This window comes from Oenanthe melanoleuca, unplaced genomic scaffold, assembly GCF_029582105.1.
Source record: "Oenanthe melanoleuca isolate GR-GAL-2019-014 unplaced genomic scaffold, OMel1.0 S001, whole genome shotgun sequence".
In the NCBI taxonomy this organism is placed as follows: Eukaryota; Metazoa; Chordata; class Aves; order Passeriformes; family Muscicapidae; genus Oenanthe; species Oenanthe melanoleuca.
In genome coordinates, this window is record NW_026612650.1 from 8,816,552 (window position 1) to 8,870,322 (window position 53,771).

The window sequence follows — 53,771 nt, forward strand, 5'->3', positions numbered from 1 at the left end:
TAATCAATCCAAGAAGAGAAAGACAAGACAGTATTGCAAAACTACAAATAATATGTGCCATCTTTGGAACAGAAAAAATTAAAATGGCTCATACGAACTTTATGTAGCCAAGGGTGCCAAACGAATCCCAGGACAAAACTTTGCTACCGATAAGATTGGAATCTCGGCCCTTGACTGCAACCCAAGGGGCCTTGAGAAAAAGGTAGAAGGTTAACAGTTCTCAGGATTTTCATTGTGTTCACCCCTGGCAACTGGCCAAAGCCATAAGACTGCACGGAACAGAGTCTGGGACAAGCAGCACAAAAGGCAGCAAGAGCAAAACAAACTATTCCTGATCCCTGTGACAAATGCAATCGTTCTGTGAGGGTCAGGGATAAAAGCGAATTAGTCTTTGTGGCACATCCATATGTTAGTACTACCTGTTATGATCAAGAAAGTTTTTTTTAGGAATTTGTGTTATGTATTGAGTAAAGAGGAATTTAGGATTTAAGAAGCGAGCTCCTTATCGTAACAGGAATTAATTTTGTCCTAGATATAAAAATTTCTTTTTAGTTAGAAACTAAAAAGAAATCAAAAGGGATAAAGAAAAGATCAGAGGGAAAGAGTTAAAGGAACTAAATAAGCTATGTAAACAAATAAAAACAGCACTATAGCAACTGGGATTTGCCAAATTCAAAAAAACCGTTTTCTAGATTTGATGCAAAAATTGCCATAAAATCAGAATTAGAAGCTCATATAAGAAAACATAAACTCGAAGTTATTGAGAATATAGAGAATACCAAGATGCAGTTTTTTTAAAGCACGAATCAATATGATAAAAAAAGAGAAATGGAGGATTGTTATATTAAATTGTAACTATATTAGCAAAATTGTTGTTTCGTAATGAATAGAAAAATTATACGTAATTGTTACAAAGCTAAAAGGATAAAGGAAAGGGTTAAACAAAGCAGATAGAATTATCCTCCAGATGTTTGGTGGAAGTGAGGATAGTAAGGGTATAGGAATAAGAACAGCATCTAGAAATAAAACTTTCGACCTTGAATTGGGCCAAATGGGACCATTCCAGGCACTAGACATGGACTAAGGTCTGTTGTGGAAACATATTTAATTATATAACTCTAAGCTCAGTGCACCTGCGCCACCTGCGAGGTCAAACAGCGAACACTGAGGAAGACCCAGAGCCTTCATCGGAAACAAGACCCCCGGAAGGAGAGAAACCCCCGACCGCTGGTGACGCATGTGCAACACAGCATGGTGACGGAGATTTTAGGAATAGAAACAAGGAGGAGCTTTCTAGAAGATTCTGTATTAATATGTATTAGTAAACAGTATATAAGTGAGATTTTTAGCTTGACTGATTTGGTACAGTGTGAGAGGAAGGGCCCTGCCCGTTCCCCCGGTCGGGGTATCCCCTGGTCGATTTTGCTTATGATTTATTCAAACCTCAAGCCTCAATTATATACTAAATTACTGCCAAATTTTGTATCTTTGTTACTAATATATTTTGATTGTATTCATTTATATAAAATTGCTGTTATTAATAAGTTGCTGCTAAATTTAACATTATTGTTTCAATTAATTGGACAAAACAAACATATCCATTTATAGCAATCTCCACTGTGGGTTTGTGGCTGAGTCCAGGAGCCTGAGGCACTGAGAGAAGGTTGAAGAAGCTGCTCAAGGAGTCAGAAGCAAAACTCCAAGTCCCTTGGAGCATCACTGGCCACACTGAGGGCAGGGACTGCCAAAGGCTCCCCAGGGACTGGTGACAGCAGATCCTTGAGGCCAGGATTGCAGGAGCCAAAGGCTGAGAGCAGGAACTGCAATGCTGAGCAAGGCCTGGGCTGCTTGGAGGCAGCAGAAAGGCCAAGGGCTGAGCCCAGGCCTGGCCCAGCAGGGCCTGTCCCTCACGGGTGGCTCGGGGCTGTTCCTGGGGCACTGGGATGGGAGGGGCAGCAAGGACAAATGTCATCACCCTGCAGCCCTGCCAGCCTGCTCAGGGAGGGCTGAGGCAGCAGCAAAGTGCAGCCCCTGCAAGGAAAGTTCCTTCTGTGGGGCTCCAGAGGCACTGCCCAGCCCAGGGCACAAAGGCCTGGGTGCCCCTGGCCCTGCCAGCCCTGCCCAGCCCTTGGCCATCGCTCCTGCAGCCTGTGCCCCTGTGCGTGCTGCTCCTCTGCCCTGGCCGGCTGCACACGCCCATCTCTTTGACACAGTCTATGGCCACAGGGAAGGCGGAGTGAAACCAAAGGAGAAATGGCACAAACAATGACATTTCTTTGTGGACAGTATTAAAAAAAGGTAAAACAAGGTAAAAGAACCTCCAAAATGAAACCAACAAGAAGTATCAAAGAAGACTTTTATTACAAGTAATTTACAGAAATTGGCCAGCAGTTTAATGTTCCTGAAATTGTCTAGTCATCAGTCTCCACACTGCAGCCTTGAGCTCCTGGTTCCTCAGGCTGTAGATGAGGGGATTCAGGGCTGGAGGCACCATCGAGTACAGAACTGATAGTGACAGGTCCAGGGATGGGGAGGAAATGGAGGGGGGCTTCAGGTTGACAAAAAAGCCAGTGCTGAGGAACAGGGAGAGCACAGCCAAGTGAGGGAGGCAGGTGGAAAAGGCTTTGTGCCGTCCCTGCCAGAGGGGATCCTCAGCACAGCCCTGAAGATCTGCACATAGGAGAAAAAAATGAACACAAAACAACCGACTCCTAAACAGACACTCACTGCCATGAGCCCAAGTTCCCTGAGGTAGGATTTGGAGCAGGAGAGCTTGAGGATCTGTGGGATTTCACAGAAGAACTGGCCCAGGGCATTGCCATGGCACAAGGCAGGGAAAATGTATTGGCTGTGTGAAGCAGAGCATGGAGAAAGCCACTGGCCCAGGCAGCTGCTGCCATGTGGGCACAAGCTCTGCTGCTCAGGAGGGTCCCGTAGTGCAGGGGGTTTGCAGATGGACACGTAGCGGTCATAGCACATGATGGTCAGGAGAAAATACTCTGTTGAAATGAAGACTACAAAGAAAAAAACCTGAGCAGCACATCCTGTGTAGGAGATGGTCCTGGTGTCCCAGAGGGAATTGTGCATGGCTTTGGGCACAGTGGTGCAGATGCAGCCCAGGTCAGTGAGGGCCAGGTTGAGCAGGAAGAAGAACATGGGGGTGTGCAGGTGGTGGCCGCAGGCTACGGCGCTGATGATGAGGCCGTTGCCCAGGAGAGAAGCCAGGGAGATGCCCAGGAAGAGGCAGAAGTGCAGGAGCTGCAGCTGCTGCGTGTCTGCCAGTGCCAGCAGGAGGAAGTGACTGATGGAGCTGCTGTTGGACATTTCACTCTGGGCATTGTGGACTGTTGAAAGAAGACATTGATACACTGGGAGAGAGTTCCTTGAGTCAATCCTATGCTTTTTTTCTGACTAATTTACTCAAAAATGCTTCTCTTTCTTTGAAGAAATGTCACCTTTTTTTTTTTTTTTTTTTTTTTTTTTTTTTTTTTTTAAGTTGGAGGTTTTGCTCTTAACGTATTGCCCCTTTCATTGAAGGCGGCAGAAATCCTCTTTCAGCATTGGTCTCAGCCTGAACACCGGGGAGCCCAGAGGGAAAACAGGGCTCCCATTCCCAGAGCAGTCACACATGCGGGTCCCACACAGTTGGCACTTGGTACTGGAAAAATAAAGAGGACTCTTTGAAGGGTCCGGTTTCAAAGTGAGTTTCTCTGAACCCTTCTGTCTTTCCCTAGGCACCTGAAGAGGGAAGGAATCCAGGTTTGGTCTGGCTCTCTGCTGCCTAGAATTGTGCCTACTGGGAGGTGTTTCTCTCTATCCAAGGCTTGTCCCTGCCAGTGCTGCCAGAGCCCAGCCCTACCCTGGTAGCTCAGCTCTGCCCTGTAGACCCTTCCCAGCACAGGGCACTGCCCAGGGGCATCTCCCTGGCAGAAGGGCCTGAAGGACAACTCAGACAAACTGAGATGCTGCAAGTCAAGGTGCTGCTGCTGCTCTCTGTAGGCAGAGGAGGGTGAGGAGGCACTTTGTGAGGGAGATATGAAGCAGATCTGCTGATCCCCAGTGGGACAGTGCAGGAGTCTCAGTGACACAGACACACCTGGCAGCCCCTTTCCCTTCCCTTTGGAGAAAGCTGAGAGCAGCCCTGGCCATGCAGCACCATCTGCACAGCAGGAGGAATCTGCCCTGATGGGGGTTGCTCTCTCCACCTCTAACTTCTCCCCACAGTCCATGGGAGCTGCCAGGCAGACTGAGAGCTGTCCCTGGCAGGTGGCACATGCCCTGGGCTGGCCAAGAGTCCTCAGGGCTGCAGGAGCTGCTCTGCAGGACAGCCCTGGGCAGCCCTGGCTGCAGCCCCAGCTTCAGCCCCTGCAGCCGTCCCTGGCAGCAGGAGCCGTCCTGCCCTGTCCCTCTGACGATGTCCAAGTCAGCCCCGCTCTGCAGCACATCCTCCTTCTCCTTCTGTGCCTCAGAGAAACTGGGAGAGTCCTCCTGACACATCCCCCAGGCTGTGGGGTGTGCTGGCTCCAGGTGATCCCTCCAGGAGCACACCAGACATTGCCCTGCACCCACAGACTCACCATGCACCGAGCACTGTGAAGATGTTTCCCCAAGTGAAATCTCACCTCAATGTCTTCCCAGTCCTGATTGCCTTTAGCCTGTCTGTGCCTGGCTCCTGTCCCCTCAGTGTCTGCAGGCAGTGCCCTCAGCCCTGCTTGGCTGGGAGAGGAGCTGCTCCTCAGCAGAAATGTCTTTTTGAAGCTCTTCTTGGTTTACCTTGGGAGCTGCCTCTGTGCCAGGAGCCGGGCCCAGCTCAGCAGCGCAGACACAGCACAAGGACTTTAATGACCCTCTCAGGGCTTTGCTGCTGTTTACATCAGACTCAGCCCCTGAGAGTGTGTTCAAAAAACTTCTCAAGAACTCAAATTGAAACTCCAAAGATTCTTGAAATTTTAATAGCTCCCACTGAGGGACATGACTGAGAAATTGTCCCCAGGTTCCAGTTAGAGCAAAACACGGGTTGCACTGATGACAGCTGGGGACAAACAAGGGAAAGGTGTCTCTGGTGCTGAGCAAACCTGGATGTGTTTCAGGAATGTAAAAGGCCAAGGGCTGAACCCCAGCCCCTGGCAAGGCAGATCCTGTCCCTCCCTCATTGCTCAGGGCTCTTCCCGGGCACTGGGCTCTGGGGATGTGCAAGACCATGGGGTGGCCCCTGCCAGGCTGCTGAGCAGGGACAAGGAGGCAATGAGGCCCCAGCACAGCAAGGCTCACTTGTCCCTTGCTCCCTCAGGCCCAGGGCCAGCAGCCATGGCCCAAGTGCTGCAGCAGTTGGCTCTGGCAGGGCCTTTCAGCTGCTGCCCATCCCTGTGCCCTCTGCAGCCCAGGCTGTCCTACGGTGTCCATGCCCTGCGCCTCTGTCCCTGCAGGCTGTTGTCATCCCCCGGCTGCCCCACCTCGCTGGCCCTTCCTTTGCTGACAGCTCTGCATCCTGCCTGCCTCTGCCTGGCCACACAAAGCCTTGGATGGCTGACTTTCTTTCTCCAGCTGTTCTCTACTATGTCAAAAGGATCCACCATCTCTGAAACCACCCTTCCATCCCTCCCAGGGCTTTCCCCTGCTGTCCTCAGTCTCACTGAGCACAGAGCTCCTTTTTCCCTATATAGTGGTCATGTGCTTGAGGCCTCCAAACCCCATGTTTTGAAATTTGTGGGCCCTCTCCAACATGCTGGCAAATGAAAACATTCTGCTCATGGTCTATGAATATCACCAGAGGACAAGGCAGCCAGACCTGTGTGTCTGCTGCAATCCTTGAATAGATGGAATTTTGGAGGTAGAACCCCAGTTTTGGCCGTTGACACCTAAGTGAGAAGGGCAATTCTTTTCCACAGGAGGAAATGCACTCAATGTTTGGTGCAAGATGAGACAGCCCACAGGAGGCCATGGCCAGACAGAGTAGTCTGTCCTGGCAGATTTTGGCTGAAAGCAACCCTTGGATATAGGGAGTTTTGGAGATGGAACCCAAATTTTGGCCATTTCTGCATTGAAAAATAGGATGGTTCTTTTCTATAGGTAGGGAATCATAGAGGCCAAGTATTTCAAAAGCAGAAGGCAGATGAGAGGTGGCTCCTGAGAGGTCCTGACAGCTTTAATCAGGGAGAAATCTTTGGATATACAGAATTTGGAGCGCTGAGTCTCAATTTTGACCACGGACACTTTGACAAGAAGGACAGTTCCTTTCCATTGGAAGGAAAGCACTGAGCCCCAGTGTTTCAAAAGAATGTGAGAGGCAGGCCCCAAGAGGCCCAGGGCAGCCAGACCCAACTATCGTGGCAGCTTTCACTTGGGAGCAATCCTTGGAGGTATGGACTTTTGGAGGTGGAATCCAACTTTGGGCCATGGTCGCCTGGTCGAGGTGGATGTTTTTTTCCAGAGGAAAGAAAAGTGTGATGTCCAAGTGTTTTAGAAGATGAGAGGCGGCCACCCTTGGGCCAACCCAGTCAGACCTGTCTCTCCTGACATCTTTCACCTGGGGGCTCTCCTTGGACATAGGGAGCTTTGGAGGTGGAATCTCAATTTTGGTTGTGGGTGCCTGGAATGGAAGAAGAGTTCTTTTTATTACGAAAGCACAGAGCCCCAGTGTTTCCACAGGCAGATGAGAGCCAGGCCTCAGGAAGCCAAGGCCAGACAGACTTGTCAGTCATGGCAGCTTTTGTCTGGGAGCTGTCCTTGGATCTAGGGAATTCTGGAGGTAGATTCTGGCCCAGTTTTGGTCATGGGCACCTGGAGGACAAGGATGGTTCATTTCCATAGGAAGGAAAGCACAGAGCCTCAGTGTTTCAGTAGCAGATGAGAAGCCACCATCAACATGCCAAGGTCATCCAGACCTGTCAGGCTGCCCTCAAGAGGCCCAGCCAGCCAGATTTGTTCAGTGTTCCCTTGGTTCCCTGGGCCCCACAGTGTCACAATGTTCTCCTTGATTCCATGAGTCCCTGCAGTGTCACAATATTCTCCTTGTCACAATATTCTCCTTCCTTCTGTGGTGGATCTCAGCCCGCTGTTCCCCCCTCCTGGCTCGGCCGTGGCTCGGCTTTGTCAGCAGCTGGGAGCGGCCTGGGGTCGCTGAGCTCTCGCAGGCGCCCGCATGGCCTGAGGGGAGGCAGCTGAGCTCCACTCTGGGCTGCATTTGGGGGTTTTCAGGATGGGCTTTGGGAATAACTGTGGGGATTTTGGGCTGGAGTTTGAGTATTTCGGGCAGAATTTGGTCATTTTGGGGTTTCTGGGATAACCCAGGGACTATTACTGGATACGTGGATTGCATCCATTTGGTTTCCTCGTTGACTGGTTGCAAGTGCAGATCTGCAAAGCACCACCTCAGCTTGATCAGGAGGGGGCACAGAGTTGCCCACATTTCCTCCACGGCTTCCCAGCATTCCTGGCACCTCAAAAATGAGCTCAGAGACCACAAAAACTGAGCTCTGGAAGTCCCAAAACCTGAAGTCCACCTCAAAATGGCCCCAAAGTTCCCTCTCAATGCCAAAAAACACCAAACTTTGAGTCCCAGAGCCCCAGAATTCCCTCAGGAGCACCCCTCCCCCAAGTCCCTCCTGACCCCCCCAAAAATCCCCAAATCCTTCCAGCGTTACCCCCCAACTTCTCCAATATCCTTCCAGGACCCCCCAAAAATACCCAAATTTCCCCCAAATCCCCCAAGGATCGCCCTGAACTCCAAAAATTCCCCCAGAATCTCCCCCAAAATTTCCCCAAATGCCCCAAAAATCCCCCAAATCCACCAGAGTCCCTTTAAAGTCTTCCTGAAAATCCCCCCAGAACCCCTCAGAATCCACCAAATTCCAACAAAATCTTCCCCCACATCCCCAAATTCCCCCCAAATTTCTCCAGGACCCCACCAAATTCCCCCCCAAAATCCGCCCCCTGTACCTGGATCTGAATCATCTGGGAGGGCGAGACCGTACGAGACTCATCGCCGCTTTCCAGAAGCTTCCTGCGAGGGGGAGGGTCTGAGGTCACGCCCCCAGTCCCCAAAACATCCCACTCGAGGAACACCAAATTCCCCAAAATTCCCCAAATCCCCTCAAATTTCCTCCAAATCCCCCAGAATCCCTTCAAGAATGACAAAATCCCCCAGGGACCCCCAAAATCCCCCAGAATACCCCAAATCCCCCGAAATCCCTTTTGGGACCAGGAAAATCTCCCCAGCCCTGAATATCCCATGTAGGCCCCCCAAATCCCCTCAGGTTTCCAAAATTTCCAGCAGGGACCCCCAAAATTCTCTTAGGATCCCAAAATTTCCATCCGCAACCCCAAAATTTGCCAAAATCCCCACAGGATTTCAAAATTCCCATCAGGACTCCCAAAATCCTCTCAGGGACATCCCCAAAATCCTCCCCAAATTCCCCAACCCCTAAAATTTCCCCTCAGCACTCCCCACATCCACACCTGGGACCCCCAAATTCCTCAAAATTCCCCAAATTCCCTCAGGACTTCCCAAAAATCCCTTTAGGTCATGCCCACATTACTTCATCAGGCTGGCTGTTGATGACAACTCCTGCTGGCTCTGCAGAGAAGCAGGTTCCATCTCGGAGATCATGCCATTAAATCCCAGCCAGAAATTCCAGGAATCCCTCTCTGCCAGCAGAGAGGTCTCTGGGGGGAAAAAACGGGGGCTCAGGGACCCCAAATTTGTGGTTTGGGGGGGTCAGGGGATCCCAGAAATGGAGTGTGGGGAGCCCAGGACTGTGGTTTGGGATAGGAAACGTTCTGCAGGTCCCATATTTCCAGCCGCACTCACCACGCCTGATGGACATTTCCAGCCCCTGAAGAACTGCTTCGTTCAGGTTCATCAGGTTGAGCTTCACCTGCTCCAGCTCATTGCACAGCGCTCTCTCACTGCGCCAAGTGGAAGCTGCGGTCTGCAAAACACCAGCAGCAAACACTTGACCTCAAAACCAAGCAAATTCACCCCAAAATCCTCCCAACTTCACCCCAAAATTCACTGGAATCGCCCCCCCAAAATCTCACAGATCTTCCCTGAAATTATCCCAAGTATCCTCACTTTACCCAGAACTCCCAAAATTTGGGGAAAATCCCAGAAAAAAGCAAAAATCTTCCCCAAAAATTAGGCTCAGAAAGTGGCAGATGCCCCAAGTTTGGGGACCCAAATTTTGGGGAATCCCCCAAATTTCCCACACCTAAACTTGAGGGACCCACAAAATTTTAAAAGAGCCTCCAAAACAACCCCAAAATTGCCTGAGACTCCTTAAAACCTCCCCCAAATAATAGGGACATCCCAAAATTTGGAGAATGCCTCAAAATATCCCCAAAATCTGAGGGGATCCCCCAAAATTTTGAGTTCCCAACTGCAAATCTGAGCTCTTGAATTTAGAGACCCCCACCGCCCCCGCCCAAATTCCCTCCAAATGCCAGAGGGCGATTTCTCCACCTCATCCATTGTAAGAGTCGGTCTGCAGTTTTTCTGACCTGATTTCATCTCCTGCCTCTTTGTGGCAGATTCTGTTGTGTTTACTTTTCACAGAATAATGCCATGGGACATGAAGATTAATTGCTGAATCCCTCATTGAACCTGTACACAGTTATGGCACAGGACCTTACAGCCGTGTTTTATTTTTGTGAGATTCAAAATGAAAATTGAACTGTTGTACAATTTTCCCATAAAATTATGTGTGGTAAAAACTTTTCCTACTGAAATTTGGAGAATAATTTGGGATAATGCCCATGATTTTGAAAAATAATTCCAATCCTGGTGGAACTTGCGGGAGACTCCTGGATTCTTTGTATCAGGGTGGACGGCGTGGAACAAGACTCAAACCCTCTGTAAATTCTAAAAGCTACAGTTGCAGTTTATTATAAGAGAGTCTGCTAGGAGCTGCCCGGCACAGCCACATGCAGATTAAAGAGATAAAAGAGGGAAAGAAAGAGAGAAGAGGGAGGGTAGAGAGAGAGTAAAGAAGGTAAAGAGCATAAAAGAAAAAGAGGAAGAAGAGGAAGAGCAGGGGGAGGGAAGAGAGTAATGGGATAAAAGGGTATTGGGGTAATGGAAGAGGGAGAGGAGAAGTGGGAGAAGAGAAGGAAAGAAAAGCAAAGAGCAAAGAGCAAAGAGTAAAGAGCAAAGAGGCTGACTTCCCATTTGTAATACAATAAATTTGTTTCCATAAGGAATATTCTAATTTCCATTAACCTATCTAATACAAAATACTAATTCTATAGCATTTACATGCAGCCTATAGGAATCCTTATATTAGCATAGTGTGTGACATTCTAAACTCTAACATCTAATCTTTGGGTGCTGGCTAGTCTTTTGTGTCTTTTGGCCTTGCCCTCTGGCCAAAAGCATAGTTTAATTAAGAGTGGATTAACTTCAGTGGGCTACCCTATTGTTTTCATGGTGATTTAGTAACCAGGGCTTTCCTGTAACATCTTCCCTCTCCCCAACACTTCCCCAACAGAACTTGGTAAATTTTACCTACTACCCCAGCATAAACACAGCCACAGCCTTTGCACTGACCATATGTAATGCTTCAGTACATTCAATATTCCCTATCATTGCATTAGGGCTGAATCATGGCGGAGCTATTCTCTATCCTTTCGAGCATAGAGAATGGACCCGTCAAATTGGTGAGACATAACAAACTATTAATTTGGAAACTTGCATTGTCTGGAAACAACAAGGATTTATCTGCAAAAGTAATGCAATCAGAGCTCAAGATCTTTGCTTAAACACAGAACAGGACGTCTTTAACTTTGAAAGTTATCCAAATGAGATTCCTAAAACACTACTGGGGTGTATGAGGAATGGGTGTGCATGCTTTAGAACTGCTTGTGATAGTGTTTTCATAGAAGATTTGGTAGTGAGTACAAAAAATCATTTAAATCTTTGTGTCTGTAACTTTACTAAAATTGCAGGGTACCCAAATGGGCCATTGTTGACATCCCTAAGGTTATTGACAGAAGGCAAAATGTATGATTTAAAATAAGCTAAAACATGGTTTTGTTTTAAAATTGCTTCTTTTAGTTGTGTTGCATTTTGAAATTTATCTATTTGGTAATCAGAAATTGAAATTGAAAACTGATTACTAAGATGTTATTTGTTTTGTTTTCTTTCTCCCTTTTCCTTTCTCTTATATTTTTCCTACTTTTCTATTCTGTCCAACTTTCTGTCTCTGTTTTTTGGGATATGCAATCAACTCAGACGAGTCCTGAGGACTTCACAGCAACACCACAAAGGAGCGCTCTTGACAATGATTGTGAGTCACGGGGTGGTGGTTGGGTTGGTGTAAGGGTTTCTCTGATCTGTCTCACGACCATCATCAGAGACTGAGACCCCAGACCCCGCTCGCTCTGGACCTGAGTTCTGGCCATGCCGAGGTGGATGCTTGCCAAGGACTGTTTGTAGGTGTGTCTGGTGCTGTCACGGTGCGCTGCGCTTGAGAGCAGGGTACTGGCTGTAGCGTCCTGTTCCACCTGCTTCTTGGAGCAATGATCTCCGCATACAATAGTCCATAAATCTCCCCACCTTTTGGCCAGAGGAGCAGATGGTGACATCCGTCAGGGAGGTGTCGGGCTTCAGCCATCGTGCAGCGCTATAAAGAGAAGTTGAAATGCCCGCGACTCAACCCACAAGAGACCCTTTATAGGGCAATGGGGCGGGGGGGCGGCACTGATTGGCTGTGGGAAGGCGCGGGGCATTATGGGATTTGTAGGCCCAACCTCAATAGTGCTCTATGGAGCCGTGAGGCATTATGGGAATTATAGTCCAGCCAGCCATCGAGTGCAGTGGGGCCGCGGGGTCTGATGGGAGTTGTAGTCAATGTGTAGGTATACCACCTACAAGGCCGCTGATTGGTCAGGACAAGTCATGCGGCTGTAAGCGGGAAGCTGATTTGTTGAGCTGCCGTTCTGTTTTCTTTTCTAGCACGCTTTCTCCAAAACACTGGTTTTTTACAATTTTATAGGTTACAAGGAAACAAAGCCCATGAAAAACTTCTCAGAGCTTTTAGAAGCAAGAACACAAAATATCTTGCTCCTCGTACAGTGTAGTTATACGATAATGGCAGAGATCCTAGAAGATCTGATTCATGTCCCTGCTTTGCCTTGAGAGCTGAGGTTTTCCACCAGAGCCGGGGCTTGGCGGCAGCAGCAGGAGCAGCTCAGGCTGGGCCGGGTAAGGCTGTGAGAGCCAGATGTGAATGGACATGGCCAAAGCTGCAGAGGGGCCAGGGGAGCTCTGGGCTGGCTCGGGTCTCTCTCCACCCTCTCCATGCCCTGTGCAGCATCCCTGCAAGGGTGGCTGGAGCAGCCCAGGGCCCCTGTGGGCTCTCTCCCTCCCGCAGTGGAAAGCCTCCCTAAAGCCCGATGGAAAGCCATCCCCCACGTTTCAGGGTGATCCATGTTGGGAAGACACCTGGCTGTGACGCCTAGAGGAGCTGGAACAGAGGCCAGACAGAGTTAAGAGAATAAAGTGGGTATTTATAGAGAGGCCTTCAAAGGCTGCACCTGGCAGTACCAGTGCCACAGTGTGGCCCTGCCCAGGTGGCTCCAAGATGGAAGCAAAAGAGGGCTTGGTCACCAGATCTCACATCTTTATAGGTTTTAGTACATTTAGTACATTTGCATCCAATTCATAGCCTCAAATTATGAAGCTGCATCCTCATGGCTTGCTTGCTCACTTGCTCGGCCTCTTTCCACATTATTTATGCTTAGAACCTGAAGTTTGCAGAGGTTGTCCTTGAGTCTACAGCTGGAATAGGACTGTTTTGTCTTCACCAGCCTGTGAAAAGACCCTTAATACAAAACTAAAACCCAACATAGAACAGAAAAGCTTAAAACTTAAGGCATCAATTTCCCCCTTTGGAGGCTCGACAAGGCCTCTACTTTCTCAAGTCTCTATTCTAAATATTTACTGGCAATAAGTATTTAATGACAGATAAGTGTGTAACAATAATGAATATCTAACACCAGATAAATATCTAATAGTAAATACATACTTAATGATAAACATAAACCTAATAACAATAAACATCTAAAAAAGAATAATATCTTACACAATCAAGTATCATATAAAGAAGAATAGTAATTAGACACAGAAGAGGAACCATTTGAAACATATTACCATTTGCATCAGTCTTTGTTGTTACAGTTGTTTCAGGAGCAGAAGCTTTCTTAATTCTGGAGCAGTGAATCCAGGGTCCTCTGCCAGCAGCTTTGAGCAGTGAGGGTGGTCAGCAGGACTTTAAATGGTCCTTTCCACTTGGCTTGCAGAGGATCACTGTCCCACCAGTTAACATAGACCCAGTCTCCAGGCTGGAAGGGATGTGCAGGTGTGTCCAGTCCTATGGGTCTGGATAGCACCATGTAACTCTGGAGCTACTGCAAAGTGGAACTTAAAGCCATTAAATAACTCTGCAAATGACATTTCCCCTTCATGTGAATTTCACCTGAAATGTGGGATTTGATATGATCTGCCATACAGTATTTCATAGACTGGACTATAATATGGTGAAGTAAAAAGCTTTTGTTCATGAAACTAACTCAGAGAATGGTAAAAAATAATCACATAATAATCTTCACATTCTTGGATTATCCTGTCTGGATGAAGATAGGGGTGATGATAACCAGAACTCCAGGGAAGGAGTTTATTGATCAGGGAATAGGCGATGGCATGACACTACAAAAAAGGTTGGGGGGGGGAAATGATTTTGAATAATGCATTAAGGTCTATATTGTAGTCCAAGAAAAATCTTTTTATCACACTACTATTTCTAAGTTTTGTTAATAGCAGAACTAAAAGAAACTATATTCATACAGCGAAGTTTTCCAACATTATACATATAGCATTCATTTTAATATTTGCAAAAAGCCAATAATATGATATGTACTTAGAACAAGGGGGTTCCAGGGAGATCCACAGGCAGAGGCACCTCAGCTCCACACTGTCTCTTTGGGGCTTGTTCTGGGAAAACAACCTTCTGGCAACTCAGAGTTCACTGTCAATACTGGAAGGAATTAACTATTGCAGCATCGTAAGGCCACTTGCCTCTGGTGCCTGAAAAAGGCTGGAAATAAATCCTCACAGACCATATCTATAGAGCAGGTGTTTGTTTATTGCAGTGCTGCTGGTGAGGGGGATATCTCCACCCAACTCACCCACCCTTGTCATGTGTTGTAGTTTATTCATACAGTAATTATTGCTTATATTGCAATGTCATAACATCTCTCATATATGCATCAGAACTAATTGACATAATGTCATCCATAGTTATAAACAGTTCTTCTGTACTGCACTTGCACTTCCCCAATTTAGGTTCTTGGTTTTCAATGAAGGTTCAGGGTCTTCCAGAACATTTCAACTTCGCCTTCAGAGCATGCACAGTTGGTCTTTCTGGATCTAATTGGTGTAAATTCTCCATTTGTGGCTAATTGCCTTCACGTTTGCCAATTTCTCATTAGTACATCCTGCTGTTTCCCACTATAGCTATACTTGTGTATTTTTGAGATTATTCACCTGGCGAGCTTCTGTTTATTTAAGCATTAAGTGACTGGTTAACCATATACAATCTATTACATTGTATAGAAAGTTATGGTTCAGGTTATATTGTCTCTTATAACTCAAGCTATATAAGCATCTTGTAACTTTGACCCAAGTTATATAGGTATCACCTCCAATTAGGAGGATTTGTTTAAGATTTTCCAAAGTCTGTGTTGTGACTGTGATCTGTGGAAAGCATCTTTGTGCATTAGTGCAGGTCTGTCCATCACAGATGATCATTGCCACTGGGTGTCATAAAACCTCCTCTAATAAAACTAACTCCGTGGTGAAAATAATGCATTTCCAAAGAGCAATAATTCTTCCTTTCTGTCCTGCATGTTTAAGGAGCTCAGGTTTTCACAGAATTGTTTCTTTATACTTACTCCTTGAACAATGAACAAAGGAGCAGCTAGGGTTTGCCAGTTCTTTCTTACTTTTACCAAGTCTTTTCTGAAAGCCTGGGAAAATGGCATCTGGCACCGTGGAGTCTGTGGGATTGAGACTCTTGCCTGTGATAAAAGATCATGGGAATTAAGTGGCTCAATACCTTTGAGAGCCTGGACTTTTCATTCCGTCTTTGGCCTGGGGCTGGGTTTTCCATTCTTTCTGACTTTTCGTTCCAAAACTCTCCTTGAATCAGAAAATGCCCAGCGCAGGGGCAGGGATGGAGCTGGGGCAGCTCGGGCTGGGGCAGCGCTGGGCTCTCGGCCGCTCCCGCCCGCACTCGGTCCCCACTGCAGCCGCTCCCGCCACGACAGCGCGGGGGGGCCCGGCCTTGGCGCTGCCCCCTCCCACCTCCCCAAATTCCCCTCGCGGGGGGCGCTGGGGCCCGGGGGGCGCAGGTGGGGTCCAGGTGGGGAACGCTGGGAGCTGCGGCTCTGCCTGGACACTGCTGAGCCATCAGCGCTGCCATCCGGGCCGGGGGCAGCGAGTGGAGCTGAAGGTGCCTCACCCAGTTCGGGTGATCGGCTCCCGTGGGGGCGGCGGCACCGGGCATGGATTGGGCACCCGAGAGTGACCAGGAGACAGACGAGTGACAGATCAGGGGGCTGTGAGGAGTCGGCAGCCAGAGAGCACTGAAAATCTCATCAGTGAGCACAGTGGGATCTTCGGGGACTAAACATGGCAGGGCACCCATGGAGGGGAGAAAGGGAAAGCCAGGAAGGGCTCCTGGTAAAAGGGATGATGATCCCAAAATATCTCTGAAGGGTCCCTTGGGAGCGTGTTGAGGGAGCTTGCACATCCTCCCAGAGGTAATCAAGGACATGGACACCCACGGGCGATAAGGGAAATCCAGAAGGGATTTAGACAACGGGGATGGATGCTGTTGGTGTGCTGGGAAGGGATTGGGTGAAGGGCAGGGTGCAGGAATACGGTTCAGGCGAGAAGCAGCAGGAGCAATCTACGTGGGAAGAAAAAGGATGATGGAAAAGAGGAGGAAGAGAAAAATGCTGAGGATTTGGGATGTTTTTCAGCAGGCTCTTATCCTGAAAACTGCCAGCTGATGCAGACCCTTTGTATCCCCGGCTGCCAGGCCAGGCAGAGAAGGAGGTCAGGATTTCAGGGGGTTTCTCTGCGCTGGGAGCGGCAGCAGCGGGCGCAGAGGGGCGGCACCGGGAGCACGGGCTGGGGGCTGTGGGGAGCTGCGGGGCCGGGCCGGGGCTGTGGGGCAGCCGGGGCTCAGCGCCGGGCGCTGCCTGAGCCCAGCAGCCCCGGGCAGGGCCGGCAGTGGCCCCCGGCCCCCAGGAGGCTGCGGGACGCCCCGGCCGCTGCCCGGCCCCGTGGAGCTGCCGGCCCTGCCCGCCGGGGGGGCCGCGTTCGGACACTGCGGCAGGACAGGGAGCGGCTCCGGACACGGGCTGGGGAGGGCAGGGGAGCACAAGGACCAGGAGCAAGGAACAGCTGGGAAATGTGGATGGGACGCGGGAGGATCGAGATTCGCTTTTTAGCATTCTGTTTGGGTCACTGCAGAAACGAATGATTTTGCAGCAAGCCCAGCAGCTGTCAGAGGATGAGCACCCCCAGGCACTGAGGGGGGCTGCAGGAGGGGCAGAAGGAGCCCCTGGAGCAGCTGGTCAGAAAGGCCCAGCAGGTGAATGCAAGAAGGGATGAGCAAAAGGCCAAGGTGAAGGCAAAGGCCATGGCAGAGTTTCTACAGCCCCTGATGGATGGAACCCCGGGCCCAAGGGGGCCCCAGCACCCAGGGGATGGGTTTGAAATGCAGACATTTTTCTTTGCACCTAATTGTGCTGGTATATTACTGGGAAGGGATTTGATGGCTAAATTAGGAATGTAAATTGTATTGTTAAAGGTGATACAGAGTTCTAGTTCTGTTGTACCTTTGTGTCAAATGTGTGGCAAGGCCTATGCTGAAGTGAACCCAGAAGTGTGGGCAGCCCCAGAGAAATGTGGAAAATTAAAATGAGCCTCTCCAAAGTACTTTGAAGCAACAGGACAAGTGGTGTCTAAAAGCAATAGCCTATTTCAAGGGAGGGAAGGAAGGGCTCACAGCCTGTTATTGAGTCCCTGCTAAAGGCAGGGCTTTTGGAGCCAGGGATATAATGCTCCTATCCTGCAAGTCAAGAAATCAGATGGAATCGATAGAATGCTGCAGGACCCAAGAATAATAAATGAGATTATTAAATCCAGGCACGCCACAGTCTCAGATCCTTACACCATCTTGAACCAGGCTCTCTCCTGACACTGCCACCATTCAGCACTTGATGTCAAAGATGCTTTCTGGGGATGCCCACTCACACAGGATGGTAAACTGTATTTTGCCTTTGAGTGGGAACAAGAGGTAGAAGGGAAAATGACAAAGACATGGATGGTCTTTCTGCAGGGATGCACGAAGGCACCAGCCTTACTGGGGCAAGCCTTGCAGAAAATATCACAAGAATTTACCCCAATGACACTAATCTTAGAAAATTAGGATTTTAGTTACCTTGCTGAAAATAATTAAAAGTTAGAAGTTAGAAGGGAGTAGTTATCTGAAACTTAAATGATTGATTGTCTGTCATTACATCTTTGCTCAGCTTCGCTTACAATGGGAAAAGACAAAACTAGTGAGCAGATCCAAAGGAACGTGGACAATGCAACCAGAAACCCATTCTGGACTATCCCCAGAAATCATTTGTATTGTCATTGATAGAAAAGTCAAGTTTAGGGTGAGGAAGACTCGCCCCACTTCCTCCTTTTAAGCCCCCTCCCTGTTGGGGAAGGTAAAACAGGAAAGCCCTAGTTACTGAATTACCATAAACACAATAGGATGGCCACTGAAGCTAATCCACTCTTGTCAAAACAATGCTCTCGCCCAGAGAGCCACTCCAAAGGTCACAAAAGACTTATCAGGGTCCAAGATTAGATCTTAGAGTTTAGAATGTCACACACTATTCTAATATAAGGATTCCTATAGGCTGCATGTAAATGCTATAGAATTAGTATTTTGATTGGTTCTTAAAAATCAGAATATTCATGATGGAAAAGGATTTATTGTGTTACAAACGGGAAGTCGCTCTTCTTCCTCTCTTTACTCTTTACTCTTTACTCCTTGCTCTTCTTTCCTTCTCCCACTTCTCCTCTCTCTCCCTCTTCCATTACCCCAATACCCTTTTATCCCATTACTCTCTCTCCTCCCCCTGCTCCTCTCTTCTTCCTCTTTTTCTTTATGCTCTTTACCTTCTTTACTCTCTCTCTCTACCCTCCCCTTCCTCTTTCTTTCCCCCTTTTATCTCTTTAATCTGCATGTGGCTGTGCCGGGCAGCTCCTAGCAGACTCTCTTATAATAAACTGCAACTGTAGCTTTTAGCATTTACAGAGCGTTTGAGTCTTGTTCCACACTGTCCACCCTGACACAAAGAATCCAGGAGTCTCCCGCACCTCCCCATGAAAACGGCCCCAGACTTAATTTAAGAAGTCAATCACGCATGCTTAATAGATATTCAAGCTAATTATCATAGGAAGTGGGGGATGGGAAGGGCTGTTATTATGAATATGTATTTGTTTGAATCCTTTGCTAATAAATAGACTTTGTGATCACCTGTGATTTTGCGCTGCGTATTAGAGGATTACCTCACACTGCTGCCCAGTGCTGAATAAACACACACTTTCTAACTTTAAATTGTTAGAGAGTCTTTTGTCCGTCACAGTTGAGTATCGGTATTAGATCAATACTCATATTTATAAATCACCCAGCTCCTGAGGGACCTTGAATTGCCCTCTGAGAACTGGATAACCTCACATTTCCGTGAGTTATAACTTCTAGCATTATCCTGGCCGGAGACAAAAGCTTTATTGCCTGTTTGTCTCTCTGGGTTGCTAAATGATATAAGGTATGATTAACTTCTTGCCAAAAACCTGGCTCAAATAACAAATTTGTTTCAGTATGTGGAAATTTTAGTCTGATCCATAAAAGTAAATTTTTAAGTTCTTTATCCGGGATGGGCATAGGATGAGTAGATGCAACACCTTTTAAGGTGGATAAAAGGCTTATTTCTTCCTGGCTGAGTGTACCCCCCATGTTCTGAATTTGACCTTCTTACCCAAAAAGCAAGTCCTCAAAGCCAGATGGTTTTTCCCTGTTCGCTGTTCAGCAGGTCACAGGTGAGGATTCCCAGGTTCCTCCCTTCCGAGTCAAGCCTGGAACTGGCCTTTTCCCAGCAGAGGTCAATATTTCTTCCCTGCAATCTTCTCCAGTGGTGTGCCTCTCTCGAGCTGTTATTCAGGGTGATGGCTCTTTGGGGTGCCCACCTTTGTGAGCCCCTTTTCGAGTCCAGCCAGGGACGCCAGCTGTCGCTGCCTGTGGGATCTCCTGAGCCTGAGATCACTCACAGCAGGACATTTGGATGGTTTCAGAGTTCGTATTTTTCCCAGCTCAGGCACCAAAGAAGAGGCAAAAGCCATTTTCTGAGGTTTCCAAGGTTGTTTATTTTTTTTATCTAAGGAATTTTTTCTCTAACTAACAGAGGTCTATGTAGCACGCTGGTCGGAGGCACTTGGCACTGCCCAGAGGGCAAATCTTATCTTTTATACCATAAATTACATACCTAATGTTTACAATTATTTTTCAACACATGACCCTTACATTGCACTGTCCAGTTTTCTCTCAAACCAATCCAAAGGTGCTATGCTAACTCAAAAGATGGATGACATGAAGAAGAAGAAAAGACATAGCACGCCCAAAATCCTCCATCTTAGCTCTAAGTTCCTTATCATAACTATTTTACAAATTCACTTTTCTACCTTCTAAGAATCTAATTTATACTCTACTTATTTTTTGTGACTTGTAATTCTTCCTGCAATTATGGTAATTTTTTCCAGGGACTCAAATCAAAACCACAAGGGTCTTGGGCATTGTGCCAAGGCCTCTGAGCCTCCTGTCTGGGTCTCGAGGCATCCAGGGAAGTCAGGGGAACACCCTGGACTCCCACAGGGGGGCAGTGGGGGGAGGGTAGAAGAGTGAGGGAAAAGAGGGGGCTGGGATCCCCAAATGTCATTGAGAGGGGTCCCACTCCACCTTCCTAATCCTGCATTCTTCTGCTCCCTCTCTGGCCCTCCTCCTGCTCCTTCCTCATCTCTCCTTCTCCTCCTTCCCCCCCTCGTTTTCCCAACCCGGGCTCCAGACTGATGTGCTCCATCTGGCAGCTGGAGGTGACCCCGTGCCGGGGGTTGGGGGTTTTCAGCAGCATCCCGCGGGAGGAGCTGGGATGGAGCTGGGGCAGGTCGGGCTGGGGCAGCGCTGGGCTCTTGGTCCTGCCTGGGTGCCCCCTTCATGCCCCTTCCCAAAATTCCCCTGGCAGCTTAGGTGGGGCCCTGCGCCTTTTGGGGTTGGCCTGGGTGCCGTGTTGGGGATCATGTGCCTCCCAAGGGTCCCCAGAGTGGAGTGACAGTGGGGACACACTCAGGTCCCCATTCTGGCTCCATCCCAGAGCCGGGGGTTGACAGTGTTGATGACGATGGATATTGATGATGATGATGGATTGCAGCTGGGTTTTTTGGGAGAGCAGGAGCTTCCTTGCTCTCCTCCAAGCAGCTACCAAGAGTCCGGATAGCCCAGAACTTCGGTGGCTACTCGCACCTACTCACTAGCGATGGACGAAAGCTTGAGACAGTGTTGCAAAAGTTCCGGAGACAGTTTATTGTCTTCGAAGGGACTTGCAAGCAACTGTCTAATTACATTAAACAATACAAGGGTATTTATAGGTTTCTGGAGGATTGACTTTTCATCCAATAAAATTCACACATTTCAAAGTAACCAATTATCTCTAAATTCTAAGTACAAAAAGAACCAATTATTGTGACACTTTAAGAACCAATAGAAATCCTAAAAGATAACGGGAGCTGAGGTAGGGAAGAGGGCCCCTGTCCTTAGAAATGTCTTTGTTCTAAGGGATATAGTTCCAGGGGCCCGGTTTGGGGAAAACTGAATTTCCTAAAATGGATGTTGATGACGTTGATGGATGTCGATGATGATGATGTCTTTGATGATAATGACAATGATGACAACGATGATACTGACAATGATGATGACAATGATGCCACTGTTCCCTGGTGTCCTGTTTGAGAGAACATGGAAGACGTCCAGGAAAAACTTCTTGGCAAGAGTGGAGCAGGTCAGGTCTGCATAGTGAAGACACAAAATGTAAGAGAGGCAGCAATGCAAACCTAAAACATCTAAAGCTTCATATTCCTAAAGCTTCACATTTCCTGGAAACTTCTAAACATCTGCACAGGGAAACATGCTCCTGCCAGCAGCCCCTTGAGGCAGGCCAGGGCCACACCCTGACCCACTTGCACAGAGCTCCCAGGGGAGCAGCCTGGCCTCTGGGCTGCCCTGGGACAGCAGGAGCCCAGAGCCCTGTGCTTTCCAGCAATGGCTCAGCTGCACATGCAGCCTCCTGCTCCTCTCCCTGCCCCACAGCTGAGCAGCCCTACAGCTCCACGGGGCACTGGGAGCAGCACAGCTCATGGCAGGGGCACCTGCAGGGCAGAACTGTTCCCTGGCAATGGGCACAGGCTCTCCAGGCTGGCACAAGACCCTTCCTCCTGCCAGAGAGCGGCCCAGCTCCCACCTTACCTCTGTGTGAGGCTGAGCCCTGCTGGCCCTTCCCCTTGTCCTCAGTCTGGAGTTGCTTCAGGCCCCCTGAGCATGCCGTGACTAGGAAGGGCAGTGGAGAGAGCAGGGGCAGATGCACACCCTTCCTCAGTATTTTGTCATTTTTGGCACAGCTATAATGTCAGATCCGGTGGTGTCCATCTGAGCCCTTGGTCAGCTGGCTGGAGAACACCAAGCCTTCAGCAGCCCAAAATGCTGGAGAGTTTTTCCCGCACGTGTGGGGGCTGGCTGGCAGCACACTTCCTCAGCTTGGTGCCCATCACCTCGTAGAGGGCAGAGGCGAGCCTGGTGAGCACCGTGCGGACATTGGCGCTTCGCACAGGCAGCGCCTTGTTCTCCAGCAAGGACCAGAGCACGGGCAGGGCGCAGCGCTGGACGACTTCAGGGCTCCTGGCATGAACCTCTTCCACCAGCTCTGCCAGGACAGAGACACAGGCTTCTTAACACCAGCCTCAATGCAAACAAGGATCTACCCCGAGTTTTCTTGGAAGCCTCTCTGGCTAAGAGCAGCGAAATAGCACATAGAGCCCCACGATCCAGAAATGGCCAAAGCAGCTGATCCTCCCCAAAACAGAACCACCAACCCCTCGGGACTAATTTCTCCAAATGGAGCCTGGTAACTGTGGCAGAATTTGTACCTTTACTAGATCATTTCACAATCTGTTTCTGCATCAACAAAGACTTTTGCAGTGAACAGATTAATGACTGAAATGTCAACTTGCCTTTTATTTCCATTTAGGAGTTTTCCAAACCAACACTGAAGATTTGGATATGCATTTGGAATGCATTGGAAATAATTGAGAGATTTCTAATAAAAAGGATGATTCCATTTTGGTGACCCTTGATGTCAAGTGCCAAAACTCAAATTTGGCTCTTCCCTTGGCTCAGTGGCACACAACAAAGAGCAGTATTAGACCACACTTCTAAACTCTAGCCTACCATGGATGGGTGCTGCTTGACAGCTGGATTAAAAACATCAGTGGCTAGCTAGTGTCTTTGGCAGAATGATTTTGTGCCTTCCAACAAACAGCTGTTTCAAACCTCAGGGTGTCTTAGATAATTACCCAGACCCCATTACTGTGGCATTTGAGCATCTCCACATTTTAATGCCATTTCCCCTCCCAATGTTAATGGCGTTATTCTTAGAATGTGCACCGAAATAGCAGAATAGAGAGAGAAAAATGCTACACAGGGGACTGAAATTTAACCAAAACACGAGTGTTTTCTCACATTCTCTCTGGAGACTGCTCTCTGCTAATTTTCTAAACTGCAGCCATGAAACACAGCCAAAACTTTACTACCAACAAGCTCCTGGCATGCAAAACAACTCCAAAACTAAATTCCCTCTTCCTAGACATCTACTTTATTCAAATGTTCTTTAAAGGGCCTGTGACATTCCCAATCACTGAACATTGCCCTTTCAAGATTCCTACTGAAGACACAAAGTGTATGAAACCTTACATTTAGAGATGATGGCACACTTAGCAGTGGATTTAGCCCCAGTTAAAGCAAGGCTATAAAGCATCTTGTGTAATGCATATTAAGATTATAATTTTGCCATTCTTTGGCTGGGGCTGATATAGCCAGCTCCTCTGAGGAATCAATTATCAGCTGCATTTGCAGCATTTTGCACAGTGCTAACACAGGAAGACACTGTTTGCACACCCTGAAATGCTCAGTCCAATGCCACTTTGACAGAACAGGCAGGGAGCCTCAGCACTCTGCTTCTGCCCCTCTGACTCCAAAGGCTGCCTTGCACCAAATCCGTGCCTCTAATCTGTGTGTTGAGTTTTGACCTAAGCTGTGACCCCCAGGCACTGCAGGGTTCAGCCTCAAAACTTTCCAAGAGCAAAACAAGAATTCTGTGAGGACAAAACAAAGGGATCCCTGCAACAGCACTTGGCACCATTTTCCCTAAAGGATCACAGATGTCCCTGAGCTTCCAAGAGAGGAGCCAGCTGGGTATTTTTAGCCTCTCCCTTTCCTGCAGGTGGCTTCTGAGATGCCCCAGTGAGAGCTCAGCCCCCAGGCCAAGCGACTGCCCCCATCTCAGGTGCTGCACAGCTCTGCAGCAGCCAGGGAAAACCTGCCAATCACACCTGCCATGGGGATGGGGCAGGAGGGACAAGCTCAGCACCCTCGATTTGGAGCAGCTGCTCTACTGTCCATTCACAGGCACTCCCTGTAAATACTCCCTGGCAAGAGCTCTTGGCTCAGAAGGGGAGCCCATACCTGTGATACGCTCTGTGACATCCAGCAGAGCTTGCCCACTCAGTTGACTCCATTGGTGGCTGAACTCTTTCATCAGTGATACTTTATCTACAGGAGAAACACACGTTTCTGCTCACTCTTCTGAGGTCATAGGAGAAAGGACAGTGGGGAGGGAAAGGGCAGGGACAGCCCCAGTTTATAAATTCAAGTAAATTTCTGCTGATTTTGGAATCTTTTCTACTTTCCTTCCAGCCTACTTGGCAGGGCTTTAAACTCCAAGAAAAAAGCTCTCCTTTCACATTTGTAAATGCAAAGTTGCCTGCTCTACCTGCAGCTATGTTAAACATTTCACATCAGGGACCTCTAGAGTTCAACCACACGTAAGCAGTGAAAGGGTTTTGCAATCCAGAGCACACAGAAAGAAGCCCAGACTTGGGATACAGAAAGGCACTGAGTCAGGCAGTTCATGAGTTCACTGAGCAGCTGAACTGGAGAAAGTGGAAATTCCCCTCGAAGATCTGCCTCTTCAACACTCCATTTTTCAGGCATATTTCCCCAGTGCAGCATCTTCAGAGCTGACATAAATCTCTGCAGCAAAGGAATTTAGAGCAGCCCTTGCCTGTGTAGGTATTTGCTACAGCCATCCTGCCCCATGCAACACAGCATGTGGTACAAGGCACCAGTTACAGCTGGATTTCTATCTCTTTTTTTGAGGAAATTAACTTGGACAATCATAACTTTTCCTTTGAAAAAAAGACAAAGAAGGAAGGTGGAAAATTGGCAGCTAATGCCTATAATGTGGAGCCTGCCAGGAGGCTGCTCTGCAGAACCTCTGCTGTGCCAGTGTTCCTTCATGGCAACAGCAAAGCTATTAATTTGGTAAGTCAAATGGGGTCCAAGCAAACTCTAAAACCCCTTTGCCTCTGAATTGTTGCAAAGCTCTAGTCCAGGACCTCTTCTCCAGACAAGCAGCACAGAGCCAAGGGCTCCTGGCACTTTTAGGGAAATGCTGATGCACATTCAAGCCTGTTGGGAGACTGGTGTGTAAGGACTGCACCTCCACATCTTCTGGTGGATGTCAGCTGGAGCATTCCACAGGCACAAGAGCTCTCCAGGCACTCAGTGTTCTCTTGTGTCAGAGAGGCAGAGACACGGCTGAGGGGAGTCCATGTCAGGGGTCAGCCTCACCTAAATGAGCAATGGATTCTTCCAGGGCGTTCACAGCTGCAGCATGAACCCCAGGGTCCTTTGAGTTCAGGTTCTTTAGTATTCCTTCCACCAAAAGGACCATCACTGGGTACAAGGCATCTTCCAGGATGGCTATGATTTCTGCCAGCACGTCCAGCGCCATCTGCTTCACTCGCTTGTGAGTGTCAAATATTCTCAGGTCAAAATGATGAAAAATCTGTGGAGAGAAGAAGCAGCATGAAAGCTGGATTAAAATGCCCTTGTTTGGAGAGGGGATGTAGAAATGAGCATTCAGTACCCAAGAAGGGTAAACACCATCTTTACCAAGTGGAATAGAGACAAGGATGGAAATGAGAAACCGAGTTGTGCCTGTGCAAGACAGGCTGGAGTTTACAGAAGTATCCCTTTAAAAATATTTGGTTTAAACCAACTCAGGCTGATCCTTCTCTCACACATCCCAACCCATTTTGTGTCTAGAGAATAATTGCCATGCTTTCAGTGGCTGGATTCCCTTCACTTCACCCAACGGGGGTAGGAGACAGCAGAAGTTACACCAGTGGAAAATTCTGTCATCATCTGATGAACAGCACCAATAGGCACCTGCCAGACAAATACAGCTGGACTGAAAGAACTTGTCCTGAAGCCTGAACTTGAATTAAATTGGTCTGGGTAAGAGGGACCAGCCTGTCCCAAAGAGCCAGGATGTAGTGCCAAGACACACTGAATTAACTTTACTGCTCCAGGCTTGGGAGAGGAGCTCAAGGGAAGGAGGAGTGAAGATACCCTACATACTTGGACAATGTTAGTGGCGACGAGCTTGGGGCTGGTTTTGCACACGTCTAGGAGGAGTGCCACTCCTTCCATCCGTGTCTCAAACCCCTTGGCTTCCAGGAGATCGTAAAGCTTCTGGAGCGTCTCCGTTTCATCCCTGGCTGGAGGTAACGTCACCTGGGCTTTTGGACGCTGCAGGAGGCGTCCATCACAGGTCGACTTCACCCTGGAAAATAAAACCAAATTCCGACTTCTTGGTGATAATACCTGCAGATAATTGTGAGCAAAACATCTAGAGGAGCTTTCCTAAGGATGTGATCTCAAGCTCGAAAATCACGAGACTCTGAAAAACCACCTGGACCTCATGACAATCATTACGGGAGACAATCTGCAAGTAACATTCTAGCCAGTGCTCACTCAGGAAAACCAAGGATCTATCTTCAGATGGCTTCCCAGGCACACAGGTCACATTGTAGTGTGGGGAAAGAGAGACACTACTGCCAAGTTTAAATGCCTCTTTATATGGAAGGTGTGTGTCTTCAAATAAGGAAACTCATCACTCCGGAGAAGTGTCTCTACACCAGGCATGACAATCTGGAACAGGAACTCAGATGCATCTGAGCAGATGAACAGGGGCATATCTGAAGGATCCAGAAAATCAGTAACAGAGAAAAACAGAAGCCAGACATCCCAGCACTATGCTCACATTAAGTTTGCTTTCCTAGAGACTAGATGCACAGCTAAACATACTCACTGGGAACAATTCTCCTGGATCAATCTGTCTCTTCCATGAGCATGGGAAGATCCTAGCTATGCTACTGAGGCATGTGGTCACTTTCCTGCCACTGCTGAGCATGACAGAGCTAAATAAATCCTCTCTGTTATCAGAGGAGAACAAGTACAAGTAACTCTGGCATGAAGAGACAGCAAGGACCAAATCTCTGTCTGAAATGCAGATTGCAGCATAGGGGGAAATCAAGCAAACATGCTGTCCATCAAGCAAACTATATGAAGGACAGGAATATCAAGACAGAATGTCCCCATTGAGACACCTGTTGAGCAAAGTTGCTCAGGAATTGCCTTGCTACTTCCAACTCAAACTTGGTACTGTTTGAGGCTAAGAAAACCATGATTCAGCCAGGCCAGGCTACTTGCATGGGAACTGTTTGTTTGGGGAATGGCATCTTGCTTCTAGACTGGGACTTCTCATCAAAACACCCATCTGAAAAACACTCCACTCAGATGCAATAAAACCCTGGTTGAATTTACTTGTCTCAAGTCACGCAGCAGAGGTATGGCCCTCTCCTAGCCTGCACATCACTGCCCTTGCCACTGCAATGAATTTTCTGAGCTGCAACCAGTGGGTTACTTTGTGTTGCCTAATTTTTGTGGAATGCCCTCCAGAGAAGTTTGTTCAGTGTAATGCAGAAGTAGACATTTTTTATCATAGGGCATGTGTAGGAAAAAGGAAACAATCTCTGGCCATCTCTGCCAGAAAGATTTTCCTGAGGAAGAGACATGTGCAGCCTGTCATGTGCTTTGTCACATCTAACAGAAGTGCTCAGTACCTTTGACTAGAAGGCAATGTGGCCTGGGGCTGCTTCGAGCCATCGCTCCTCTTCTTCACAGAGGCTACTTGACAGATGGGCGTTCACCCTTCTGCTCTTCCACCCCCTACAAAGACAGAGAGAACCCCACGGATCTTTAGAATATAAAACAGGAAATTCCCTGTTGAAAACACAAGTTGGAACCAGGATCACTGCTACCAAGCCTTAGGGAAACATTTCCAAACATACAGAAGGAAACAGGCAGAGATTCAGTGATGCCAACTCATTGTTTGCAACAGCCCAAGGCAGGGTATGGGTGGTGCCATACTGAGCAGCAGTTTAAAATCCCAAACTCATGAGTCTTGAGCATAAACGGGAATAATGCAAACTGGTAGGCAATGAGTGTTCTTACAGGAAGCAGCAGAAAAATTTGAATTATTTGGGTTGAGAGGTGTTCCATTTTGTTGGAAAGTGATTCAGTAAAACCTGGCTCTCCCTGTTCCTGCACAAAGGCACACTCCCTTTTATCCTGAGATAAAAAAGAATAAAAAATTCCCCCCAAACGAACAAATCATTTTGCACCTGATGGTGCTGAATTCACCAAGCTTCTTTCAGCTCCACAGACTTTGACAGGAGGGCAATATTCCCAAAAGACAGAGAGTAATCGTAGTAATTAGGACTATCTTGGACATCTTCTGCATTTTTGGAAATGTTCTTGGCACTACTGCCAAGTGTCTTTTGCACAGACTCTATTATCTTCAGAAGCACCATTCTCACTTAACTGCTTTACTGGGGGCAGAGTAGGGAGAGTGCAGAGGGGGGTTACCCTTAAATGTCAACCCATTTTCTGCTCTTCCCCTTTCCTGTTAGTGAGCAATATTCAAAATATTGAAAACCCCACTTTTTCCCGAATAATATCAGTTCCTCTGTGGTCTGCAGATGAACAGGGATGAAGAGCTCATTCCCAGGAGCAAAATGATTCAGCAGAAGAGGAATGAGATAAAGACAGATTAGGTATGTTTGATCTCCTATTAGCAATGGCAATAGTTGCACACAGGAGCCATTTCTCGTGGCAAGCACTTACTCTCTTCTTCATTCTTTTCAGAATATCTTCCAGGTGACGGGCGGGAACGGATCGCTCCAAAAGCATTTTACCTTCTGGGTGATTGAGCAACATCTTCACCATGTCCTGTCCATAATGCCTATGGAAAGATGGAGGGAGGGAGGGAGGGAGGGAGAAAGAAAAGAAAGAAAAGAAAGAAAAGAAAGAAAAGAAAGAAAAGAAAGAAAAGAAATAAAGAAAGAAATAAAGAAAGAGAGAAAGAGAGAAAGAGAGAAAGAGAGAAAGAGAGAAAGAAAAAGAAAGAAAGAAAGAAAGAAAGAAAGAAAGAAAGAAAGAAAGAAAGAAAGAAAAAGAAAGAAAGAAAGATAAAGAAAGAAAGAAAGAAAGAAAGAAAGAAAGAAAGAAAGAAAGAAAGAAAGAAAGAAAGAAAGAAAAGTGGACAAACAAATGAAGACTGTTAACAGAAGAGGCTGATACCTTAAACTCATCAGGTGCAATCCTTGCATGAGAAGGCATTGCTTACTCAGCAAAGAGAGAGAAAAACACCATTTCACTCTGAAACTGTGGGTGTGCTTCTGTGGAATCAAAGGATCCCAGGGAGATGGAAACCCATCTGCTTTGTTATAAGATCCTATTAGCAGTGCCTTGCTGCCATTGCACAATAATTTGCCTTTCTTTAACTGGCAGGGAAGCCAAGACAAAATATCTCATGCTTCCTATTGATAATTCTCTACTATATGTATGCACAGAGGCACTAGTTTCTCTTGTCTTCTTGGCAGCTATGAATGGGAATTTAATCATCCAAGTAAGGGAATTTGGTGGTTTGGGTTGATTTTGCCACTAGGAAAGCACAGTTTTCTTCAAGAAATTTGGAGGTCATTGAGCCACAGATAACAGCATTCTAGAAATCTGCAGAAGAGGTTTAGAAAGACTGAATACATTGGCTAAAGAGCCCTGAAATATTTCTAGGAAAGCCTTAGGTTAATGGGAAATAGATGTTTGGATCCTTCAGTGATGAACATTATACACTTTGTATTGTGCACCTAAGACCAAAGAAAACTGTTGGACTGGCTAATCGGAGCTCTTTGGATCTCAGGAAAGAATCCTTCAAGTCACAGGAAGTTGGCAATGCTCCTTCTTGCTGGGCAACCTCAGGTTATCCAGTACAGTCATTTCTACAGTCAACCCAGAGCAGTGGTCACAGCACCAAGCCTGACAGAGCTGGAGAAGCGTTTGGACAATGCACTGGGGCACATGGAGTGACTCTTGGTGTATCCTGCCCATGGCCAGGAGCTGGACTCGATGTCCCTGATGGGTCTCGTACAACTCAGGGTATTCCATGATTCTATGGCCCTTACCCACACAGTGACATAACTTAGTATTTCCTGTAGTTGCCACTCTTCTGTGGGTTTACCTTTACAGACAGAGCCCAGACAGTTTCCCTGTCTCAGGAGGTGAACTGAAGATCATTACCTTGTGTCCTGGTGACGGTCCTGAGCCAGCGTCCCTGCCGCGTGCACCAGGCTCCCAGCCCCGGCTGTGCCTGCGAGCTCCGTGACTCCAATTCTCTCCAGCAAGGACAGCAGCAGCTCGGCCGCACACTTCCGCACCTGGACGTGGCGGGCCCTGGCAAGGGCAGAGCAAACACTGGGGCACAGGGAGAAGGAGGAGCAACAGCAGCACCGGCCTTGCCAGAGCCAGCTCCCTGTCGTTGCTGGGGGAAGGAGGCCTGGGCTCTCCCTGATACTTTAGACACCTCTAGAAGCTTCTGTCCTCAGATAAACCCAAAGTTAGCATTGCACAGAAGGACTGCCTGCAAGGGAGAGGGAGGAATTCTGTCTCTGCACTGTCTGATACTCAATTTCTGTCCCACAATTTACTCTGAGAAAAATTAAAGACAGAGATCACATATGACTTCTTTAGAAATGAAAGACAATTCATGCTGACCCATCAGAGGGCACCAACTACACAGAGCTTCAGCAGGACTGAGGCTCTTTCCAGCCATTTATCCCCAAATCTGCAGACCTTTGGAAAAAAAAAACTGCAGGGAAAACACGCTGTGGGCCGTGAAGTTGCAGAATATAAAGCAGTGCAGCCTGTTTCTTCCGTGAGGCTTGGCAAGGGATACATCTGAATGTTTTACCCTATTCCAAAGTGTAGGAAAGAGTGGCAGTCATTTTAGCCAGACTGTCCTGTTCTAGAGAGTGTCTTTTGGCAATTATCAGGCCCAACACCGACACTCAAGGCAGCATTTGCATCAGCTATTGCATAGCATTTGGCTTGTGAAGCTGTCTGTAAAGTGATTCATCATCTCAGGGCTAACATGAAACATCAGTTTGAATTGAAAGTAGAGCTCAAAGGCCAGAACTGTCATACAAGACTCCTTTTGGCAGGAGCTGCACCTGCTGTGCAGGTTGTGCCACACCCAGCACATTCTCCCCCACGTGCTCCATGCCCCAGCAAGTACCCTCCTTATTTCTCACATTAATGGCATCATGAGGATCCATGGTTTTTCCCAGGGCCTCTGTGGTTAGTGCTGTGATGTATCAGAGAGTGCTCACAGCTGCAATTGCAATTGTCCCTCTTCCCACAAAAGCACAAGGCTCTATCCTTAGCCTTTGCAAGCACTTTCACTTCCCCACCATTCACCACATTCAGGCAACTCTGACAGACTGGGAGAACTGCAGGAAGCAGCAGGAAGCTGAGTCACAGGAGGTTTAGGTTGGATATCAGGAAAAGGTTTTTCACCCAGAGGGTGGTGGGGCACTGCAACCGGCTCCCCAGGGCAGCGGTCACAGCACCAAGTCTGACAGAGTTCAAGAAGCATTTGGACAACAATCTCAAGCACATGCTGTGACCCTTGGGGTGTTCTGTGCAAGGCCAGGAGCTGGACTCGATGATCCTAATGGGTCCCTTCCAACTCCCCATATTCTACAGTTCTGTGATTCTGAGAACTCATGGGCTGCAGGAGGGCAGAAATAGGGGACAAGAGGAAAGAAACGAGGTGGACTGGAGAATCCAGTCACTGAGTTGACAGAAGATGCAGGATACAGGACCCTTCTCTCCCACCATTCCCATTCATTTTCTCATCCCTTGCCCTGCCTGCACACTAGAAGGTGAAGAATATCACTAGAAGAAGAAGAACCTACTTGACTCCACTGTCCAGGAGAGCAGCTATTGCTCGTGCAGGAGTCACATTCTCCACCATGATGCCCAGGGTCTGACTGGCTGCTTTCTCAACAAACTCTGGGCAATTACGCAGCATGCGGAGAAGGACCCGAACCACCTCATCCACCTCAGAGTCCATGTCCTGCTTCAAGGTGGCAAAAAAACTCTCCCAGAGTGTCAATAGCCGCAGCAGGACACCTTTGACCGGAGGTTGGTCACCTGGGGAAGTCATGAGGGAAACATAAGAATCACTTTGAAAAGAAAACCAGTTGCCCTAGACAAAAGTCCCAGGAGATGACAACACGTCACACTGTGTCCAGAGGAACATCAAAGCACAATAATAGCAGAAGAGCACAAGCACAGAAAGGAACTTACTCTGGCACCAATTTCTGGCCTCAGACCTGCTTACTGCAGGCCTAAAACTAAAAATTTCACTAAAGTGATCTACTTAACCCTTCTATAATGTCATTACTTTGATTTTAGGCCCTTGTATTTGAAAATCAAAGAACCAAATAAAAGCAAGGGCTGCTTTCAAACCATAAAGGCACAAGCCATAAGGATAAAGAGTCATGTGCTCCTGTTCAAAAAAGCAACACCAGCAGTTGAAGCACTCAGCCAGGAAACAGAAAATACAGGCTCAGGTCTACAGACTAATTTGCAGTGTTGAATTACAGCTCAGGCAGAGATTAGGACTCTGGCAAATAACATAATTAGTGTATCTGTTTCTGCATTTGCACATTTCATTATAATGGCAGCTCACCCAACGATGAGTGTCAGATACCCGACCTACCAGTCAATGCAGCTACATGTACACACAGATCCTATAGATAGCTGACAGACATTAGAAATATAAGGTGTAAAAACAGAAATGAAGGCAGCCCCTGAGCACACATGGAGATGAACAAGCACAGATCTACTCTACACACTGTGCATGACGTACAGGGGACAATCCAGAACAATGTTCTCACCTCACTGGTAACTGCCAAGCAAATGTCACGAAGTCTTGAAAGCAGGACTTCTGAATGGGACCCAGCCAGGTGTTTGAGGCTGACAAGTCCCTTCTCCTTCATCTCCCTGAAAGGCAAGTACCAAAAAGATTGATTTTTCTCTCCACCCAGGAACTTGCAGCACCCTCTCAAATTACAGGCTGGCAGCTCTGTCCAACAATGGGAGGTGCTTTCCAAGGAGTACTTAATGAAATCATGGAGCTTCTTGCCACAGGATGCTGTGGCTGTCAAATGCACACAGAAATCCATGAGGCAAATAGAGGGGTTTCAGAGTGTTTACTTATGGCTGTTTTAGAAGACATCCCTTTTAAAATCTCTGGCACAATGTGCAGTCCCTATGTCACTGCTTCCTAGAAGCTGTCAGACTGGCCCATGCTGCTGTTCCTTGTCACCTCCCTGTACCTGTCCCTAAGACACAATCCCATTGGGCTGTTACTGGGGCATTTTCCTTCTTTGCCAGCCCCAGCAGGCAGCTCAGCAGTGAGAAGTCTGCACTGGCACTCTGGAGCTGAGTTTCCACTCTACAATCTAGGTCTGTCTGCCACCCATTCCATTTCAGATCCATATTCCCCAAAAAAGCAGCAGGATGACCCAGAGTATTCTACACCTGAGCAAGAACAGTTGAAACTCTACCTTTTCCCAAAATCCCCTACCTAAAACCATCCCCACAACAGCAACATGTTATTGAAAAGATGCAAACAACTCTGTGTCTCAGCACTTGCTCTCTGCAGGCCCTGAGCTACAGGAAGGTGTGTGAGGCATCGGGGCTGCAACACAGGGCTGGAGACTGATCCCACTGGCACCACTGAGAGTCATCAAAAAGGCAACCAATATCACCTAATATCTGTAGACTTATCACCTCTGTGCTTCCTTCTGTCTGTGTTTAATTGTGGAACACATGGTGAGTATTGAGCAAACATCTCAGGCCCATATGAAGCAGTGAGAAGGAAAAAGCTGAATTCCAAAAGTGCAAGATTCCTAGAGGATTTAATTTCTTTTTCCTTCTCTTCAGACATGACCCCTTCAGGACTAATGACAGGCTGAGGGTCTTGAAAGCACAGCTCAGACCATTTCTCAGAAAGAGGAACTCCCTGGAGCTGCTTCTGGGACTCACGTGCAGGAGGTCACAGGGAGACCCTGTCACCTGCCATCGCTGTCAGCAGTGGGACCAGAGAGAAATCTTACTCAGTCCCACTGGGCCAGTGCCCCAAGGCACCCAAATCTCTACACTCAGATCTGCTGCCCTTCTGCTTCTGCCTTCAGCCAGCAAATCATCTCATCCCACAGCTTCCTCTCTTCCCTCAAGATTCCCTTTGCAGCTCCATGGAGCAGCAGGCAAAGCAAGGAGACAGCACAGACCTGCTGCAGCTGGAGCACAGCTGCAGACCAAGGCCAAGAAAAGGCTGCTCTCAAATCTTGATCCTCTCAGTGCCTCTGGAGTGGTTTCCCCGGTGCCCTTTGGCCCTCTGGGCTGTCGGGGCTCAGAGGCACCAGCAAGATTCACTTCTAACCTCCCTTAACGCTGAGGGGGAGACAGAGTGGCCGGGGCCTTTCTTACCAGTCATCGCTGCGGCAGCAGGGAGAGTGCCTGGAGCAAGGACTGCTGTGGGTCAGGAGAGGCTGTGTCCTTGTGCCCGTGCCCACATTGCAGCTCCTCTCGGCGCTGGGCACCAGGGGCCGTCTGCGAGGTCACTGTAAGGAGAGGGTCAGCCCTGAGCGCTGCAGCCCCGGGCAAGGCACCCGCCCTGGAGCGGCTGCAGCCCCAGCTCCAGCCAGGGCTCCATGGGCTGCACATGGCTCTGCCTCAGACACCTCCCTGCTCTCTGGCTGCCTGGGCTCCTTGCTTTCTGCCAGCCTCCCCAGCTGGGCACAGCTCCGGGCTAAACCTGACCATTGCCCACACAGCCATTGCCAGCTCCCAGGTGCCACGGGCAGCACAGCCAGCGGCAGTTCCTGAGGCCGCAGAGCTCCCACTCCTGCCAGACAGGGCCGAGCAGCGGGAATGGCTTACCCCAGGAGGGAACCCCAGGGGCTCTCTTGTCCCAGCACCCTGATTTCCCCCAGCCCTGAGGACTGAGGCACTCTGCACCTCCCTGAGGAAAGACCTGCAGCTGCCTCGTGACAGCACCAAGCCGAGCCTGAACAAGCCAGCCCTGCTGGGCCCGGCTGAATCCCCATGGAGCAACTCCCAGGGAACAGCCAGACCTGACCCTTCACCACTGACAGCACTTCTGCTCCCACTGACTTCAAATATTCTAGACAGCAGGCAGCTGAGTGCACACACATTTTAGCCTACTCTTGGGAAAGGAGTTGTTTATGGATTTTGTTCTTCCCAAGCATTAGGAATCTTTACTCTATCTGAGGTACACACTGGCTGTATTTCAACAATGCTGAGGTGAAATTTATTTGCTGTCAAATGGATGTGTTTGAACATTGTGCAATGCCTAAACTTTCCCTTGTGGAAAAATGCAATTTCTAATCTAGAGGCTTGATAAGAAAGTCTTCAAATTGTGAACTGAGGATAAAAATATTCAGATACAGATGCAAATTGTTGGCAGACACACTCTCTTGATAATCAGTTGTCCTGGGTTTACCCTAACTGAATTTTTTGGAAAGGTAAAAATTTAGAATGTATAAGAAAAATCAGAGGATAAACGCATTTCTTATGAAACCCATTTGTCATCAAAAGCACCTTCCATGAAAAATTTCATGTCCTGCACTCAAAAGCTCATTTTCTAATGTGTAGATGAAAACATCATCGATATCTAAAATGATGGAGTATAAATATGGCACAGAATCTAGATGAAGTGCTCTAGACTCGGTAGGGTTTTTGTGATACCTTGCATCTTCTCACAAATTATGGGGGAACTGTAGCATCAAAAATATTCAGACAGGAATTAATCTGGATGTCACTGATGTACCCCATCAGTGATGTCTCTGCAGGAGTATGTAGACATCCACATCTAGATTCCATATGAATGGAGAGCCACAGTCAGGCTAGTTCTGCTCAATTCTGAGCATGGAAGTAGCAGCACTAGAAAAGAGCACTCCAAGGATCATTCCTAGCTCCCTCTTATCTCACGCTACTTGGGATCACAGCACAGGCCGGCTACCCACAAAGGAGAGACAAGAGCCACTAGGGACTGTCTGCTGTGCATTTCCTGCAGGCAGCAAACAGCCTGGGAGCACCAGGCAGCCCCTCCTGGCTCTCATCTGCTCCACACGGCCGCTGTATTTGGGTGCGCTGACACAGGAGGCACTGCTTGTTCCCTCTTGACATTGCAGGCCGTGGGATGGCAGCAGCCAGGAGCACTGGGCACTTCTGGGAGCAGCAGCATGATGGCACCAAGCCACTGACTGCCATGCAGAGACAGCCCTTGCTGGGATAGCAGAAAAGCTGGCTGCAGAGCCGGACAGCAGCACAGGCAGAGGGCCCCGATGGTGAGTGGACAACTGATCGTGGTGGTACTCGTAGGTGCACAGTGAGCCTGGCACACTGCCCCACAGCTCATCCCTGCAGTTACAGCTGCCTCCTGGCACCAGCACTGTACTTTGGACTATCAGGATGGGCAAAAGCCAGAGCTTAGGCCTTTACCACTGCTTTTCAGCTCAACTTTCCAATGGATCTCTAAGAACCAACTGCTGCAGTACTACCAAGCTGGAGGAACTCAAAAGTAGATCTGCTGTTCATTCTCAGGACAGGCTATGGACCAAAGAGCCCAGCTGTGCTGGCTGAGGCAGGAGGCAGTTTGTGCTCCTTGTGATAGCAAAAACCCGTGTGGGCAAAAGCTGCCATGGAGCAGGCTTACCTGAGGAGTTGCATGGGACAGTGCCTTCCTCATGGATCATAAGCACACTGGGCTGTAAGGGCACTTTCTCCTGCTTCCTCAAGACCTTCTTCTTCTTCAAGGCATTACCAGGGTGTTTTCTCTGCACACTGGAAGCTGTGCCATTGACAGGTGGTAGGCTAAAGCCTGCAGGGGTCAAAGAGGAGCTTGTAAGTACAGGGTGCTGGACAGGGTGATGATGCAATGGGCCAGAAAACTTGCTGGAGCTGGGTATCATCTCTTTGTTATCCCAAAGAACTTCAAGTAGAACACTGGCACACTAACACGGGACAAGGATGACAGAATCAAAGAATCCGAGAAGAGTTTGGATTGGAAGGCCTCTTTAACCACCATCTAGTCCAACCCCTGGCAGCAGGGACATTTTCATCTGCATCAAGTTCCTAGAGGCCCATGGAAACTGGTCTTGAATCCCTTCAGGATGGATCAACAACAGCTTCTGTGGGCATACCCTTCCAGCATTTCATGGCCTTCATAATAAAAAATTCTCCCTAATATCTAATCTAAATCTACCCTCTTCTAGTTTAAAACCAAACTGCAGCGATGCTTCCACTAAGAAACAAGGAAAACCCAGTGCTGCTTTGCTTTTGTTTTCCTGTTTCAGAGGCTGGCTGGGGAAGCTCCCAAAAGAAAGTGCAGATAACCCTGCGTGATGCCCTGGGGCTGAGTGCTGCCCCGAAGGTCCCTGCTGCCGCCCTCGGGGCAGCGCACACAGCGCTGCAGCCAGAGCCCCCAGCCGGGATTCACTCGGGAACGGGAACGCTCCTGGCTCCTGGGGTACAGCAGCAGCACTGCCTCGGGGCTTCAGCACAGCTCTGCAGCGCCAGCTCCTCGGCAGGGAGTGGGGGACAAGGGTCTCTGGTGCTTTCATTAGGAGGAGTTGAATTTGGTTTCTTCCAGTTGCACCAGGTTGAAAAGCATTCTTCTGGACTCACCTTCCCTGGAAGCTGCTCTCCAGGAAAGAGTCTGAAGCCCCAGTTGACTTTGCAAGAGAATTTTCTACTCTGAATGACTTTAGAGGTGAAGGTGGGAAGCTGATATTCTGTTACCGACTCAGTGAGGCCATGGGCAAGACACTTCATGCCTCTGGATTTCTCTTTGGGGAATGGAAATCAATCCTATGCAAGCTTCCACTCGGATGAAAGCAGAACAGTCCCCCAGTCTGATTGCAACACTGTGCAAAGGGCAAGCAAGTGGTCAAAAAGGAACACAAGTGTAGGCAGCACTTACTTGCTTCAGCTGCATCCCCGGGCTCAACTGTCTGTGGAGGCAGCTGCAAGGATGTTTTCTCTTCTCTCCTTTTCTTCATCTCCTTCTCAAAAATCTCCACATCCTCTGGCTCTAAGTTCTTTTCCAACTTGCACAATGCAGCACGGATCTAGGTGCAATGGAAATACATCACAAACTGTAAGCAGAGACACACAAACCAGGCACTACACCTCATCAGGAGCACAGAGTCCATAGAGTGCCACAGACTTTAATCTAGCTCCATATACATTCCAATAGTTTCAGGAGAATGTCTCCCATCCTTGGCAGTTACACACAGTGAGGTGGAACACTTCAGTGCCACAACCTTACACTGCTCCAACTGCAACCTATGACAGGAAGCCCTGCTTGAAGCATGAAAGTCATAGGAATGCTCCCACACAAATGAAGAGCTCCTATGACTTTCATGCTTCAAGCAGGGCTTCCTGTCATAGGCTGCAGTTGGAGCAGTGTAAGGTTGTGGCACTGAAGTGTTCCACCTCACTGTGTGTAACTGCCAAGGTGAGGATGGGAGACATTCTCCTGAAACTATTGGAATGTATATGGAGCTAGATTAAAGTCTGTGGCACTCTATGGACTCTGTGCTCCTGATGAGGTGTAGTGCCTGGTTTGTGTGTCTCTGCTTACAGTTTGTGATGTATTTCCATTGCACCTAGATCCGTGCTGCATTGTGCAAGTTGGCTGAAAAGAACTTAGAGCCAGAGGATGTGGAGATTTTTGAGAAGGAGATGAAGAAAAGGAGAGAAGAGAAAACATCCTTGCAGCTGCCTCCACAGACAGTTGAGCCCGGGGATGCAGCTGAAGCAAGTAAGTGCTGCCTACACTTGTGTTCCTTTTTGACCACTTGCTTGCCCTTTGCACAGTGTTGCAATCAGACTGGGGGACTGTTCTGCTTTCATCCGAGTGGAAGCTTGCATAGGATTGATTTCCATTCCCCAAAGAGAAATCCAGAGGCATGAAGTGTCTTGCCCATGGCCTCACTGAGTCGGTAACAGAATATCAGCTTCCCACCTTCACCTCTAAAGTCATTCAGAGTAGAAAATTCTCTTGCAAAGTCAACTGGGGCTTCAGACTCTTTCCTGGAGAGCAGCTTCCAGGGAAGGTGAGTCCAGAAGAATGCTTTTCAACCTGGTGCAACTGGAAGAAACCAAATTCAACTCCTCCTAATGAAAGCACCAGAGACCCTTGTCCCCCACTCCCTGCCGAGGAGCTGGCGCTGCAGAGCTGTGCTGAAGCCCCGAGGCAGTGCTGCTGCTGTACCCCAGGAGCCAGGAGCGTTCCCGTTCCCGAGTGAATCCCGGCTGGGGGCTCTGGCTGCAGCGCTGTGTGCGCTGCCCCGAGGGCGGCAGCAGGGACCTTCGGGGCAGCACTCAGCCCCAGGGCATCACGCAGGGTTATCTGCACTTTCTTTTGGGAGCTTCCCCAGCCAGCCTCTGAAACAGGAAAACAAAAGCAAAGCAGCACTGGGTTTTCCTTGTTTCTTAGTGGAGTTTGGTTTTAAACTAGAAGAGGGTAGATTTAGATTAGATATTAGGGAGAATTTTTTATTATGAAGGCCATGAAATGCTGGAAGGGTATGCCCACAGAAGCTGTTGTTGATCCATCCATGAAGGGATTCAAGACCAGTTTCCATGGGCCTCTAGGAACTGATGCAGATGAAAATGTCCCTGCTGCCAGGGTTGGACTAGATGGTGGTTAAAGAGGCCTTCCAATCCAAACTCTTCTCGGATTCTTTGATTCTGTCATCCTTGTCCCGTGTTAGTGTGCCAGTGTTCTACTTGAAGTTCTTTGGGATAACAAAGAGATGATACCCAGCTCCAGCAAGTTTTCTGGCCCATTGCATCATCACCCTGTCCAGCACCCTGTACTTACAAGCTCCTCTTTGCCCCTGCAGGCTTTAGCCTACCACCTGTCAATGGCACAGCTTCCAGTGTGCAGAGAAAACACCCTGGTAATGCCTTGAAGAAGAAAGGTCTTGAGGAAGCAGGAGAAAGTGCCCTTACAGCCCAGTGTGCTTATGATCCATGAGGAAGGCACTGTCCCATGCAACTCCTCAGGTAAGCCTGCTCCATGGCAGCTTTTGCCCACACGGGTTTTTGCTATCACAAGGAGCACAAACTGCCTCCTGCCTCAGCCAGCACAGCTGGGCTCTTTGGTCCATAGCCTGTCCTGAGAATGAACAGCAGATCTACTTTTGAGTTCCTCCAGCTTGGTAGTACTGCAGCAGTTGGTTCTTAGAGATCCATTGGAAAGTTGAGCTGAGTAAAGCAGTGGTAAAGGCCTAAGCTCTGGCTTTTGCCCATCCTGATAGTCCAAAGTACAGTGCTGGTGCCAGGAGGCAGCTGTAACTGCAGGGATGAGCTGTGGGGCAGTGTGCCAGGCTGTGCTCACTGTGCACCTACGAGTACCACCACGATCAGTTGTCCACTCACCATCGGGCCCTCTGCCTGTGCTGCTGTCCGGCTCTGCAGCCAGCTTTTCTGCTATCCCAGCAAGGGCTGTCTCTGCATGGCAGTCAGTGGCTTGGTGCCATCGTGCTGCTGCTCCCAGAAGTGCCCAGTGCTCCTGGCTGCTGCCATCCCACGGCCTGCAATGCCAAGAGGGAACAAGCAGTGCCTCCTGTGTCAGCGCACCCAAATACAGCGGCCGTGTGGAGCAGATGAGACCAGGAGGGGCTGCCTGGTGCTCCCAGGCTGTTTGCTGCCTGCAGGAAATGCACAGCAGACAGTCCCTAGTGGCTCTTGTCTCTCCTTTGTGGGTAGCCGGCCTGTGCTGTGATCCCAAGTAGCGTGAGATAAGAAGGGAGCTAGGAATGATCCTTGGAGTGCTCTTTTCTAGTGATGCTACTTCCATGCTCAGAATTGAGCAGAACTAGCCTGACTGTGGCTCTCCATTCATATGGAATCTAGATGTGGATGTCTACATACTCCTGCAGAGACATCACTGATGTCATGGGGTACATCAGTGACATCCAGATTAGTTCCTGTCTGAATATTTTTGATGCTACAGTTCCCCCATAATTTGTGAGAAGATGCAAGGTATCACAAAAACCCTACCGAGTCTAGAGCACTTCATCTAGATTCTGTGCCATATTTATACTCCATCATTTTAGATATTGCTGATGTTTTCATCTACACATTAGAAAATGAGCTTTTGAGTGCAGGACATGAAATTTTTGATGGAGGTGCTTTTGATGACAAATGGGTTTCATAAGAAATGCGTTTATCCTCTGATTTTTCTTATACATTGTAAATTTTTTACCTTTCCAAAAAATTCAGTTAGGGTAAACCCAGGACAACTGATTATCAAGAGAGTGTGTCTGCCAACAATTTGCATCTGTATCTGAATATTTTTATCCTCAGTTCACAATTTGAAGACTTTTTATCAAGCCTCTAGATTAGAAATTGCATTTTTCCACAAGGGAAAGCTTAGGCATTGCACAATGTTCAAACACATCCATTTGACTGCAAATAAATTTCACCTCAGCATTGTTGAAATACAGCCAGTGTGTACCTCAGATAGAGTAAAGATTCCTGATGCTTGGAAAGAACAAAATCCATTACAACTCCTTTCCCAAGAGTAGGCTAAAATGTGTGTGCACTCAGCTGCCTGCTGTCTAGAATATTTGAAGTCAGTGGGAGCAGAAGCGCTGTCAGGGTGAAGGGTCAGGTCTGGCTGTTCCCTGGGAGTTGCTCCATGGGGATTCAGCCGGGCCCAGCAGGGCTGGCTTGTTCAGGCTCGGCTTGGTGCTGTCACGAGGCAGCTGCAGGTCTTTCCTCAGGGAGGTGCAGAGTGCCTCAGTCCTCAGGGCTGGGGGAAATCAGGGTGCTGGGACAAGAGAGCCCCTGGGGTTCCCTCCTGGGGTAGCCATTCCCGCTGCTCGGCCCTGTCTGGCAGGAGTGGGAGCTCTGCGGCCTCAGGAACTGCCGCTGGCTGTGCTGCCCGTGGCACCTGGGAGCTGGCAATGGCTGTGTGGGCAATGGTCAGGTTTAGCCCGGAGCTGTGCCCAGCTGGGGAGGCTGGCAGAAAGCAAGGAGCCCAGGCAGCCAGAGAGCAGGGAGGTGTCTGAGGCAGAGCCATGTGCAGCCCATGGAGCCCTGGCTGGAGCTGGGGCTGCAGCCGCTCCAGGGCGGGTGCCTTGCCCGGGGCTGCAGCGCTCAGGGCTGACCCTCTCCTTACAGTGACCTCGCAGACGGCCCCTGGTGCCCAGCGCCGAGAGGAGCTGCAATGTGGGCACGGGCACAAGGACACAGCCTCTCCTGACCCACAGCAGTCCTTGCTCCAGGCACTCTCCCTGCTCCGCAGCGATGACTGGTAAGAAAGGCCCCGGCCACTCTGTCTCCCCCTCAGCGTTAAGGGAGGTTAGAAGTGAATCTTGCTGGTGCCTCTGAGCCCCGACAGCCCAGAGGGCCAAAGGGCACCGGGGAAACCACTCCAGAGGATCAAGATTTGAGAGCAGCCTTTTCTTGGCCTTGGTCTGCAGCTGTGCTCCAGCTGCAGCAGGTCTGTGCTGTCTCCTTGCTTTGCCTGCTGCTCCATGGAGCTGCAAAGGGAATCTTGAGGGAAGAGAGGAAGCTGTGGGATGAGATGATTTGCTGGCTGAAGGCAGAAGCAGGAGGGCAGCAGATCTGAGTGTAGAGATTTGGGTGCCTTGGGGCACTGGCCCAGTGGGACTGAGTAAGATTTCTCTCTGGTCCCACTGCTGACAGCGATGGCAGGTGACAGGGTCTCCCTGTGACCTCCTGCACGTGAGTCCCAGAAGCAGCTCCAGGGAGTTCCTCTTTCTGAGAAATGGTCTGAGCTGTGCTTTCAAGACCCTCAGCCTGTCATTACTCCTGAAGGGGTCATGTCTGAAGAGAAGGAAAAAGAAATTAAATCCTCTAGGAATCTTGCACTTTTGGAATTCAGCTTTTTCCTTCTCACTGCTTCATATGGGCCTGAGATGTTTGCTCAATACTCACCATGTGTTCCACAATTAAACACAGACAGAAGGAAGCACAGAGGTGATAAGCCTACAGATGTTAGGTGATATTGGTTGTCTTTTTGATGACTCTCCTTGGTGCCAGTGGGATCAGTCTCCAGCCCTGTGTTGCAGCCCAGATGCCTCACACACCTTCCTGCAGCTCAGGGCCTGCAGAGAGCAAGTGCTGAGACACAGAGTTGTTTGCATCTTTTCAATAACATGTTGCTGTTGTGGGGATGATTTAGGTAGGGGATTTTGGGAAAAGGTAGAGTTTCAACTGTTCTTGCTCAGGTGTAGAATCTTCTGGGTCTCCTGCTGCTTTTTTGGGGAATATGGATCTGAAATGGAATGGGTGGCAGACAGACCTAGATTGTAGAGTGGAAACTCAGCTCCAGAGTGCCAGTGCAGACTCTCACTGCTGAGCTGCCTGCTGGGGCTGGCAAAGAAGGGAAAATGCCCCAGTAACAGCCCAATGGGATTGTGTCTTAGGGACAGGTACAGGGAGGTGACAAGGAACAGCAGCATGGGCCAGTCTGACAGCTTCTAGGAGCAGTGACATAGGGACTGCACATAGTGCCAGAGATTTTAGAAGGGCTGTCTTCTAAAACAGCCATAAATAAACACTCTGAAACCCCTCTATTTGCCTCATGGATTTCTGTGTGCGTTTGACAGCCACAGCTTCCTGTGGCAAGAAGCTCCACGATTTCATTAAGTACTCCTTGGAAAGCACCTCCCATTGTTGGACAGAGCTGCCAGCCTGGTAATTTGAGAGGGTGCTGCCTAGTTCCTGGGTGGAGAGAAAAATCAATCTTTTTGGTACTTGCCTTTCAGGGAGATGAAGGAGAAGGGACTTGTCAGCCTCAAACACCTGGCTGGGTCCCATTCAGAAGTCCTGCTTTCAACACTTCGTGACATTTGCTTGGCAGTTACCAGTGAGGTGAGAACATTGTTCTGGATTGTCCCCTGTACTTCATGCACAGTGTGTAGAGTAGATCTGTGCTTGTTCATCTCCATGTGTGCTCAGGGACTGCCTTCATTTCTGTTTTTACACCTTATATTTCTAATGTCTGTCAGCTATCTATAGGATCTGTGTGTACATGTAGCTGCATTGACTGGTAGGTCGGGTATCTGACACTCATCATTGGGTGAGCTGCCATTATAATGAAATGTGCAAATGCAGAAACAGATACACTAATTATGTTATTTGCCAGAGTCCTAATCTCTGCCTGAGCTGTAATTCAACACTGCAAATTAGTCTGTAGACCTGAGCCTGTATTTTCTGTTTCCTGCTGAGTGCTTCAACTGCTGGTGTTGCTTTTTTGAACAGGAGCACATGACTCTTTATCCTTATGGCTTGTGCCTTTATGGTTTGAAAGCAGCCCTTGCTTTTATTTGGTTCTTTGATTTTCAAATACAAGGGCCTAAAATCAAAGCAATTGACATTTAGAAGGGTTAAGTAGATCACTTTAGTGAAATTTTTAGTTTTAGGCCTGCAGTAAGCAGGTCTGAGGCCAGAAATTGGTGCCAGAGTAAGTTCCTTTCTGTGCTTGTGCTCTTCTGCTATTATTGTGCTTTGATTTCCTCTGGACACAGTGTGACGTCTTGTCATCTCCTGGGACTTTTGTCTAGGGCAACTGGTTTTCTTTTCAAAGTGATTCTTATGTTTCCCCTCATGACTTCCCCAGGTGACCAACCTCCGGTCAAAGGTGTCCTGCGCGGCTATTGACACTCTGGGAGAGTTTTTTGCCACCTTGAAGCAGGACATGGACTCTGAGGTGGATGAGGTGGTTCGGGTCCTTCTCCGCATGCTGCGTAATTGCCCAGAGTTTGTTGAGAAAGCAGCCAGTCAGACCCTGGGCATCATGGTGGAGAATGTGACTCCTGCACGAGCAATAGCTGCTCTCCTGGACAGTGGAGTCAAGTAGGTTCTTCTTCTTCTAGTGATATTCTTCACCTTCTAGTGTGCAGGCAGGGCAAGGGATGAGAAAATGAATGGGAATGGTGGGAGAGAAGGGTCCTGTATCCTGCATCTTCTGTCAACTCAGTGACTGGATTCTCCAGTCCACCTCGTTTCTTTCCTCTTGTCCCCTATTTCTGCCCTCCTGCAGCCCATGAGTTCTCAGAATCACAGAACTGTAGAATATGGGGAGTTGGAAGGGACCCATCAGGATCATCGAGTCCAGCTCCTGGCCTTGCACAGAACACCCCAAGGGTCACAGCATGTGCCTGAGATTGTTGTCCAAATGCTTCTTGAACTCTGTCAGACTTGGTGCTGTGACCGCTGCCCTGGGGAGCCGGTTGCAGTGCCCAACCACCCTCTGGGTGAAAAACCTTTTCCTGATATCCAACCTAAACCTCCTGTGACTCAGCTTCCTGCTGCTTCCTGGAGTTCTCCCAGTCTGTCAGAGTTGCCTGAATGTGGTGAATGGTGGGGAAGTGAAAGTGCTTGCAAAGGCTAAGGATAGAGCCTTGTGCTTTTGTGGGAAGAGGGACAATTGCAATTGCAGCTGTGAGCACTCTCTGATACATCACAGCACTAACCACAGAGGCCCTGGGAAAAAACCATGGATCCTCATTGATGCCATTAATGTGAGAAATAAGGAGCATACTTGCTGGGGCATGGAGCACGTGGGGGAGAATGTGCTGGGTGTGGCACAGCCTGCACAGCAGGTGCAGCTCCTGCCAAAAGGAGTCTTGTATGACAGTTCTGGCCTTTGAGCTCTACTTTCAATTCAAACTGATGTTTCATGTTAGCCCTGAGATGATGAATCACTTTACAGACAGCTTCACAAGCCAAATGCTATGCAATAGCTGATGCAAATGCTGCCTTGAGTGTCGTGTTGGGCCTGATAATTGCCAAAAGACACTCTCTAGAACAGGACAGTCTGGCTAAAATGACTGCCACTCTTTCCTACACTTTGGAATAGGGTAAAACATTCAGATGTATCCCTTGCCAAGCCTCACGGAAGAAACAGGCTGCACTGCTTTATATTCTGCAACTTCACGCCCACAGCGTGTTTTCCCTGCAATTTTTTGTTTTCCAAAGGTCTGCAGATTTGGGGATAAATGGCTGGAAAGAGCCTCAGTCCTGCTGAAGCTCTGTGTAGTTGGTGCCCTCTGATGGGTCAGCATGAATTGTCTTTCATTTCTAAAGAAGTCATATGTGATCTCTGTCTTTAATTTTTCTCAGAGTAAATTGTGGGACAGAAATTGAGTATCAGATAGTGCAGAGAGACAGAATTCCTCCCTCTCCCTTGCAGGCAGTCCTTCTGTGCAATGCTAACTTTGGGTTTATCTGAGGACAGAAGCTTCTAGAGGTGTCTAAAGTATCAGGGAGAGCCCAGGCCTCCTTCCCCCAGCAACGACAGGGAGCTGGCTCTGGCAAGGCCGGTGCTGCTGTTGCTCCTCCTTCTCCCTGTGCCCCAGTGTTTGCTCTGCCCTTGCCAGGGCCCGCCACGTCCAGGTGCGGAAGTGTGCGGCCGAGCTGCTGCTGTCCTTGCTGGAGAGAATTGGAGTCACGGAGCTCGCAGGCACAGCCGGGGCTGGGAGCCTGGTGCACGCGGCAGGGACGCTGGCTCAGGACCGTCACCAGGACACAAGGTAATGATCTTCAGTTCACCTCCTGAGACAGGAAACTGTCTGGGCTCTGTCTGTAAAGGTAAACCCACAGAAGAGTGGCAACTACAGGAAATACTAAGTTATGTCACTGTGTGGGTAAGGGCCATAGAATCATGGAATACCCTGAGTTGTATGAGACCCATCAGGGCATCGAGTCCAGCTCCTGGCCATGGGCAGGATACACCAAGAGTCACTCCATGTGCCCCAGAGCAGTGTCCAAACGCTTCTCCAGCTCTGTCAGGCTTGGTGCTGTGACCACTGCTCTGGGTTGACTGTGGAAATGACTGTACTGGGTAACCTGAGGTTGCCCAGCAAGAAGGAGCATTGCCAACTTCCTGTGACTTGAAGGATTCTTTCCTGAGATCCAAAGAGCTCCGATTAGCCAGTCCAACAGTTTTCTTTGGTCTTAGGTGCACAATACAAAGGCAAAGTGTTGTATAATGTTCATCACTGAAGGATCCAAACATCTATTTCTCATTAGCTTAAGGCTTTCCTAGAAATATTTCAGGGCTCTTTAGCCAATGTATTCAGTCTTTCTAAACCTCTTCTGCAGATTTCTAGAATGCTGTTATCTGTGGCTCAATGACCTCCAAATTTCTTGAAGAAAACTGTGCTTTCCTAGTGGCAAAATCAACCCAAACCACCAAATTCCCTTACTTGGATGATTAAATTCCCATTCATAGCTGCCAAGAAGACAAGAGAAACTAGTGCCCCTGTGCATACATATAGTATGAATTATCAATAGGAAGCATGAGATATTTTGTCTTGGCTTCCCTGCCAGTTAAAGAAAGGCAAATTATTGTGCAATGGCAGCAAGGCGCTGCTAATAGGATCTTATAACAAAGCAGATGGGTTTCCATCTCCCTGGGATCCTTTGATTCCACAGAAGCACACCCACAGTTTCAGAGTGAAATGGTGTTTTTCTCTCTCTTTGCTGAGTAAGCAATGCCTTCTCATGCAAGGATTGCACCTGATGAGTTTAAGGTATCAGCCTCTTCTGTTAACAGTCTTCATTTTTTGTTTTCACTTTTCTTTCTTTCTTCTTTCTTTCTTTCTTTTTCTTTCTTTCTTTCTTTCTTTCTTCTTTCTTTCTTTCTTTCTTCTTTCTTTCTTTCTTCTTCTTTCTCTCTCTTTCTCTCTTTCTTCTTTCTCTCTTTCTCTCTTTTCTTTCTCTCTTCTCTTTCTTTCTTTATTTCTTTTTTTTCTTTTTTCTTTCTTTCTTTTCTTTCTTTTTCTTTCTTCTTCTCTTCCCTCCTCCTTCCTTCCTCCCTCCCTCCCTCCTCTCCATCTTTCCATAGGCATTATGGACAGGACATGGTGAAGATGTGCTCAATCACCCAGAAGGTAAAATGCTTTTGGAGCGATCCGTTCCCGCCCGTCACCTGGAAGATATTCTGAAAAGAATGAAGAAGAAGAGAGTAAGTGCTTGCCACGAGAAATGGCTCCTGTGTGCAACTATTGCCATTGCTAATAGGAGATCAAACATACCTAATCTGTCTTTATCTCATTCCTCTTCTGCTGAATCATTTTGCTCCTGGGAATGAGCTCTTCATCCTGTTCATCTACAGAGGAACTGATATTATTCGGGAAAAAGTGGGGTTTTCAATATTTTGAATATTGCTCACTAACAGGAAAGGGGAAGAGCAGAAAATGGGTTGACATTTAAGGGTAACCCCCCTCTGCACTCTCCCTACTCTGCCCCCAGTAAAGCAGTTAAGTGAGAATGGTGCTTCTGAAGATAATAGAGTCTGTGCAAAAGACACTTGGCAGTAGTGCCAAGAACATTTCCAAAAATGCAGAAGATGTCCAAGATAGTCCTAATTACTACGATTACTCTCTGTCTTTTGGGAATATGCCCTCCTGTCAAGTCTGTGGAGCTGAAAGAAGCTTGGTGAATTCAGCACCATCAGGTGCAAAATGATTTGTTCGTTTGGGGGGAATTTTTTATTCTTTTTATCTACAGGATAAAAGGGAGTGTGCCTTTGTGCAGGAACAGGGAGAGCCAGGTTTACTGAATCACTTTCCAACAAAATGGAACACCTCTCAACCCAAAGAGTTCAAATTTTTCTGCTGCTTCCTGTAAGAACACTCATTGCCTACCAGTTTGCATTATTCCATTATGCTCAAGACTCATGAGTTTGGGATTTTAAACTGCTGCTCAGTATGGCACCACCCATACCCTGCCTTGGGCTGTTGCAAACAATGAGTTGGCATCACTGAATCTCTGTCTGTTTCCTTCTGTATGTTTGGAAATGTTTCCCTAAGGCTTGGTAGCAGTGATCCTGGTTCCAACTTGTGTTTTCAACAGGGAATTTCCTGTTTTATATTCTAAAGATCCGTGGGGTTTCTCTCTGTCTTTGTAGCGGGTGGAAGAGCAGAAGGGTGAACGCCCATCTGTCAAGAGCTCTGTGAAGAAGAGGAGCGATGGCTCGAAGCAGCCCCAGGCCACATTGCCTTCTAGTCAAAGGTACTGAGCACTTCTGTTAGATGTGACAAAGCACATGACAGGCTGCACATGTCTCTTCCTCAGGAAAAATCTTTCTGGCAGAGATGGCCAGAGATTGTTTCCTTTTTCCTACACATGCCTATGATAAAAAATGTCTACTTCTGCATTACACTGAACAAACTTCTCTGGAGGGCATTCCACAAAAATTAGGCAACAAAAAGTAACCCACTGGTTGCAGCTCAGAAAATTCATTGCAGTGGCAAGGGCAGTGATGTGCAGGCTAGGAGAGGGCCATACCTCTCTGCTGCGTGACTTGAGACAAGTAAATTCAACCAGGGTTTTATTGCATCTGATGGAGTGTTTTTCAGATGGGTGTTTGATGAGAAGTCCCAGTCTAGAAGCAAGATGCCATTCCCCAAACAAACAGTTCCCATGCAAGTAGCCTGGCCTGGCTGAATCATGGTTTTCTTAGCCTCAAACAGTACCAAGTTTGAGTTGGAAGTAGCAAGGCAATTCCTGAGCAACTTTGCTCAACAGGTGTCTCAATGGGACATTCTGTCTTGATATTCCTGTCCTTCATATAGTTTGCTTGATGGACAGCATGTTTGCTTGATTTCCCCCTATGCTGCAATCTGCATTTCAGACAGAGATTTGGTCCTTGCTGTCTCTTCATGCCAGTGGCAGAGTTACTTGTACTTGTTCTCCTCTGATAACAGAGAGGATTTATTTAGCTCTGTCATGCTCAGCAGTGGCAGGAAAGTGACCACATGCCTCAGTAGCATAGCTAGGATCTTCCCATGCTCATGGAAGAGACAGATTGATCCAGGAGAATTGTTCCCAGTGGGTATGTTTAGCTGTGCATCTAGTCTCTAGGAAAGCAAACTTAATGTGAGCATAGTGCTGGGATGTCTGGCTTCTGTTTTTTCTCTGTACTGATTTTCTGGATCCTTCAGATATGCCCTGTTCATCTGCTCAGATGCATCTGAGCTCCTGTTCCAGATTGTCATGCCTGGTGTAGAGACACTTCTCGGAGTGATGAGTTTCCTTATTTGAAGACACAACCTTCCATATAAAGAGGCATTTAAACTTGGCAGTAGTGTCTCTCTTTCCCCACACTACAATGTGACCTGTGTGCCTGGGAAGCCATCTGAGAAGATAGATCCTTGGTTTTCCTGAGTGAGCACTGGCTAGAATGTTACTTGCAGATTGTCTCCCATAATGATTGTCATGAGGTCCAGGTGGTTTTTCAGAGTCTCGTGATTTTCGACGAGATCACATCCTTAGGAAAGCTCCTCTAGATGTTTTGCTCACAATTATCTGCAGGTATTATCACAAGAAGTCGGAATTTGGTTTTATTTTCCAGGGTGAAGTCGACCTGTGATGGACGCCTCCTCCAGCGTCCAAAAGCCCAGGTGACGTTACCTCCAGCCAGGGATGAAACGGAGACGCTCCAGAAGCTTTACGATCTCCTGGAAGCCAAGGGGTTTGAGACACGGATGGAAGGAGTGGCACTCCTCCTAGACGTGTGCAAAACCAGCCCCAAGCTCGTCGCCACTAACATTGTCCAAGTATGTAGGGTATCTTCACTCTTCCTTCCCTTGAGCTCCTCTCCCAAGCCTGGAGCAGTAAAGTTAATTCAGTGTGTCTTGGCACTACATCCTGGCTCTTTGGGACAGGCTGGTCCCTCTTACCCACACCAATTTAATTCAGGTTCAGGCTTCAGGACAAGTTCTTTCAGTCCAGCTGTATTTGTCTGGCAGGTGCCTATTGGTGCTGTTCATCAGATGATGACAGAATTTTCCACTGGTGTAACTTCTGCTGTCTCCTACCCCCAGTTGGGTGAAGTGAAGGGAATCCAGCCACTGAAAGCATGGCAGTTATTCTCTAGACACAAAATGGGTTTTGATGGGTGAGAGAAGGATCAGCCTGGGTTGGTTTAAACCAAATATTTTTAAAAGGATACTTCTGTAAACTCCAGCCTGTCTTGCACAGGCACAACTCGGCTTCTCATTTCCATCCTTGTCTCTATTCCACTTGGTAAAGATGGTGTTTACCCTTCTTGGGTACTGAATGCTCATTTCTACATCCCCTCTCCAAACAAGGGCATTTTAATCCAGCTTTCATGCTGCTTCTTCTCTCCACAGATTTTTCATCATTTTGACCTGAGAATATCTGACACTCACAAGAGAGTGAAGCAGATGGCGCTGGACGTGCTGGCAGAAATCATAGCCATCCTGGAAGATGCCTTGTACCCAGTGATGGTCCTTTTGGTGGAAGGAATACTAAAGAACCTGAACTCAAAGGACCCTGGGGGTTCATGCTGCAGCTGTGAACGCCCTGGAAGAATCCATTGCTCATTTAGGTGAGGCTGACCCCTGACATGGACTCCCCTCAGGCGTGTCTCTGCCTCTCTGACACAAGAGAACACTGAGTGCCTGGAGAGCTCTTGTTGCCTGTGGAACGCTCCAGCTGACATCCACCAGAAGCTGTGGAGGTGCAGTCCTTATACACCAGTCTCCCAACAGGCTTGAATGTGCATCAGCATTTCCCAAAAGTGCCAGGAGCCCTTGGCTCTGTGCTGCTTGTCTGGAGAAGAGGTCCTGGACTAGAGCTTTGCAACAATTCAGAGGCAAAGGGGTTTTAGAATTTGCTTGGACCCCATTTGACTTCCCAAATTAATAGCTTTGCTGTTGCCATGAAGGAACACTGGCCCATCAGAGGTTCTGCAGAGCAGCCTCCTGGCAGGCTCCACATTATAGGCATTAGCTGCCAATTTTCCACCTTCCTTCTTTGTCTTTTTTTTCAAAGGAAAAGTTATGATTGTCCAAGTTAATTTCCTCAAAACAAACAGATGGAAATCCAGCTGTCACTGATGCCTTGTACCACATGCTGTGTTGCATGGGGCAGGATGGCTGTAGCAAATACCTACACAGGCAAGGGCTGCTCTAAATTCCTTTGCTGCAGAGATTTATGTCAGCTCTGAAGATGCTGCACTGGGGAAATATGCCTGAAAAATGGAGTGTTGAAGAGGCAGATCTTCAAGGGGAATTTCCACTTTCTCCAGTTCAGCTGCTCTGTGAACTCATGAACTGCCTGACTCAGTGCCTTTCTGTATCCCAAGTCTGGGCTTCTTCCTGTTTGCTCTGGGTTGCAAAACCCTTTCACTGCTTACGTGTGGTTGAAGTCTAGAGGTCCTTGATGTGAAATGTTTAACATAGCTGCGGGTAGAGCAGGCAACTTTGCATTTACAAATGTGAAAGGAGAGCTTTTTTCTTGGAGTTTAAAGCCCTGCCAAGTAGGCTGGAAGGAAAGTAGAAAAGATTCCAAAATCAGCAGAAATTTACTTGAATTTATAAATTGGGGCTGCCCCTGTCCTTTCTCCTATGACCTCAGAAGAGTGAGCAGAAACATGTGTTTCTCCTGTAGATAAAGTATCACTGATGAAAGAGTTCAGCCACCAATGGAGTCAACTGAGTGGGCAAGCTCTGCTGGATGTCACAGAGCGTATCACAGGTATGGGCTCCCCTTCTGAGCCAAGAGCTCTTCCCAGGGAGTATTTACAGGGAGTGCCTGTGAATGGACAGTAGAGCAGCTGCTCCAAATCGGGGGTGCTGAGCTTGTCCCTCCTGCCCCATCCCCATGGCAGGTGTGTTTGGCAGGTTTTCCCTGGCTGCTGCAGAGCTGTGCAGCACCTGAGATGGGGGCAGCGCTCGGCCTGGGGGCTGAGCTCTCACTGGGGCATCTCAGAAGCCACCTGCAGGAAAGGGAGAGGCTAAAAATACCCAGCTGGCTCCTCTCTTGGAAGCTCAGGGACATCTGTGATCCTTTAGGGAAAATGGTGGCAAGTGGTGTTGCAGGGATCCCTTTGTTTTGTCCTCACAGAATTCTTGTTTTGCTCTTGGAAAGTTTTGAGGCTGAACCCTGCAGTGCCTGGGGGTCACAGCTTGGGTCAAAACTCAACACACAGATTAGAGGCAGGGATTTGGTGCAAGGCAGCCTTTGGAGTCAGAGGGGCAGAAGCAGAGTGCTGAGGCTCCCTGCCTGTTCTGTCAAAGTGGCATTGGACTGAGCATTTCAGGGTGTGCAAACAGTGTCTTCCTGTGTCAGCGCTGTGCAAAATGCTGCAAATGCAGCTGATAATTGATTCCTCAGAGGAGCTGGCTATATCAGCCCCAGCCAAAGAATGGAAAAATTATAATCTTAATATGCAATAGACAAGATGCTTTATAGCCTTGCTTTAACTGGGGCTAAATCCACTGCTAAGTGTGCCATCATCTCTAAATGTAAGGTTTCATACACTTTGTGTCTTCAGTAGGAATCTTGAAAGGGCAATGTTCAGTGATTGGGAATGTCACAGGCCCTTTAAAGAACATTTGAATAAAGTAGATCTCTAGGAAGAGGGAATTTAGTTTTGGCGTTGTTTTGCATGCCAGGAGCTTGTTGGTAGTAAAGTTTTGGCTGTGTTTCATGGCTGCAGTTCAGAAAATTAGCAGGGAGAAGTCTCCAGAGAGAATGTGAGAAAACACTCATGTTTTGGTTAGATTTCAGTCCCTGTGTAGCATTTTTCTCTCTCTATTCTGCTATTTCAGTGCACATTCTAAGAATAACGCCATTAACATTGGGAGGGGAACTGGCATTAAAATGTGGAGTTGCTCAAATCCACAGTAATGGGGTCTGGGTAATTATCTAAGACACCCTGAGGTTTGAAACAGCTGTTTGTTGGAAGGCACAAAAGCATTCTGCCAAAGACACCAGCTAGTCTCTGATGTTTTTAATCCAGCTGTCAAGCAGCACCCATCCATGGTAGGCTAGAGTTTGGAAGTGTGGTCTAATACTGCTCTTTGTTGTTTTGGCACTTGACATCAAGGGTCACCAAAATGGAATCATCCTTTTTATTAGAAATCTCTCAATTATTTCCAATGCATTCCAAATGCATTTCAAAATCTTCAGTGTGGGTTTAGAAAACTCCGAAATGGAAATAAAAGGCAAGTTGACATTTCA

At 48.1% G+C, this 53,771-nt stretch overlaps 2 protein-coding genes and 1 long non-coding RNA gene across 3 annotated transcripts; 2 read left to right on the forward strand and 1 right to left on the reverse strand.

The window, feature by feature from the left end:
- Positions 1 to 21,278: 21,278 nt before the first annotated feature.
- On the reverse strand, positions 21,279 to 34,197 carry LOC130266036 (TOG array regulator of axonemal microtubules protein 2-like). Its single transcript, XM_056515363.1, has 9 exons — positions 34,191 to 34,197; positions 31,607 to 31,844; positions 29,931 to 30,083; positions 28,475 to 28,596; positions 27,416 to 27,479; positions 25,869 to 26,073; positions 25,077 to 25,293; positions 23,910 to 23,996; positions 21,279 to 22,092 (listed from the first exon to the last, which is right to left on the reverse strand). Exons 1-9 carry the CDS (start codon positions 34,195 to 34,197, stop codon positions 21,857 to 21,859), a joined length of 1,329 nt encoding a protein of 442 aa, XP_056371338.1. The 3' UTR covers positions 21,279 to 21,856.
- A 5,526-nt stretch (positions 34,198 to 39,723) lies between these two features.
- LOC130266038 (TOG array regulator of axonemal microtubules protein 2-like) lies at positions 39,724 to 47,722 on the forward strand. Its single transcript, XM_056515364.1, has 6 exons — positions 39,724 to 39,800; positions 41,925 to 42,057; positions 43,538 to 43,643; positions 44,392 to 44,627; positions 46,154 to 46,306; positions 47,623 to 47,722. Exons 1-6 carry the CDS (start codon positions 39,761 to 39,763, stop codon positions 47,720 to 47,722), a joined length of 768 nt encoding a protein of 255 aa, XP_056371339.1. The 5' UTR covers positions 39,724 to 39,760.
- Positions 47,723 to 48,669: 947 nt separating this feature from the next.
- On the forward strand, positions 48,670 to 51,055 carry LOC130266228 (uncharacterized). Its single transcript, XR_008842783.1, has 3 exons — positions 48,670 to 48,791; positions 50,134 to 50,338; positions 50,915 to 51,055. It is a non-coding gene; the product is annotated as an uncharacterized LOC130266228 (long non-coding RNA).
- The last annotated feature ends 2,716 nt before the right edge of the window (positions 51,056 to 53,771 follow it).

Bases quoted from the DNA above. Each gene is read 5' to 3' on its own strand.
- LOC130266036 (XM_056515363.1), bottom strand. The intron at 30,084-31,606 runs GTAGGTTCTTCT...TGCCCTTGCCAG, and splicing joins CTCCTGGACAGTGGAGTCAA to GGCCCGCCACGTCCAGGTGC. The intron at 26,074-27,415 runs GTACTGAGCACT...TTTATTTTCCAG, and splicing joins ACATTGCCTTCTAGTCAAAG to GGTGAAGTCGACCTGTGATG.
- LOC130266038 (XM_056515364.1), top strand. From the start codon at position 39,761: ATGATCCATGAGGAAGGCACTGTCCCATGCAACTCCTCAG. The intron at 44,628-46,153 runs GTAGGTTCTTCT...TGCCCTTGCCAG, and splicing joins CTCCTGGACAGTGGAGTCAA to GGCCCGCCACGTCCAGGTGC. The intron at 46,307-47,622 runs GTAATGATCTTC...ATCTTTCCATAG, and splicing joins GACCGTCACCAGGACACAAG to GCATTATGGACAGGACATGG.